The 72,089-nt window shown below is 37.9% G+C and overlaps 2 protein-coding genes and 2 pseudogenes across 2 annotated transcripts; 3 read left to right on the top strand and 1 right to left on the bottom strand.

Annotated features, from left to right (window-relative positions):
• LOC119626485 (olfactory receptor 52D1-like) overlaps positions 1–832 on the top strand; it is a 1,025-nt pseudogene extending 193 nt beyond the window's left edge.
• Positions 833–24,247: 23,415 nt separating this feature from the next.
• On the top strand, positions 24,248–25,228 carry LOC103247879 (olfactory receptor 52K1-like). The gene has a single exon (XM_038004870.2). The coding sequence runs from the start codon at positions 24,248–24,250 to the stop codon at positions 25,226–25,228; it is 981 nt and encodes a 326-aa protein (XP_037860798.1).
• A 20,527-nt stretch (positions 25,229–45,755) lies between these two features.
• Positions 45,756–46,892, bottom strand: LOC119626436 (olfactory receptor 52P1-like; annotated as a pseudogene).
• Positions 46,893–67,388: 20,496 nt separating this feature from the next.
• On the top strand, positions 67,389–68,354 carry LOC103247875 (olfactory receptor 52P1). The gene has a single exon (XM_038004951.2). It carries the CDS (start codon positions 67,389–67,391, stop codon positions 68,352–68,354), a length of 966 nt encoding a protein of 321 aa, XP_037860879.2.
• The last annotated feature ends 3,735 nt before the right edge of the window (positions 68,355–72,089 follow it).

The following is a 72,089-nucleotide window of genomic DNA, read 5'->3' as shown; positions in this document are numbered from 1 at the left end:
GGTACTTTGTTCGTCTACATTGCCCAAAATGCTAACAATCTTCTGACTTTGGTCTCACATGATTTCCTACTATGGCTGCCTCACCCAGATGTTTTTTGTTCATGGAGTCTTTGCCACAGAGTCAGCTGTTCTGTTGGCCATGGCTTTTGATTACTATGTGGCCATCTGCTGTCCACTTCATTATGCATCCATCCTCAATGCCACCATGATTGGGAAGGTTGGTGTAGCATGTGTGATTCATGGTCTTCTCTTTGTTTTCCCCTTTGTCATCTTCATTGAACGCTTACCCTTCTGTGGACGTCACATCATTCCCCACACCTACTGTGAGCACACGGGCATAGCCAAGCTTGCCTGTGCCAGCATCAAGCCCAACACCATTTATGGTCTCACTGTGGCACTTTCAATCACTGGCAGGGCTGTGGTCCTCATTGCCTCCTCTTGCCTCCTGAGCCTGCTGACTGTGCTGCGCCTGCACTCTAAGGATGCTCAGCTCTGAGCATTTAGTACTTGCAGAGCCCACATTTGTGTGATTCTTATTTTCTATATTCCTGCCTTTTTTTTTTTTTTTCTTTTTCACTCACCATTTTGGCCACCAAGTACCCCCTCACGTCCACATTGTACTTGCAAATCTCTCTCCTTGTGCCTCCTGTTCTCAACCCCCTGGTCTAAGGCATCAACACCAGACAGATTCGCCTGAGACTATTTGGCTTTTTTTATGAGGAGGAGGTAACTATACTCTCTACATGCACAGAGAATTAATGGAAAAAGTTATAATTAATCTTTTACTTTCTTTAGCACCTCTTATCCCTGGACTAGAGGTTTCTACTTCTGCTAATTCTAGCACACCAGTATCATGTATTATTGGAGAGTTTTTGAAGTATTTGTGAGAACCCATCTATACCTGCTAAATATGAAGAATATCATTTTTCTATAAAATTATCCTGTGACCTGTTAATGGGCCTATAGGTCTTGAATATTTCCAGGGAAAGGCAATGTAGTTCACTTGAAAGTAAAAGACAAGGAGAGTTATTCTCTCCATGTACTGAAATCTCGTATGCTAGAGTTGAGGAATTGAGAACACACACACACACAGACACACACACACACGCACACACACAAAATTAATTAATTATTGCCAGCATTTTCTTAGACCAGGAGAGTCTTCAGTGAGAGTTTCAGCCTAGACCAGAGATTGCTGTGAGAACTCAACACCCAGGATTAGGTTGACAATACATGAGGAGGACTACAGGGGGAGAAGTCTGAAAGCACATAATTCCATGGGAACCCCATCATATTAGTTTCTCAAGGAAGTAGTCCAAAATATGTCACTTTTGGTCAGATGTGGTGGCTTCTATCTGTAATCCTAGCATTTTGAGAGGCCAAGGTGGGAGGATTGCTTGAGCTTAGGAATTCAAGACTAGCCTGGGCATCATGGCTAGACCTTGTCTCTGCAAAAAATTAAAAATGTAGCCAGGCGTGGTATCATGTGTCTGTAGTCCTAGCTACTTGGGAGGCTGAGGCGGGGGATCACTTGAGCCTAGGAGGTTGAGGCTGCAGTGAGCCATGTTTGTGCTACTACATTCCAGCACAGGGAACAGAGTGAGACCCTATCTTAAAATAAAATAATAATAAAAATGTCACTTTGTAGCTAATATAGTCACCTCCTGACTGATGACCTTTGCATTTTTCCTGGCATTTTAAGTGTGATGGACTTATCATGTGAATTATTCTGAGAGGCACTGTGAACTTGATCTAACCTTTTGTTTCCTCCATTAGTCTATAGCACTTTGGGTATACAAGGGTGCCTAGGACATTGAGTTTCCTGTTAATGCTATCCAGACTGATTGGATGACAGTAAACCTTCCCCAAACAGCTGGCTGGCATGTTTTTAGCACAGGCTTAACTTCCACAAGAATTGATGTTCCCCCACTTGGAAAAAATAAATGCGAGTAACCAGTCTATTCTCCTATATAACGCAATCATATTCTCCAGCATCAATTTTTCATCATATATTGCTTATTACCAGAAACTCTTGATCTTTTAAGGCATTCATTCTACTTTTCAACTTCAGTATCTAAGTTTCTTTTTTTTTTTTAAGAGTCTGAGATTGATCCCACCCACAGTTAACTTAGTTTGTAATGTGGTGTTTGATAAATAGGATCCTATAAACAGAGACCACAGTTTCTTTTATTATGTTATAGTAAAATATATATAACATAAACTTTGTTATTTTAACCATTTTTAAGTGTATGGTTTGTGACATTAATTACATTTACAATATTGTGTGACTATTACCATTATGTCCAAGACTTTTTATTACCTCAAACAGAAACTCTGTAACCACTAAGCAATAACTCCCCATTCCTCCTTCTACTCATGCCTGGAAATTTCTAATCTTCTTCTTGAAGAGAAAAACCTTATGCAGAAACTTTAGAAATACTCTTCATTTATTTTTTCTTATAGTTGAACATCTGTTCAGAAATATTTCTTGAGGATCAACTATATTCTAGACAATAATATAATTTCACAGGTGACTAAGGTCCAGTGTCAGACTTTAGGAAACCCACAATCTAGAAAGAGAGGAAATCATGTAATAACAACAAAATATAGCATTTTCAGTGATATAGTATAAAAGATACTATGGGAGTGAAGAGGAAAGTATGCATATGTTAAATAATGATATTTTGGACACTGAAGTAATTATCATTTTATGGATTCATCTTAATTCTAGACCCTTTTTTCCACTGGGCTGAAGCAAAAAGGTGCCAATTGTCCATAACATGAGATAATTTTTTTTTTGGAGACTGAGTCTCCCTCTATTGCCCAGGAGTGCCCTCTATTGTTGGAGTGCAGTGGCGCTATCTCTGCTCACTGCAAACTCCACCTCCCGGGTTCAAGCCATCCTCGTGCCTCAGCCTCCTGCGTAGCTGGGATTACAGGTGCCCGCCACCACGCCTAGCTAATTTTTGTATTTTTAGTAGAGACAGGTTTCGCCATGTTGGCCAGGCTGGTCTTGAACTCCTGACCTCAAGTGGTCCACCTGCCTCGGCCTCCCAAAGTGCTGGGATTGTAGATGTGAGCCACCGCTCCCAGTGAGAGAATATTTTTTAATCTTCCCATGGTTCTCATGTTGACTAAGTAAGCCATTTCTATGGAAAATTTTGTATCAAAAATTAATTATAAAAAGCTCTTGCTTACATATTAAGGAAAGAAAAATTAAACAACTATGAAGACTATCTCCTCTGTTAGAAGTTATTAAAACTCACTTACTTAAGACAACAGGAAATATATCTATACTCAAAACTTAGGTTTATTAATCCTGCTACAGCAAGCAAGAAAGCATTCCAAAAGAGCCCCTGGGTAACTCAAAAGAGTTGGGAGGGGATTCTTATATGATGTGAGCTTGTTGTGCTTGATAACTTTAAGGAGAAATCTTGGAAGTTTGGGAGGATTCCAGTTTGGATGTGGTCAAGCAATATGGGTAATTTGGAATTGTAAATCAATATTTTCTAAATCTAGGAAATGTGAGAACAAAAGTGGGCTAGAATGAACATTGGTAAAGCAAAAGCAGTTACCCATGTTAGCAAGAAGAGTAATTCTGATTGACTTTCTCTCAGTCTTCTTCCAGACTTTGTCACAGAATGGCCTGTCTATATTGTTCACATTCTTCAGGCATTGTCCCCTTTTGGCCAAAACCAGATGAAAACAGCCTTCAACACATTCATTTGTGCATTCCAGTTAACCATTGTCAGAATTGTACTGATAGAAGGTTGCTCAGAAAACAGCCTGGAGTCCTGCATGTTTCTTTTGTTAAACGATAATCGTTGAATAACGTAATATGACAATGACTATGCAGCAGTATTTAAGACTTCAGACTGCTCTTGTATTGTACTGAACAAATGCCATACAGACTATGACCAGCAAGTCAGTGATTCGTAGTTTATGTAGTAGGCTATGGAATCAGAGACCTAGATCACCAAACTCAGGCCACATAAAAACATAATCAAATTCCGTTTCAGTTTATTTTTGAGATCCGGGAGACTTCCCTTTAGCTTAACCACACGGTTTCACCTAAAAGGTGGTATTCGCATGGGTACTAGAGAAGGTGTTAAATGTGCCAAATGTCTCCTTGGCTAGCTAAGAAGAAAATGGTTAGTGTTTTTCTGACTATGGGAGGAGCAGTCTGAGACAGTGGACAGGAAGAGGGAGTTAGCTCCCTTTCCAGGAACTTCCTGACTAACCCATACCTACTCATTTTGGAAGTCCATCTAGATGTTCTTCTCAGGAAAATACAGTTCACTAGAAGGTTATAGGTTTTAAATATTTGAAAATCTGTAGGCATTACTCCTTTGTTACAAGAGAGATTTATGTGTGTCAGGTACGCAGAAGTCCGCCTTTAGAACACAAACATCATTGTCATTGTATCATTTATTACCACAAGATTGGAACAATTTTTTATTTTTTTCAAAAAGAGGAAATTATCTTTGGAATGACATTGAACCTATAAAACAGACTAGAGAGTACATGAAAATACTCACTACTGTAATAAAAATTGTTCCAATATTTGTCACTACCCCTACTGACTTTGAATATACTGCAAATGATGAAATAAATTTAGCTTATGTATTGTGTTGACTCTAGGTCCGGTCTAATATTTAAAATATTAACGATTGAGGTCAGTGACGTGAGGAAAGTATGATACCAAGAGGAACTTGAAGAAAAAAAGTTGTCTTCTTGAATATTTGAAGGAAGAGTTAATAATTGTTTGGGGGATGACAAATCCAGCATTCAGAGGAGTAGCTGTGGTCACACAGCTGTGGTCACACATGCCCCCCAACCCCAGCCCTATCCAGGTATTATTTTGCTTTAAATAGCAGAGAAACACATTATGAGATCAGGCTGTGATTACAGTAAAAACATGTTTAAATGCATTTAGAAACCCTTAGGCAACCACTAAGATGTATCAAATTAAGATGATAAAAAATTTTAACAATAAGACAAAAAAAAAAAAAGAACAGATACAAAAAGTTAATCTTGTTCTGTTGTCTTGGCATGAGAAAGTACACTTCACACCATCATCTGCTAAATAGAAAATTTCGGGTTAACCTTTGCCAAGTAAGGGTCATCTGCTTCTGGAAGATCCTGAAAAATCTTCAGTTTAAGATTCCAATAAGTATGTACTTACTAACAGTTTTCATTGAAAAGGGCCAATAACATTGTGAGCTGGAAACATGTATGTAATAATCAATCCTTTGAGGCTTTACTGCTTTGCTGGTTGTTAACAGTACTTGAGAAATTTCCTCCAGTGTGAATCAATGTTAATATTTTTCTGGTGTTTCTAAAATATCTAGTTTCCTCTTTTACCATTATTTGTAGAAAATAAATAAGTGGCAGGTGAGGAAAAGTGGTTCTTATATGTCAATGATAAGCTTAAACAACTCCAGTCAGTGTATCATGTTAACCCGCATTATCAAAATCAAGAAGTAAATTCCCAATTGATACAAAACACGTAATTAACTTTTAAGAATTTTTAATCTGTAATCATTCTGGCAATAAGAATATATTATTGAAAATGAAGCCACTAATATTTAGGCCTCTTATTTATTCCATGATGTATATCATAAATACAGTTTCTGTGTCTATATTTGAACATAAACATAAATATGTTTTATTTAATGTGAAAAGTAAACAGTCATCAAAATATGTAAATCCTAATTTGGAAAGAGAAAAACACTTTCACAATAGAATTAATTGAAATTTTGGAAAGTCTTCAGGATTTTCTAGGTATAGAATCACATTGTCAACAAAGAGAGAATTTGACTTCTTCTTTCCCTATTTGGATGCCTTCTATTTCTTTCTCTTGCCTAATTCCTCTGGCTAGAAATTTCAGTACTAAGGGAATGATGAGAGTGAATAGGAATGATGAGTGTGGGCATCCTTGTCTTGTTTCAGTTTCAAGGGGAGTGGTTTCAGCTTTAGCCTGCTTAGTATGATGCTGGCTGTGGGTTTGTTATTGATGACTCTTAATATTTTGAGGTGTGTTCTCCCATGTCTATTTGATTGAGGGGTTTTAGCATGGAGGAATGTGGGATTTTATTAAAATCTTTTTCTGCACCTATTGAGATAATTATGTCGTTTTCGTTTTTAATTGTTTATGTGGCAAATCACATTTATTTATATGTATATGTTGAACCAACCTAGCATCCTACGAATGAAGTCTACTTGATCATGATGAACTAATTTTTTGATGTGCTGCTGGATTTGGTTTGCCAGTATTTTCTAGAGGATTTTGGCGTCAGTGTTCATCAGGGGTATTAGCCTATAGTTTTCCTTTTTCATTGTGTCTTTGCCAGGTTTTGTTGTCACGGTGATGGAGGCTTCATAGAATCAGTTAGGAAGGAGTCCCTCCTTGATGTTTTTAGAATATTTTCAGTAGAATTGATACCAGCTCTTCTTCGTATGTCTGGTGAAATTCAGCTGTAAATCTCTCTGGTCTGGAGGTATTTTTGGTTTGTAGGTTTTTTGTTTATTTGTTTGTTTGTTTGTTTGTTTTATTAGTGGTTCCATTTGGAACTCAATTTTGGTGTGTTTCAATTTCTTCCTGATTCAATCTTGGTATGTTATCTGTTTCCAGGAATTTATTCATTTTTTCTATGTTTTCCAGTTTTTGTACATAGAGGTGTTCATAATACTCTCTGAGGATCTTTTGCATTTCTATGATATCAATTGTAATGTTGCTTTTGTCATTTCTGATTGCATTTGTTTGTATCTACATATGGTTTGGCTGTAGCACCACCCAAATCTCATCTTGAATTGTAGCTCTCATAATCCCCACATGTCACATGTCGTGAGAGGGACTCAGTGGGAGGTAATTGAATCATAGGGGTGGTTACCTCCATGCTGTTCACTTGATAATGAGTGAGTTCTCACGAGATCTGGTGGTTTTTATAAGGGGCTTTTTCCCCTCGTTGCTCTCATTCTTCTCTTTGCTGCTGCCATGAGAAGAAGGACATGTTTGCTTCCCCTTCCACCATGATTGTAAGTTTCCTGAGGCCTCCCCAGCCATGCTGAACTGTGAGCCAATTAAACCTTTTTCCTTTATAAATTACCCAATCTGGGGTATGTCTTTATTAGCACCATGAGAATGAACTAATACAGATCTTTATTTTTTCTTTGCTAATCTAGCTAGTGGTCCATCAATCTTATTCAGCCTTTCAGAGAATCAACTTTTGGTTTTGTTTATTCCTTTTATGAATTTTTCTGTCTTGCTTTCACTCAGTTTTGCTCTGAAAATGTATTTCTTTACTTTTGGTAACTTTAGGGGGATTAATTTGTTTTTATTTTTATAGCTCCTCTTGGTTTTGGCTTGTTAATTTGAAATCTAAATATGTGAGGTAGGCATTTAGCACCATAAACTTTTAACACTGCTTTTGCTGTATCACAGATTTTTGTATGTTTTGTCTCTGTTTTCACTTACTTCACAGATTTTTAAAATTTCTACCTTAATTTTAGTCTTTACTCAGAAGCCATTCAGGAGCAAGTTGTTTAATTTCAACTTAATTATGTGGTTTTGAAAGATCTTCCTGGTATTTATTTCCATTTTTATCCACTGTGATCCAAGTGTACGGTTAATATAATTTTGATTTTTTTGAATTTATTCAGACTTGATTTATGGCCCAGCATGCGGCTGATCTTGTCGTATATTCCTTGTGCAGATCAAAAGAACGCATATTCTGTGGTTATTGGGCGGACCAATCTGTAGATGTGTATTAGATCCAATTGGTTAAGTGTCAAATTTAAGTCCAGAATTCTTTTGTTAGTTTTCTGTCCTGATGATCTAACACTGCCAACGATGTATTGAAGTCCCCCACTATTATTATGTGGCTGAGAAGTAGACCCTAATCCAATAGTAGGGAGCTTCAACACCCCACTTTCAGCATTGGACAGATTAGGCACAATATCAATAACAAAACATAGAACTTAAACTGCAATATCAACCAAGTGTAACTAACAAACATTTAAAGAATATTTTGTCCAATAACTTCAACTGTTCATTCTTTTTATCAGGACATGTAATATATGTTTTAGGATATACCATATTGTAGGGCACAAAACATGTTAAAATTTTTAAAAATTTAAAATCAAATCAAGCATCTTTTCATACTACAATGGAAAAAGGTAGACATAAATAACAAGAGGAAAATCAGAAACTGTACATACACATAGAAATAAACAATGTACTCTTGAATGACCAGTTAATTTCTTTATTGAAAATGAAACTGTATTGAAAATGAAACAAATAAAACTAGAAGAAAAATATACTAAAACCTATGGGATTTAGTAACAACAGCTATGGGATGTAACAACAGCTGTACTGAGAAGAAAGTTTATAGCAATAAATACTTACCATTAGAAAAGTAGAAAGATTTTAAATAAACAACTAATAATGCACCTCAAGAAAGGAGGAAAGCAAGAACAAACAAAATCCAAAATTAGTAGAAATAAGAAGTAATGAAGAGCAGAGCAAAAATAAACAAAATAGAGAATAAAAATACAGTACTAAAGATCAACCAAATGAAATGTTGGTGTTTTGAAAAAATTAAATTGACAAACCATTAGCTAGACACAGAAAAAGAGAGAAGGTGCAATTAATAAAATTAGAAACAAAAAAGTAGACATTGCAACGGATATCACAGACATACAAAAGATTATTAGAGACAACTATAAACAACTCTAAACCAACAAATTGGAAAACCTAGGGAAAACTGATAAATTCTTTGGCATATATAACTTACCAAAAGTGAACCAGGAAGAAATAGAAAACCTGAATAGATCAGTAACAGGAAATGAGATTAAAAAAATTTTTTTTAATTATTATACTTTAAGTTCTAGGGTACACGTGCACAATGTGCAGGTTTGTTACATATGTATACATGTGCCATGTTGCATACCAATATGCACCCATCAACTCGTCATTTACATTAGGTATATCTCCTAATGCTATCCTTCTCCCCTCCCCCGACAGGCCCCGGTGTGTGACGTTCCTTATCCCAATAACAGGGAATAAGATTTACTCAGTAATACAAGTCTCCCAATGAAGGAAAGCCCGAGACAAGATGACATCATTATTAAATTCTACAAAACGTTTAAAGAAGAACTAACACCAATTCTTCTCATACAATTTCAAAAATTTGAAAAGGAGAGACTTCTTCCTAACTCATTCTACCAAGCCAGCATTACCATGATAGCAAAACCAGATTAGCACACAACTAAATAAACAAGCAAAAATCAACAGGCCAGAATCCTGATGAACATAGATAGAAAAACTCCCAAGAAAGTACTAGAAAATTGAATACAACAGTACATCAAATAGATTGAACAACATGATAAAGTGGTATTTACTTCAGAGATGCAAAGATAGTTCAACATATCAATAAATACAATAAATCAATAAACATAATCTATCACATCAATAGAATAAAAAACATAGAATTATCTCAATAGAGAAAGAAAAGCATTTCATAAAATTTAATATCTTCCCATGATAAGAACTCTCAACATATGTATACCAGAAATGTACCTCTATGCAATAAGGGCCATATATGACAGTCCTACAGATAACACCATATTTGATGTGGAAAAGCTGAAAGTTCTTCCTCTATGAAATGTAACAAGACAAATATGCTCACTTCCACCTCTCCTATTCAACATAGTGCTGAAAGTTCTAACCAGAGAAATCAGGCAAGAAAAAAAACAAAGGACATCCATAATGGAAAAGAGGAAATCAAATTTTCCCTCTTTGCAGATGGCATGATCTCATATAGAAAAACTTAAAAACTCCACTGAAAAACTCCTAGAACTGACAAATTCAGTAAAGTTGCAGGGTATAAAATCAACATAAAACAATCAGTAATGTTTTTATAAATCAATAGTGCACAAACTAAAAAAAAAAAACAAGACAGCAATCTCATATACAGTAGCTACAAAAAAAACCTTTTTTGATCTTTTAATAATACCCATTCTGGCTGCTGTTAGAGAATATCTCATTGTGATTTTGATTTGCATTTCTCTAATGATTAATAATATTGAGCATTTTTATATGCTTGCTGGCCACATGTATGTCTTCTTTTGAAAAATGACTGTTCATGGTTCTTGCCCTACTTTTTAATGGGGTTGTTTGGTTTTTACTTGTTAATTTAAGTTTCTTATAGATTCTGGATATTAGACCTTTGTCAGATGCAGATGCTGGAGAGGTTGTGGAGAAAAAGAAATGCTCATATGCTGCTGGTGGGAATGTAAATTAGTTCAGCCATTGTGGAAAGCACTGTGGCAATTTCTCAAAAAACTTGAAAAAGAAGTACCATTCGACCCAGCAATCACATTACTAGGTACATACCCAAAGAAATATAAATTGTTCTACCTTAAAGACACACACACACGTACGTTCTTCACAGCACTTCTTACAATAGCAAAGTCCTGGAGTCAACCTACATGGCCATTAATGGTAGACTGGATAAAGAAAATGTGCTAAACATACACCATGGAATACTATACACTCATAAAAAATGAAATCATATCCTTTGCAGCAACATGGATGCAGCTGGAGGCCATAATCCTAAGCAAACTAACACAGAAACAGAAAAATAAATACTGCATATTCTCATTTATAAGTGGGTGCTGAACATTGAGTACATGTGGACACAAATAAGGGAACAACAGATACTGGGGCCTACTTGGAGGGTGGAGGATGGGAGGAGGGAGAGGATACAAAAGCTACCCATCAGGTACTATGCTTATTACCTGGGTGGCAAAATAATCAGCACACCAAATCCCTGTGACATGACATTTACCTGTATAAGAAACCAGCATGTGTATCCCTGCACGTAAAATAAAAGTTAAAAAGTTTTTTTTTTTTTTTTTCTTAAAGAAAAAGGAAGAGAGAAAAAGCAGAGAAAATGCTTTGAGATATTTGGAATTTGGCTAACTACACTTGTGAGTTCTAAAAGGGAAAACTGAAGAGGTTTGATTTGAGAGATGAAAGAGATTGGGAAAGGAAGCAAGATAGACATTGTATTACAGAATATGTGGAAAGTTTTCTTGAGTTTTAGTTTCATTAAAAAAAGTGGAGAATTGAAACCATTAGCTAAATGATTCAGTTGTTTGTTCTGCTCAAAATTTCAGATTATTATATTAATTTTACTGTTTAGCTTGTATTGCGCAGTTATAATTTCATATATTATCAAAGATGAAACATGCAATAATAAAGAGAAGAGATAAAAACTGAAAAAATAATAAAATAGGATTAAATTTAACCAAGCAGGTGAAAACTTCTACAATGAAAACTGCAACACATTGATAAAATAAATTAAAATGGAAAAAACGGGAAAGGTATCTCATGTTCATGGATTGAAAAAATTACTATAGTAAGTAGTATAGCATAGTTATACTCTCCAATGTAATTGACAGACTCAATGCAATCACTGTCAAATACCAAAGGCATTCTTCCCATAAATAGAAAAAACAATCCTAAAATTTGTATGGAACAAAAGGCCGTGAATAATCAAAGCAATCCTAAGAGGGTCAAAGAAGCTAGAAGTATCATACTACCTGACTTCAAAATACAAGTTTAGATTAACCAAAATATCATGGCAGTGGTATTAAAACAGACACATGGACCAATGGAACTGCATAGAGAACTCAATAATAAATTCCCAAACTTATAGCCAAGTGATTTTCAACTAAGGCACCAAGAATACACATTGGGAAAAGGAAATTCTCTTCAATTAATGGTGCTGAATAAACTGGATATTCATATGCTGAAGAAAGAAACTAGACCCTATCTGTCATCGTATATTAAAATCAACTCAAAATGAATTAAAGATTCAAATGTAACACTTAAATCTATAAAAATACTACAACAAAATATAAGGAAAAAGCTTCATGACATTGGAATGGGTGAAGATTTGATGGGAAAGACTTTAAAGCGCAGGTAATGAAAACAAAAATAGGCAAATGAGATTATATCAAGTGAAAGAGCTTCTGCACAACAAAGGAACTGACAGAATGAAGAGACAACTTGTAGAATGGGAGGAAGTATTTGCAAACTATCGATCCCACAAGAGATTAATATTAAGAAAGTACAGGGAACTCAACAGCAAAAAACAAATAATTTGATTAAAAATAAGCAAAGGGATCTGAGCAGACTTTTTTTTTTTTTTTTTAAAGAAGACATACAAATAGCCAAGTATGTGAAAAAAAAAGTTCAACATCGCTAATCATCAGGAAAATGCAAGTCAAAACCACAAAGAGAGATAATCTCATTCCAGTTAGAATGACTACTGTCAAAAAGGCAAAAAGTAACAAGTGCAGGCAAGGATTTGGAGGAAAGAGAACTCTTTAATTTTTTTTTTTTTTTTAATTTTACTTTAAGTTCTGGAATACACGTGCAGAATGTGCAGGTTTGTTACATAGGTATAAATGTGCCATGGTAGTTTGCTGCACCTATCAACCCATCGTCTAGGTTTTAAGCCCCACATGGATTGTGTTATTTGTCCTAATGCTCTCCCTCCCCTTGACTCCCACCCCCGGCAGGCCCTGGTGTGTGATGTTCCCCTCCCTGTGTCCGTGTCCATCTCATTGTTCAACTCCCACTTCTGAGTGAGAACATGTGGTGTTTGGTTTTCTGTTCCTGTGTTAGTTTGCTGAGAATGATGGTTTCCAGTTTCATCCATGTCCCTGCAAAGGACATGAACTCATCCTTTTTAATGGCTGCACAGTATTCCATGGTGTATATGTGCCACATTTTCTTTATCCAGTCTATCATTCATGGGCATTTGGGTTGGTTCCAAGTCTTTGCTATTGTAAATAGTGCTACAATAAACATACATATGCATATGTCTTTACAGTAGAATGATTTATAATCCTTTGGGTATATACCCAGTAATGGGATTGCTGGGTCAAACGATATTTCTGGTTCTAGATCCTTGAAGAATTGCCACACTGTCTTCCACAATGGTTGAACTAATTTACACTCCCACTAACAGTATAAACGCATTCCTATTTCGGAGGAAAGAGAACTCTTACACGCCATTGGTGGGAATGTAAATATGTAGAGGCGTTATGGAAAACAGTAAGGCATTTTCTCAAAAAACTAAAAACTAGAACTACCAGATATGACCTAGCAATTATAGTGCTGAGTATCGAAAAGAAAAAAATCAGTATATAAAAAATATTAATACATCTGAACTCCCATGTTTTTTGCAGAATTATTCACAATAGCTAAAATATGGAATCAACCTAAGTGTCTATCAACAGATGAATGGATAAAGAAAAGATGGTATATAGACAAAATGAAATACTGTTTAGCCATAAAAGTAAATGAAATTCTGTCATTCATGGCAACATAGATGAGGTTGGAGCACATTATCTTAAGTGAGATAAACCAGGCACAGAAAGATAAAAATCACATGTTTTCATTTGTATTTTGCAGCTAAAAAGGTTGCTCTCAAGCAGAGTAGAAAGATGACTATAAGGGGCTATGAATAATCAGTGGAGCATGAGATAGGAATATGTTGGTTAACAGATACAAACTTATAATTTGATAGAAGAAATACATTCTATTTTTCTATAGCACTGTAGGGTGACTATAGTTAACTCTAATTTATTGTATATTTTCAAATAGCTAGAAGAGAAGATTTTTGAATGTTCTCAATGCAAAGACATAATAAATGATTGAGGGGATGGATATAATAATTACTTTAATTTGATTAATATACATTGTATACATGCATTGAAATGTTACTTTCTACTGCATAAATATGTACAGTCATTGTACATCAATTAAATATAAAATAAAAATTAAAAGTATGGAGGTATTTAAATATTATTTTAAACTCAATTTGGCATTTATGTAAGGTTTTAATGATAACTAAAATATGTAAATTATTATTTAATTTGTTACATGAAGCCCCTATCATTTGAAATAGTGCAAGACTTTGGCAAGTAAGATCCTTTAAAAAGATATCAGTTATTAGAATTTTATGGAATTAAACATCACTTTACATTTTTATAATATTTAAAATAAAATATTGATATATTAAAAAATGTAGGACATTTAGAAAGTTTAAATTATGAGAACTTAACTCAGTTTTGTATAAACTAGTATATTGTGGTATCATCATGGCTTGGTAAAATCAAAGAGAAAATGTAGAGTTGAGGTTTTTAAAAAATTAATAATTTAATGTATCCCCAATTTATCTAGTCAACAGAAATATTGACCAATCTTTTAAAAACAAAATTCATAAACCACTATGTTTATGAAACAATGTTAAGACCTCTTTAACTCATGTAGAAAATCTGCATCTTGCTGCAGAAAAGACCTCTGACAAAATTCAACAGCCTTTCATGCTAAAAACTCTCAATAAATTCGGTATTGATGGAACATATCTCAAAATAATAAGAGCTATTTATGACAAACCTACAGTCAACATTATACTGAATGGGCAAAAACTGGAAGCATTTCCTTTGAAAACTGGCACAAGACAGGGATGCCCTCTCTCACCACTCCTATTCACATAGTGTTGGAAGTTCTGGTCAGGGCAATCGGGCAGGAGAAAGAAAGAAAAGGTATTCAGTCAGGAAAAGGGGAAGTCAAATTTTCTGTGTTTGCAGATGACATGATTGTACATTTAGAAAACCCCATTGTCTCAGCCCAAAATCTCCTTAAGTTGATAAGCAATTTCAGCAAATTCTCATGATACAAAATCAGTGTGCAAAAGTCACAAGCATTTCTATATACCAATAACAGACAAACAGAGAGCCAAATCATGAGTGAACTTCCATTCACAATTGCTACTAAGAGAATAATATACCTAGGAATACAACATACAAGGGATGTGAAGGACCTCGTCAAGGAGAACTACAAACCACTGCTCAATGAAATAAAAGAGGATACAAACAAAGGGAAGAACATTCCATGCTCATGGATAGGAAGAATCAATATCATGAAAATTGCCATACTGCCCAAGGTAATTTATAGATTCAATGCTTTCCCCATCAAGCTACCAATGACTTTCTTCACAGAATTGGAAAAAAACTATTTTAAAGTTCATACGGAACCATAAAAGAGTCTGTATAGCCAAGACAATTTTAACCAAAAAGAACAAAGCTGGAGGCATCGCACTACCTGACTTCAAACTATACTATAAAGCTACAGTAACCAAAACAGCATGGTACTGGTACCAAAACAGAGATATAAACCAATGGAACAGAACAGAGGCCTCAGAAATAACACCACACCACCTCAGAATAAAGTCTACAAGCATCTGATCTTTGACAATCCTGACAGAAACAGGCAATGGGGAAAGGATTCCCTATTTAATAAATGGTGCTGGGAACACTAGTTTGCCATATGTAGAAAACTGAAACTGGATCCCTTCCTTACACCTTATACAAAAATTAACTCAAGATGGATTAAAGACTTAAATATAAGACCTACAACCATAAAAACCCTAGAAGAAAACCTAGGCAATACCATTCAGGACATAGGCATGGGCAACGACTTCATGACTAAAACACCAAAAGCAATGGCAACAAAAGCCAAAATAGACAAATGGGATCTAATTAAACCAGAAAGCTTCTGCACATTAAAAGAAAATATCATCAGAGTGAACAGGCAACCTACAGAATGGGAGAAAATTTTTGCAATCTACCCATCTGACAAAGGGCTAATATCCAGAATCTACAAAGAACTTAAACGAATTTACAAGAAAGAGACAATCCCATCAAAAAATGGGCAAAGGATGTGAACAGACACTTCTCAAAAGAAGACATTCATGCAGTCCACAGACATATGAAAAAATGCTCATCATCACTGGTCATTAGAGAAATGCAAATCAAAACCACAATGAGATACCATCTCACAGCAGTTAGAATGGTGATCATTAAAAAGTCAGGAAACAATAGATGCTGGAGAGGATTTGGAGAAATAGGAACGCTTTTGCACTGTTGGCAGGAGCGTAAATTAGTTCACCAGTTGTGGAAGACAGTGTGGCGATTCCTCAAGGATCTAGAACTAGAAATACCATTTGACCCAGCCATCCCATTACTGGGTATACACTCAAAGGATTATAAATAATGCTGCTATAAAGACACATGCACACGTATATTTATTGTGGCACTATTCACAATAGCAAAGATTTGAAACCAACCCAAATGTCCATCAATAATAGACTGAATTAAGAAAATATGGCACACATACCCCAGGGAATACTATGCAGCCATAAAAAAGGATGAGTTCATGTCCTTTGCAGGGACATGGATGAAGCTGGAAACCGTCATTCTCAGAAAACTATCACAAGGTCAGAAAACCAAACACCACATGTTCTCACTCATAAGTGGGAGTTGAACAATGATAACACATGGACACAGGGCAGGGAATATCACACACTGGGGCCTGTCAGGGGGTGGGTGGCTGAGGGAGGGATAGCATTAGGAGAAATAACTAATGTGAATGAGTTGATGGGTGCAGCAAACCAACATGGCACATGTATACATATGTTATAAGCTTGCACGTTGTGCACATGTACCCTAGAACTTAAAGTATAATAATAAAATTACGTACTGTGTACTATGCTTACTACCTGGATGATGGTATCCATATTCCAAACTTCAACAACATGAAATATACCCATGTAATAAACCTGCTCATAAACTCCCTGTATCTAAACTAAGAGTTGAAATTATTTTAAAAAATAAAGTATAAATAAGAAGTCGGCAAATAACCTGAATAGACATCTGTCAAAAGCAGAAATACAAATGGCCAATAGGTACATAAAAAAGTTCAATATCACCAGTCATTCAGAAAATGCAACTGAAAACCACAATGAGATATCATCTTACCCCAGTTAGAAGGCTGTTATTGGAAAGACAAAACAATAACAGTTGCTGCTAAAGATGTGGAGAAAAGGGAGCTCTTATAGACTGTTGATGAGAATGTAAATTTAGCCATTATGAAAAACAGTATGAACATTTCTTTAAAAACTTATAACAGAAATACTGTACAATCCAGAAATCCCACTACTGGGTATTAATCCAAAGGAAAAAATAATTAGTGTATCAAAGGGATACCTGCACCACATGTTTATTGCAACATTATTTATAATAGCAAAGACATGGCATCAACCTAGGTGTATCAACAGATGAATGAACAAAGCAAGTGTGGTATGGTGGTATGTGCACAAAATGGAATACTATTCAGCCATAAAAATGAGTGAAATCATGTCATTTGCAGTGACAAGAATGGAACACTGTGTTAAGTGAAATAAAGTCAGTCAGAAAAACAAATATTGCATCTTCTCACTTACATGTGGGAGCTAAAAGTATATGTGGGAGTTAATAGAGGTCGGGAGTAGAAGAATAGTTACCAGAGGTTGGGAATGGTGTATGTGGGGTCAGGGGAATGACAGAGGTTGGTTAATGTTACAAATATACATTTAGATAGAAAGAATAAAATCTCACATTTGATAGCAGAATAAGCTGATTATATTTAAGAACAATGTATTGTATATTTCAAAACAGCTAGAAGAGGTAACTTAAAATGTACTCAACATGCAGAAATGATAAATATACAAGGTGTTTGATATCTTAACCACTGTGAATTGATCATTACACATTGTATACATTTAAAAAAGTATCACATGTGCCCCATAAATATGTGCAAAAATTATGTAAAATGAAAAAACAGTAACAACAAAAAAAAAGCTGAGAAAGAATTTTTACAGAATTCTTATTTGAATTTTAATTGTGCTTGTGTTGAATTACTTTTAGAAAGGTCAGGGAAACAGGTGATTCTAGTTTAGGAGTATTGGAATGACTATCTATATATCATTATCTAGATATTCAGTACTATGTATCCAATTTGCTTTAGAAGATTTTAAAAACTAAATGATATCTGTGGGAGATAATAAAAAGATGATTACATAAATATATCTTGTCCCTCAAGATCCACTTACAACTTTATCTTGTCACTCTACTAAGAGGTTCAGGCTATGTCCTCCTGCCTTAAATATGGGCTGGCCTTAGTGATTAAATTCTAGTAAATAAAATGTGGTGGAACTGACACTAAGTGATTCTGAAGCCAGGTAACAGAAGAAAATACTGTCTGGTTTTTCTCCTCTCCTTCCTTCTCCCTTTTTTCCCCCTTCCTTTCTTTCCCCTCACTCCTCCTCCTCTGCCTCTTTCACCTCCCTCTTCCTTCTTTGCCTCTTCTTCCTTCTTCTCTTCCTTCTCCCTCCTCCTGCTCTCCCTCCCTCCTCCTCCGCTGCTGCTGCTTCTTTTCTCCTCCTCTTCCCCTCTCCTCCTCCTCCCTCCTCCTCTCCCTCTTCCCTCCTCCCTCCTCTTCCTTCCTTCCTTCCTCCTCCTCCTCCTTCTTCTTCTCCTCCTCCTCTTCCTCCTTTTTCCTCCTTCTTCTCCTTTTCCTTATTCTTCTTTCTCAGTAGCTTTTAATTCACATGTAAAACATCTAGCTTCCCTAAAGTTGCCATAATGTTATACTCAGAGGGAGAGAGATGAATGAGGATTCCCAGATACACCAGGCTTTAGCTATTTGATCTTTCCAGCCCAGGCACTAGACTCTGTAATGAGTCAACCTTCAGATGACTCAAGCCCTCAGCCTTTGAACTGCCCTGGCTGACACCAAATAGATCCAGCCTTGATGCTGCCCTAGTCAGCAACTTAGGAAAAAAAAATCTCAGCAATTTTAGACTGCTGGGTTCTGACTAAATTTCAATTTGTGAGCAAAATAAACATTGTTTTATGCTGCTAAGCTTTGGAATGGTTTATTATGCAACAATAAATAATTAAACCAATGTTTAGCACAGTTTTCCTTATGACTAATAATTATGTAGTGAAACGAAGAAAATATTTTTCAATTCAGTGATTATAGTTACCTGGAGTTAACCAAATGGCAAGTTCTGAGGAAACAACATCCCTCACAAGAGTACCTTTACTTCACATACCACCTACGAATTTGGGGGCTTCCTGCACCACCGTTACTTCAGAACAACTGACTACAAATTTTGGGGCCATCATGGCCACCTTCAGATTCAATAGCTTGCTAGAACAATTTCACAAATCTCAGGAAAGTGATGTAATTGCAGTATTACAGTAAAAAAGTTTCAAATTAAATTTGTCAAAGAAAAGAGAAGCATAGAGCAGAATCCAGAAGGAGTTCAAATGTGGAGCTTCTAGTCATCCTTTCCCTGTGGAGTCATAGATGAGCGCTGTATTAGTTTGTTTTCACACTGTTGATAAAGACATACCCAAGACTGGGTAATTTATAAAGAAAAAGAGGTTTAATGCACTCACAGTTCCACGTGGCTGGGGAGGCCTCACAATCATGGTGGAAGGTAAAAGGCATGTCTCACATGGCAGCAGACAAGAGAAGTTGTGCAGGGAAACTCCCCTTCTCAAAACCATCAGATCTCATGAGACTTAGTCACCATCACAAGAATAGCATGGGAAAAGCCCACCTCCATGATCTGATTACCCCCTACCAGGTTCCTCTCACAACACATGGGAATTGTGGGAGCTACAATTCAAGATAAGATTTGGGTGAGGACATGGCCAAACCATATCAAGTGCCATCTGTTCCTCTGGGTCATGATGTGTTGCTATACGCACACAATATTGGTAACCAGAAATTCTCACTTGAGCCTTTGGTGTCCAGAGACTTTACAGAGGCTCGATCCTATACAGCTAACGTGACTGACTTTTAATCTCTGGTCCCTCCAGAAGGTTGGGCTGACATTTATAGTCTACAGTTCCTTTTCAGGTTGGAACTAATATGACAGGGCCCAAAAGACCACATCACATTGCTAGACTGTCTGGTGGTCAAAGCCCCAGGCAAAAGCGAAGTGGTTTTTATCAGGCAGCACGACAGGCCAGGGGGCTTGGAGATCACCTCCCAGTAGCAGAAGGCAAGAGTCAAACGTTTCTTTGGGGAAACTTAATTTTTCAGTACATAATAACAATTCTAAAATGATTTGTTTGGTCATTTACATTGTTTCAACTTTTTTTGTTGTAAAGAGGGAATGAAATAATTTTCTTTAAGACATAGACAGACATTATATACCTTCTCCTACCACTGCTATTCAATAAGGAATTGAAAGTTTAAAGTGACGTAATAACACATTAAAAGGACTGGGATTTTAAGAGTCACAAAGGAAAAAGAAAGTTTCATTGCTAACGAATGACATGAATTTTCTACAGGGAAAACCCATGACACTCTAAAGATAGATTTTTGTAACTAATTATCTTTTAAGAAATTTGCTGAGTTTGAGGTAAATCATCAAAAAACACAATTAATTATACTGTTATATAAAGTAGCCATTGGAAATAAATATTTTAAAAGTTATAACTGATTATAGTGACAAAATATATAAGGTACTTACAATGAACAGAAACAAAATGTACATGGAAGCTATGCCAAAACAGGAAAGCAATTGAAATATATTTGCTAAAGATCTATTAAATAAATGAAAATATATATTAAATATGTATTTAATATGTATTGCAAATTCGAATCAACTACTTTTGAGATTGAATTATTAATATTTAGGAAAGTTAGACATATGCATGATCTTCAACCCAGGAATTTCACCCCTAAATGTATGCTCTAGAGACATGCCTCAGAAGTAAGGAAGAATTTAATAACATTACAATAATTGTAAATAACCTAAAAATTCTTCAAAAGGAATGAATAAACTAAATATGGTATCTTCATTTAAATAAATGAATGAATTAAACATAGTGCCTTAACTCAATAAAATATATCTCGCATATAGTAGTAATAAATACACTGTATAGAAGCAATAAGTACTTACCCAGAACTACATCAACATGCATCAACATGAATGTATCTCGCATAATGTTGAACAAAACTTAACATGCAGAAAAATGACATGACATAACATCATTTAAATACAGAAATTATTCTCTAAATCACTATGCATTATTTTAGGATTTATATATGTTGTAAAAGTAAAAATAAGTACAAAATGTTATGGGAATGATGACGCAATTCATTTCTAAAGGATTAAGAAACCACATATGCCACCTGGATGAGCTGTACAGAAGGTTTTCCTGCTTTTTTTTTTGTAGTATCCTGTATCTTAATATACATTATGTATACCTGGATGTATGCTATATTATTAGTTACAACTTTTGTGTGTTCAAAATATGTTAGAATAGAGGTAAACTAAATTTGGCATTGGTAGACAGGAAAATATCATAAGTGATGTAAGAAGGCTCCAAACAAAATGAATTATTGACATTCATTTGGACTTTCTCTGAATTGATACACTAATTTAAGGAGCAGATATAGCTTTTGCCACTTAGTTATGTTTTTGATTTTTATATATAAAAGAAAAGAAAAATGAGTAAGAGCTCATGAAGTAGGATACACTTTTTGATTATTTTTACATGAATTTATATATCTGCTTATTTATTATGTAGTCACTCATTTAACACTATATGTGTACTATGCACCCAACATATTAGTGATAAGAATACAGGATTTGGGGATATGGTCTATTATCCCAGGTTGGTGTAATTATACAAATGGTGAGGTTAAAAATTTCTGATGGAGAGGTAAGAGCCCACCGGACAATAGCAAAGGGCCTCTGATAGAGCACTGGGGGGATATTTTGTGAGAAAAGTTTCTTTAACAAGTCATATTCAGGGATTTGATAGGACCATTGATATGGAAGTGAGAGAACAATGCGTTTGACTCTTTGGTTGCCACCTATTACTGTCTTTCATTAGGACTACTACAGGGCAGCAAGGAAAGAAATAACAGAGGACAGAATTTCTGAATGTGATTAGAGCCAAAGCTTTCTGCAGGAGACAGCTGCAGACTGTGGATATGTACCTCTAAGCAAGGGTACCTGTGTTTGTGTTTAGTAGATTTTTGTATTGTTGTATTAGTTGTCCCAGGCCATTTAATTTGCCACTCACTTTTCACTGCCATTGCTTCCCTCTTACTGACATCTGGCTCTGAACGAAGTCTCTTCACAGAACTTATCTGTAGGCAGAACTTACACTACTTCAGGATTTAGAATCTGGCTCTCTGACTTCCACTTTTATGTAGGCTTTGCAAGATTTTGTGACTGTTTATTTTGTGCATTTTGCAGTGGTCTTGGCAAAGTACTTTTTGACAGAAATTAATAACTTCTTCTGAAGCAAAGAAATCTAGCTGTCTCTGAATTCAGAAATTGGAGAGATACTGAGGCTCAGAGGCCATGAGGATGGGTTGCAAAGGATTGCCAAAGATGCCCTGAGGAATGCCTAGGGCAGAATCTTAGGCCTGGGACAAAGGTTAGAGACCAAAAACCAGAAAAACGCCAGAGATAGATAGAATTTGAGGCTGCTAACACTATTTTGCCAGGATATCCATCAACAGAAGTTTTACCTCTGATGCCTTAATTGGCATAATTACCCCAGCCACAGAATAAGCATCTCCTTGGCTCCCACACCTACACATGCTTGGGAATGAGGGCTGTTAGAATGCCCAAACTGCTAGTCCCCAGTTTAGTGCCAGATTCAATTTTGTTTTAAAAATAATTTTTATTGTGTATATTTAAGGTATACAACACAATATTATAACATATCTGTATCAGTAGTATACATATGTTCCACCATAGTGGAACAAATTAACATATTTATCATCTCTCATAGCTACCCATTTTTTCCCCATGTAGCAAAAGCAGCTACAATCTACTCATTCAACAAAAATCCTGAATACAATATACTGTTATTAACTATAGTGCCCATGTTGTACATTAGGTGTTTTGATTTGTTCATTCTGCATGGTTGCTATTTTGTATCTTTTGACCAATATCTTTAGTTCCTCTCTGTGTCCCCAACCCTGGTAATCATTTTATTTGCTGCATGTTTGACCCCCCTTTTTCCAAATTTCACATGTAAGTGAGATCATATGGTATTTGTCTCTCTGTGACGAGCTTATTTAATTTATTTTCATCTCCTCCGGGTACATTTATGTTACATCAAATGCAGGATATCCTCTTTTTTTAAGCTTGAATAATATTCACATTGTACATATACTCCACAGTTTACTTATTTATCCATCCATCCATTGATTCAGTTTTAACTTCACCCTCTCTCTCTTCAAACTCCTCCAACATTGGCAAAGACTGGAACATTTCCTGAATTCCTAAGATTAATTACCCTCATCTCTTGGGAGCTCAGGCAACCTCCAGGGTCAGTTTTACACATAATAATAGTTGTGCCTTGTGTGTTGGGATGTGGAAGATTGGGGTTGGCAGAAGTAAGCAAAGAGCTAATGCTGGACACCCTGAGGGCCTTTACTTAGGTTACTTAAAGGATCACACCATGGATTCTGTGTGCCCAGAAGTGAAGTGAGGAGAGATGCAGGGCCACAAGTGTGCTCTCCAAGAGTCATATGGGTGTTTAAGATATACCTTCATACACATGTACACACTCATACATACACATTCTCAGAAGGTGTCTGGAACCAGCTGCCTATCCTCTCACTACCTTCCTTTCAGGTAAGTGTTCTAGGTGAAGGTGGGCTTTATGTTCACATTCTGCTGAACTGTAGCTGTCCAGCACCCGTTGCCTACTTCATTCCTCCTCATCATTGCACCATTCTCATCAATAAGGTTCCCACTTCCTCATATCCTGTATCTGCTGAAAATGTGTATTCCTTAATGTGTATTCCTTAATTTTTGGATGCAGAATTCTATTATAAGCTTTTAAATTATCTTAATTTTTAAAAATCTGTTTTGTTGAATACATTTCATCTTTTGGTTTCTGAGAGGGGTATATTGCATTTTGTCAGCTTCTCTTTGTATTCCTTGCATTTTTGCTGTACATACTTCAAGTTCTGTTCTTGAAGTTGATACATGTTTATTTCTTAATATATTAAAATTTATTTAATACAATATTTTATTAATGAATAATGAATCACTTTGTCCTTAATAAAAACATTTAGCATAAAATATATCCTGTTGGATATTATTACAGTTATACTTCATTATTGCTACTGTACTATTACAACTATACCCTATGATACATAACATCATGATTTCAGAATCATTTTTGTGTATAACATTTCAATCTTTGTTTTCCATGTTGAGACTCTTTTTTTAAATTGAAGCTCATATAGCCTCTTTATTGTTCTCCACAGGTACTTCAGCAGGGTGCCACCATGACTGCTTGCAATGCCTCACAGGGTCACCCTTCTTTCTTCATTCTCCAAGGCATTCCTGGCATGGAAGACAAACATAGATGGATATCTATCCCCTTCTCCTCCATGTATTTCATTACGGTGCTCGGGAACTGCACCATCCTCCTCACTGTCTCCACAGAGCGCTCCCTGCACAAACCCATGTTCTTGCTCCTTTGCCTATTGGCCCTCACAGACCTTGGCATGTCCACTACCACCATTCCCAAGGTGCTGTGCATTTTCTGGTTTCGCCAAAGTGAGATCAGTTATGAAGGATGCCTGGTTCAGCTGTTCTTCATCTACTCCATCTCTGCCATGCAGTCAGCTATCCTGATGACCATGGCCTTTGACCGCTATGTGGCCATCTGCAAGCCCTTGCACTATGCCACCATCCTTTCCAATAGTCGCATTGGACTCATTAGCTTAGTGAGTTTGGTAAGAGCTATTCTCTTTATTCTCCCCATGCCCATCCTCCTTCAGCAAATGCCCTATCATGCCAATCATGTCATCCCCACCATCTACTGTGAGCACATGGCTGTGGTGAAGATGGTTTGTGTAGATACTACAGTCAACAGAATATATGGCCTGGTGGTGGCCTTGTTGGTTGCGGGGCTAGATCTCTCAGCTATTGCTTCATCATATGTGCTAATCATCCAGGCTATAATGTGTCTCTCTTCTAAGGAAGCCCACCACAAAGCAGTCAACACCTGCACCACACACATCTGTGTCATGCTTATTTCTTATACTTCCTCACTTTTCTCTTTTCTCACTCACCGCTTTGGCCGAGGCATTCCAGCCCATGTCCACATCATTCTTGGCAGCCTCTACTTCCTTATACCTCCAATGCTCAATCCTATAATTTATGGAGTGAAAACTAAGGAGTTCCGGGACAAAGTGACCAAATATGGTTGCTGGAAAAGAAAACCCACAACCACTGCCCGTGGTCAGAAACTTGTCTGGTAATCCAGCAGCTGTGAGGATGAGGAAGGAACGTTAAGTAGATGCAATTCCTCAGGGAATCAGCTAGTGGTAGAAATATGTCATGTTGGCACATTTAGCTGCCAAGATGTTTATCCTTGGTCAGAGAAGCTAAGGGACAGGAGACCTTCTTGATCTCAGTAATTCCGAAGCAAGGAAATTATCCTCACTGTGAAATGAAAATAATGACATTTGCTTTCTGTACCTGATAGAGGGGTTGGACAAATTACACGTTATAATGTCTGTAAAAGCACTTTGAAGAACACATGCTGAACACATGTAAGATGAGGTAGAATGTTTCCATGTGGAGAGAACATATGAGTACCCAATAACTTGCCCAATATCTAATCAATGAGTTGTAGAATGCTACTTACTTTGCCAAGATAAGGCTAAGTTGTGTGTGTATGTGTGTGTGTGTGTGTGTGTGTGTATTTTTGTGTTCAAGTGGAAGGTAAAATGGAGAAGATTGCTTAGGGGAGTCAAAAAGGACAATGGATGTTCAAAACTGAGTTTCGTCACTACGTTATACTTACTGCAGAAGCCTTACACTTGAGCAACGGAACTTACTGCTTCCTTTTAAGCCTAGGGAATATGTACAGAAAACATAATCTGAAATTCCCAGAGAAATTTCAAAGGAAAAGGAGAAAATGAGAAACTCTTACTCTTAAAAGGTGGATATGCATTCTAACAAATTGTATATTTATAACAATTCTTAGAGTCAACTGTTCTGCTTGTCTCAAATAATTCCAGCATATGACAAAAATCTTTAGCAAAGAGAAAATTCTGAGAACGTTCTGTGAAGGGTCACAGTTATAAAAGTCAATTTTATACTGGAAATCTTGGTTACAGAATTCTGCCAGGCCATTTCTCTGGAAATCCAGGAAGAAATCATGAACAAGCACTTGGGGTGGTGTGCAGAGTTCAGATCGTGTGCCAAGATATGTGAAGACATTAAGTTCAGGAGATATTGTTTATCACTTCTAGACATTGATTTGGAAATATAGTGGCAAATATTTTAAGACACGTGAAGTTTGTAGCCTGAAATAGTTTAGGGTTTTTCATCATATCGTATAGCTAACATGTAAAGGCAGAATTCAGTGAAAATGACACCTACTTTAAAAGCCACATGACCACTATTTAAATGAGAATCTTAAAATGGCAGGAAAATAAACAAAACTTCTCTAAAGTGTTGTTCTAGTTATACTAATAGTTAAGGCTTGAAGTAAACAAAAAAATTAATAACATGGGCTGAGAAAGGTGGGATATCTCAGAGCTTGAAGCAAACAATTCAACCTTCAGGAGGAAAAGAAAAAAAAGAGAACTAATAAGAAGTGCCTTTTCTATAAATGAAAGAACAGAGATCAAGGAAAATTTGCACGAGCATTAATGGCTGAAGAACAGAGTACTGCTTGTCTGAAATAAGTACTAAGTACATATGTAAGCCACCACAAATCTACAAAGAAAAAAATGTCATCAGCGAAATGTTGTGGTTAACAATTGAAAACAGTCTGAGGGAATCATTAGCCTGAGGATGTGGCAGCATACAACTTCCTTTTTGCTAAAATATCGAGTGAATTTGTTTGTTTGTTTCATCTTGTTGAAATAGGATTGAGGGAGAAAAGCAGAGCATTCAAGTGCTATATGATATTATGATCTCTCATATATTTCCTTTTTCTTTCATTTTTTTTGATATTTTAAATAAAAAATTGAAGCCTTTTTTCCCCTGAAATTATGAGCAAAAGATTTATTTACACCTGAGCACAGTATATACTGAGAGAATTATGCCACAAAAGCTGGTAGCAACAGCTAATTCTGGGGAAACTGAGGAACTGAAGAAAATCAGAGAAAACACAGGAAGAACAGCCTGTTTGGTCTGCTCTTTCTTGCTTGAGTTCTTTTCTTTCCGCAAAAGTTTCGTTAATCTATCTTGTTAATAGTCAATGTATCTTGACTTTTTACTGCAGGATGAGTTTGATTCTTCTCTTTTTGACTTGTTGGAAATGTGACAGATGACACTAATATTAATCTACTATTTTTCTTTTTGTGTCTGACACGGTTGGAATCTGTGTCCCTGCCCAAATCTTACTTTGAAATGGAATCCCCAATGTTGGAGGTGGAGACTGGTGGGAGGTGATTGCATCATGGGGGTGGATTTCCCCCATGGTACTGTACTTGCAGTGGTGACTGAGCGCTCAGGAGACCTAGTTGTTTAAAAGTGTGTGGCACCTCGCCTCTCCCTCTCTTCCTCCTGCTCTGGCCATGTGAAGTGCCTGCTTCCCCTTCACCTTTCGCCAGGATTTTAAGCTTCCCCAGGCCTCCCCAGAATCTGAGTAGATGCTGCCATGCTTCCTGCACAGCCTGGATAATCATGAGCTAATTGTATCTCTTTTCTTTATAAATTACCCAGTCTTAGCTATTTCTTTATAACAATGTCTGAGTAGACTAATACAGTGTCTATAGAATTGTTCCTAGCTATGGAAAAGCTGGAAAAATGTTCATGTGTCTGATCTCTTGGTCAAGGTTAAATCACTTTCTAAGTGTCTGTTAGGTATTTGGAAGTTGAATTAATGCTCAGTCCACTTCTCTATCACTGTCTCCATCATATTTGGACAACTTGGGCCTTGAAATGGTCACAAGGCTCCAGATAAAAATATTATAAATAATTATATGAGTAATTATATATAATTACATATCAGTGAGAGGAGGGGCCAGCTGGGCTTCCTGGGTCGAGCAGGGGCTCAGAAAGCTGTGAAACTCATTGATTTCCTGCACCAGGACTTACTTCGGTCTTGGATGAATAATATTGAAGATACATGCTTACAATATTCCTAACACCAGGATTTGTGCATATGTTTTCTTCCCTAAGAAAGCTATAAACAGTGAAAATGTTGCTGTAAGCTTCTGTGTGTCCTCTCCCTTTCTCCCTCTCTCCCTTCCCCCTCCCCCAAAACTAAAAGGCATGTTAACTGCCCATTTTTCTGTGACCAGCAGACTTTACCTATACTCCCAATTTCAATTCTTTGTGAACATACTTTGTAAAATCCTGTGAGATCCTGCCTCCTTTGCTATGCTGCTGCAAGGTCATAAAGTAGATAAAACCTAAGTTGCAATTCCGGTTTTTCTCAAAATCTAAGACACGTCACAAAATAATTCACTGCCTTTGTTTCTCATTCTGGAAACATCTTCCCGCCACACGTATTTCCTGCCTTAAAGAGTTGTTTTTTTTTTTTTTTTAAATTTATTTATTATTATTATACTTTAAGTTGTAGGGTACATGTGCATAACGTGCAGTTTGTTACATATGTATACTTGTGCCATGTTGGTGTGTTGCACCCATCAACTCGTCATTTACATCAGGTATAACTCCCAATGCAATCCCTCCCCCCTCCCCCCTCCCCATGATAGGCCCCGGAGTGTGATGTTCCCCTTCCCGAGTCCAAGTGATCTCATTGTTCAGTTCCCACCTATGAGTGAGAACATGTGGTGTTTGGTTTTCTGTTCTTGTGATGGTTTGCTAAGAATGATGGTTTCCAGCTGCATCCATGTCCCTACAAAGGACACAAACTCATCCTTTTTTATGGCTGCATAGTATTCCATGGTGTATATGTGCCACATTTTCTTAATCCAATCTGTCACTGATGGACATTTGGGTTGATTCCAAGTCTTTGCTATTGTGAATAGTGCCGCAATAAACATACGTGTGCATGTGTCTTTATAGCAGCATAATTTATAATCCTTTGGGTATATACCCAGTAATGGGATGGCTGGGTCATATGGTACATCTAGTTCTAGATCCTTGAGGAATCGCCATACTGTTTTCCATAATGGTTGAACTAGTTTACAATCCCACCAACAGTGTAAAAGTGTTCCTATTTCTCCACATCCTCTCCAGCACCTGTTGTTTCCTGACTTTTGAATGATCGCCATTCTAACTGGTGTGAGATGGTATCTCATTGTGGTTTTGATTTGCATTTCTCTGATGGCCAGTGATGATGAGCATTTTTTCAGGTGTCTGTTGGCTGTATGAATGTCTTCTTTTGAGAAATGTCTGTTCATATCCTTTGCCCACTTTTGGATGGGGTTGTTTGTTTTTTTCTTGTAAATTTGTTTGAGTTCTTTGTAGGTTCTGGATATGAGCCCTTTGTCAGATGAGTAGATTGCAAAAATTTTCTCCCATTCTGTAGGTTGCCTGTTCACTCTGATGGTAGTTTCTTTTGCTGTGCAGAAGCTCTTTAGTTTAATGAGATCCCATTTGTCAATTTTGGCTTTTGCTGCCATTGCTTTTGGTGTTTTAGACATGAAGTCTTTGCCCATGCCTATGTCCTGAATGGTACTACCTAGGTTTTCTTCTAGGATTTTTATGGTATTAGGTCTAACATTTAAGTCTCTAATTCATCTTGAATTAATTTTCGTATAAGGAGTAAGGAAAGGATCCAGTATCAGCTTTCTACTTATGGCTAGCCAATTTTCCCAGCACCATTTATTAAATAGGGAATCCTTTCCCCATTTCTTGTTTTTCTCAGGTTTGTCAAAGATCAGATGGCTGTAGATGTGTGGTATTATTTCTGAGGACTCTGTTCTGTTCCATTGGTCTATATCTCTGTTTTGGTACCAGTACCATGCTGTTTTGGTTACTGTAGCCTTGTAGTATAGTTTGAAGTCAGGTAGCGTGATGCCTCCAGCTTTGTTCTTTTGACTTAGGATTGTCTTAGCAATGCGGGCTCTTTTTTGGTTCCATATGAACTTTAAAGCAGTTTTTTCCAATTCTGTGAAGAAACTCATTGGTAGCTTGATGGGGATGGCATTGAATCTATAAATTACCTTGGGCAATATGGCCATTTTCACGATATTGATTCTTCCTATCCATGAGCATGGTATGTTCTTCCATTTGTTTGTGTCCTCTTTTATTTCACTGAGCAGTGGTTTGTAGTTCTCCTTGAAGAGGTCCTTTACATCCCTTGTAAGTTGGATTCATAGGTATTTTATTCTCTTTGAAGCAATTGTGAATGGAAGTTCATTCCTGATTTGGCTCTCTGTTTGTCTGTGACTGCTGTATAAGAATGCTTGTGATTTTTGCACATTAATTTTGTATCCTGAGACTTTGCTGAAGTTGCTTATCAGCTTAAGGAGATTTTGGGCTGAGACAATGGGGTTTTCTAAATAGACAATCATGTCATCTGCAAACAGGGACAATTTGACTTCTTCTTTTCCTAACTGAATACCCTTGATTTCTTTCTCTTGCCTGATTGCCCTAGCCAGAACTTCCAACACTATGTTGAATAGGAGTGGTGAGAGAGGGCATCCCTGTCTTGTGCCAGTTTTCAAAGGGAATTTTTCCAGTTTTTGCCCATTCAGTATGATATTGGCTGTGGGTTTGTCATAAATAGCTCTTATTATTTTGAGGTCCGTTCCATCAATACCAAATTTATTGGGCGTTTTAGCATGAAGGGCTGTTGAATTTTGTCAAAAACCTTTTCTGCATCTATTGAGATAATGATGTGGTTCTTGTCTTTGGTTCTGTTTATATGCTGGATTATGTTTATTGATTTATGAATGTTGAACCAGCCTTGCATCCCAGGGATGAAGCCCACTTGATCATGGTGGATAAGCTTTTTGATGTGTTGCTGAATCCGGTTTGCCAGTATTTTATTGAGGATTTTTGCATCAATGTTCATCAGGGATATTGGTCTAAAATTCTCTTTTTTTGTTGTGTCTCTGCCAGGCTTTGGTATCAGGATGATGTTGGCCTCATAAAATGAGTTAGGGAGGATTCCCTCTTTTTCTATTGATTGGAATAGTTTCAGAAGGAATGGTACCAACTCCTCCTTGTACCTCTGGTAGAATTCAGCTGTGAATCCATCTGGTCCTGGACTTTTTTTGGTTGGTAGGCTATTAATTATTGCCTCAATTTCAGAGCCTTCTATTGGTCTATTCAGGGATTCAACTTCTTCCTGGTTTAGTCTTGGAAGAGTGTAAGTGTCCAGGAAATTATCCATTTCTTCTAGATTTTCCAGTTTATTTGCATAGAGGTGTTTATAGTATTCTCTGATGGTAGTTTGTATTTCTGTGGGGTCAGTGGTGATATCCCCTTTATCAATTTTAATTGCGTCTATTTGATTCTTCTCTCTTTTCTTCTTTATTTGTCTTGCTAGTGGTCTGTCAATTTTGTTGATCTTTTCAGAAAACCAACTCCTGGATTCATTGATATTTTGGAGGGTGTTTTGTGTCTCTATCTCCTTCAGTTCTGCTCTGATCTTAGTTATTTCTTGCCTTCTGCTAGCTTTCGAATGTGTTTGCTCTTGCTTCTCTAGTTCTTTTAATTGCGATGTTAGAGTGTCAATTTTAGATCTTTCCTGCTTTCTCTTGTGGGCATTTAGTGCTATAAATTTCCCTCTACACACTGCTTTAAATGTGTCCCAGAGATTCTGGTATGTTGTATCTTTGTTCTCATTGGTTTCAAAGAACATCTTTATTTCTGCCTTCATTTCGTTATGTACCCAGTAGTCATTCAGGAGCAGGTTGTTCAGTTTCCATGTAGTTGAGCAGTTTTGATTGAGTTTCTTAGTCCTGAGTTCTAGTTTGATTGCACTGTGGTCTGAGAGACAGTTTGTTCCAATTTCTGTTCTTGTACATTTGCTGAGGAGTGCTTCACTTCCAATTACGTGGTCAATTTTGGAGTAAGTACGATGTGGTGCTGAGAAGAATGTATATTCTGTTGATTTGGGGTGGAGAGTTCTATAGATGTCTATTAGGTCTGCTTACTGCAGAGATGAGTTCAATTCCTGGATATCCTTGTTAACTTTCTGTCTCGTTGATCTGTCTAATGTTGACAGTGGAGTGTTGAAGTCTCCCATTATTATTGTATGGGAGTCTAAGTCTCTTTGTAAGTCTCTAAGGACTTGCTTGATGAATCTGGGTGCTCCTGTATTGGGTGCATATATATTTAGGATAGTTAGCTCTTCCTGTTGAATTGATCCCTTTACCATTATGTAATGGCCTTCTTTGTCTTTGATCTTTGATGGTTTAAAGTCTGTTTTATCACAGACTAGGATTGCAACTCCCGCTTTTTTTTTTCTCCATTTGCTTGGTAAATCTTCCTCCATCCCTTTATTTTGAGCCTATGTATGTCTCTGTGTGTGAGATGGGTCTCCTGAATACAGCAGACTGATGGGTTTGACTCTTTATCCAGTTTGCCAGTCTGTGTCTTTTAATTGGAGCATTTAGTCCATTTACATTTAAGGTTAAGATTGTTATGTGTGAACTTGATCCTGCCATTATGATATTAACTGGTTATTTTCCTCGTTAGTTGATGCAGTTTCTTCCTAGCCTCGATAGTCTTTACTTTTTGGCATGTTTTTGCAATGGCTGGTACCGGTTGTTCCTTTCCATGTTTAGTGCTTCCTTCAGGGTCTCTTGTAAGGCAGGCCTAGTGGTGACAAAATCTCTAAGCATTTGCTTATCTGTAAAGGATTTTATTTCTCCTTCACTTATGAAACTTAGTTTGGCTGGATATGAAATTCTGGGTTGAAAATTCTTTTCTTTAAGAATGTTGAATATTGGCCCCCACTCTCTTCTGGCTTGGAGAGTTTCTGCCGAGAGATCTGCTGTTAGTCTGATGGGCTTCCCTTTGTGGGTAACCCGACCTTTCTCTCTGGCTGCCCTTAAGATTTTTTCCTTCATTTCAACTTTGGTGAATCTGGCAATTATGTGTCTTGGAGTTGCTCTTCTCGAGGAGTATCTTTGTGGCGTTCTCTGTATTTCCTGGATTTGAATGTTGGCCTGCCCTACTAGGTTGGGGAAGTTCTCCTGGATGATATCCTGAAGAGTGTTTTCCAACTTGGTTCCATTTTCCCCCTCACTTTCAGGCACCCCAATCAGACGTAGATTTGGTCTTTTTACATAATCCCATACTTCTTGCAGGCTTCGTTCATTTCTTTTTCTTCTTTTTTCTTTTGGTTTCTCTTCTCGCTTCATTTCATTCATTTGATCCTCAATCGCTGATACTCTTTCTTCCAGTTGATCGAGTCGGTTACTGAAGCTTGTGCATTTGTCACGTATTTCTCGTGTCATGGTTTTCATCTCTTTCATTTTGTTGATGACCTTCTCTGCATTAATTACTCTAGCCATCAATTGTTCCACTTTTTTTTCAAGATTTTTAGTTTCTTTGCGCTGGGTACGTAATTCCTCCTTTAGCTCTGAGAAATTTGATGGACTGAAGCCTTCTTCTCTCATCTCGTCAAAGTCATTCTCCGTCCAGCTTTGATCCGTTGCTGGCGATGAGCTGCGCTCCTTTGCTGGGGGAGATGCACTCTTATTTTTTGAATTTCCAGCTTTTCTGCCCTGCTTTTTCCCCATCTTTGTGGTTTTATCTGCCTCTGGTCTTTGATGATGGTGATGTACTGATGGGGTTTTGGTGTAGGTGTCCTTCCTGTTTGATAGTTTTCCTTCTAACAGTCAGGACCCTCAGCTGTAGGTCTGTTGGAGATTGCTTGAGGTCCACTCCAGACCCTGTTTGCCTGGGTATCAGCAGCAGAGGCTGCAGAAGATAGTATATTTCTGAACAGCGAGTGTACCTGTCTGATTCTTGCTTTGGAAGCTTCCTCTCAGGGGTGTACTCCACCCTGTGAGGTGTGGGGTGTCAGACTGCCCCTAGTGGGGGATGTCTCCCAGTTAGGCTACTCAGGGGTCAGGGACCCACTTGAGCAGGGAGTCTGTCCCTTCTCAGATCTCAACCTCCGTGTTGGGAGATCCACTGCTCTCCTCAAAGCTGTCAGACAGAGTCATTTGCGTCTGCAGAGGATTCTGCTGCGTTTGTTATTGTTTACTGTGCCCTGTCCCCAGAGGTGGAGTCTACAGAGACAGTCAGGTTTCCTTGAGCTGCTGTGAGCTCCACCCAGTTCGAGCTTCCCAGTGGCTTTGTTTACCTACTTAAGCCTCAGCAATGGTGGGCGCCCCTCCCCCAGCCTCGCTGCTGCCTTGCCGGTAGATCACAGACTGCTGTGCTAGCAATGAGGGAGGCTCCATGGGTGTGGGACCCTCCCAGCCAGGTGTGGGATATGATCTCCTGGTGTGCCTGTTTGCTTAAAGCACAGTATTGGGGTGGGAGTTACCCGATTTTCCAGGTGTTGTGTGTCTCAGTTCCCCTGGCTAGGAAAAGGGATTCCCTTCCCCCTTGTGCTTCCCAGGTGAGGCAATGCCTCGCCCTGCTTCAGCTCTCGCTGGTCGGGCTGCAGCAGCTGACCAGGACCCATCGTCCGGCACTCCCCAGTGAGATGAACCCAGTACCTCAGTTGAAAATGCAGAAATCACCGGTCTTCTGTGTTGCTCGCGCTGGGAGTTGGAGACTGGAGCTGTTCCTATTCGGCCATCTTGCTCTGCCCCCCGCCTTAAAGAGTTTAAAAGGCAATTGTATAATTTAATTCTGGTTACCCGTTCAGGACCCCTTCCATGCTGTGGAAACTTTGTACTTTCACTTTACTCAGTAAAGCCTACAACTTTTTCTCTCTCTTGGTCCGTGTCTCTATCACTCGCCATGGTCAGTCGCCACACCAATTCTTTGTCATGGTTAGGCAAGAACCTTAAACATTACATTAGTAATTATATAAATAAATAACTTCTAGTAAATTATTAGGGAAGTATCACCTTTAACTAGAAATGAAGGGATAAGGGCAGATTTTTCAGCATGGGAGAATCTAAGCCTGGTTCCCCAGAAAGCAGAACCTAAGGTAAAAGTTTGTATATTGGCTGCTTATTTGGAAATATGATCACGTGGGGTGAGTTCAAAACAAGCAGAGTGAATTAGGGAAGAAGGAAAAGCCAATGCAAGGATTTCTTATCTAGCTGATCAGTGCTAGTGAAGACAGGTTTCCAATGTTGGGATGACCATCTGAAGAGCCATATAAAACATATTTCAGAGGCTTAGTGTGGTGGCTCACGCCTGTAATTTCAGCACTTTGGGAGGTCGAGGCAGGCAGATTACTTGAGGTCAGGAGGCCGAGACCAGCCTGGCCAACATGGCGAAACCCTATCTCTACTAAAAATACAAAAATTAGTCAGGTGTGATGGTGCACACCTGTATTTCCAGCTACTCAGGAGGCTGAGGCATGAGAGTCACTTAACCCAGGAGGCGGAGGTTGCAATGAGCCAAGATCGTGCCACTGCACTCCAGCCTGGATGTTAGAGCGAGACTCTGTCTCAACAACAACAACAACAACAACAACATATTTCAGAAATGTTTTCCCAGGTACTGAAATAATTTTATCTACTAGCTTATGTGGGACTCAGGAGCTGCTTGACAGGTGTTAACTCCTTCATACTTCCAGGTTGTGTATGCATCAGTGCAGAGCTCGTTGCTGGAAGTGCTCCATCCAAGAGTTAGGAAAGCCCCATGGCAAGCAGCTGTAGGTACTAGGCATGACCTCAGGTGGATTCTCAGATTATATCTGCATGGAAATCGTCACAGCAGCAGTGGCTGAATAAGAAATACTGTCAAAGGGACTATGAAATGGTGTGTAATAATTGTCTAATGTAACAATGTATGTGATGGAATTCTTACAGTACACCGTGGGCTTTCTTTGTGATTAATAGGGGGCTCACACCTGGAGCCCACTTCATTGAATTATTTATTTAATTTTTCAGCTATGAATACCAAAATCATCAGTCTTTTTTATTTATTAAGAGAATTTAATTCCACAAACAATAACGGCCAATTCGCGTAACCTTAGAAAATAGTCTTTTAAAAATACTTAAAGGACACTCCGAGAAAGAAAAGAGCTTCTATAGGTATGCATAGTCCTCCTCAATCCTTATTTCATTCTCAGTCTTATTTTTCACCTAGAACTAAATAAGAATGATATCATTATTATTCTGCTGTTTATTTTTTGTCATTATTATTAAAGTATTTCTGTGTCCTTGGTAAAGCAATCAAATGCGATAGGAGACACAATGGAATGTAAAAGTCTTCCTTTGTTTCTATGTGGTTATATTTTATGGGTTTATGAAAAAGCTACAAATTTGATTCTTTGTAAAATATGATCAGGACAAAGGACTGACTTAGAATATTTAAATATTAACTCAAATGGTTAATATCAGAAGAATGGGGAGTGCAGTCAAGATCACGCAAAACACTACTGATTGTAATGGAAGAAAACTTCGTTGGAGCTTAGGGGATTTTTATATGAACTGTGGACTGTTGATATCAGTTGTCATATGGGAGAGCTATACTTATAAAACGGTTTGGTTTCAGGGAACTTCAATCTTGGACTGGTGAAATATACTTGGAATTTAATCAGAGAAAGTTTAAGCAATTGTTGGCAAATGATAAATGAAAAATATTTTAATTTGTATCAGATATCCTCCCATCTGATTTTATTTGAATTGTCTGTCATTTGCTTAAACACAATACTAATGATAAAATCAATCAATGTTGTTTATTAGAGATTTTAAAAAGGTTATTTCTGTTGTTCTACTGTTTAAAAACACAAAGAGTCCTGACACTCTTGTCTACTGTTATGCAACCGAACCTTGTGGTTTAGTTAACCAGAAATCCTAAAAACTAGGCCTAGGCTATTGACATCTGGATGGATGCTCCAGCTTGGGACCACTTTAAATTTGGTAGTAGAGTATTCTAATTTTTAGCAAATTGCTAAGTGTAAATTTAGGAAAAATGCATCCTTAACATAATATAAACGTCATTACCTGTCTTCTATGGAACAAGATATATAGTGAAGGTTAAACAACAAATAACTTCTGTAGGCAAAATAGAATTACAGTTTTAATTCACACAATAGAAATAAATTATTCTACTTTTTTGTTTATTTATTTATTTAATAATATCTCTTAGTGACTGTTCTTTATCACCCAAACAGACCTATTTATTTATTATTTATTATTTTTCCATGGTTTATAGCATTTCTTTGTATGTTGGTCAACATTCATTCAAGCAGTCACCTATCAATAGACAGATGTTTGTTTTTAGGCTTTAGCTGTTTGAAAAAGTTCTAAGATTATCTTTTTACATTGACTTTTTTTTCTTTTTCACAAAGTATTATTGCACAATACGCATAAAAAATGAAATTATTAGAGCAAAGGGTATGTACACTTTTTACTTTCTTATTGTAGCATATTTTACCTGATCACCAAAATGCACACCATAAAATTTAAACACTAAAATATAAAATGTAGAATGTAAACATCTTCCCCAATTATAACTGATAATATTTGGACATATGTATTAGTTTCTTAAGGTTGCTATAACAAATTACCACAAACTGGGTGCTTAGAACAGCAGAATAATTTTTTTTTAACAGCTCTGGCCACTATAAGTCCAAAATGGTGTCAGCAAGGATATGCTCTTTCTGAAGTTCTAGGAGAGAATCATTTCTTATCTCTTTCTTAGTTTCTGATGGCTGCTGACAATTCTTAAAATCCCTTGGCTTGAAAACATATCACTCTAATTTCTGCCTCTGACAACACATGGCATCGTCCCTGTGAGTCTATTCACATCACCCTCCCTTTGTGCCTGTCTGTGTCCAAATTTCACCCTTCTTATAATGACACCAGTCATTAGATTAGGTTACACCCTGATCCAGTAAAATCTCATTTTAGCTTGATTTACATCTGCAAAGACACTAGTTCCTAATTAAGGTCACATTCTGAAGTTCTGGGTAGACATAAATTTGGGGGAGGGGTCACTATTCAATAACAATACAACATGTATCTGTTCATACCTATTCCTTATGTAAACAAAAATCTACAAGTATTGTCACTATAAAATGGAATTGTGTTTACACGTGGTATTTTGATATTTATTGTTTAACCTAACATTGTTTGATATTAACCCATGATGGTATATATAAATTTTCAGCACTTAAAAAATTGTCTCATAGTATTTTTAAACCAATCCTGTATTAGTAGACATGTGCATTGATTCCATTTATTCACTTTTATAAACAATACCATTTCTATAGACAGGGATTAAAAAACTGTGGTCTGTGATTTAAGTTTTGTCTGCTGCTGATTTTTATAGATAAAATTTTATTGGAATACAGCCAGACTCATTTACTTACATAATAATTTATAGCTGCTTTTGCACTAGAGTGGAAATGCCAATTAGTTGTGACAGAGACCATATCACCTGCAAAGCAAAAAATGTTTACTCTCTGAAATTTTACAGAAAAATATTTGCTGACACCTGGCTTAAAGGAATAAAGGAGTCAGAGACAAAGAGAGTGTGGGGAGTAATGATTCATAGTTCCCTCTTCTCTTGCCCTCAGAATTCTTTTCAGTGTCCTATCATGGCCATATGAATGTGCTGCAGAGGCCTCTTACTACAGGGACCGTAATTGACTGAAGTGCCTAACTCCTGCAATTTGAAATCTATCATTGAATCTGCACCAAAGTGATGCCTCCCATTGGCTACTCTTCACTATGACTGAGTGTGGCAAGGATGCTGAAAGAAACCCATTACTGGGGAATGTGGGACATGTTGGTAAGCTCCTTGGTCCTCTGAATTTGGCTTTGCATCACAATCTAAGATACTTTGACCAAAACTTCTCTTTCTTTCTTCTTAACTTGGGATTGAATTTATGTTGTGATGTGACTGCTCTCCAAACTATGATGGTTTGCTTCCTTACTTTCTTTCATACAATGTTTCTTTGACTAAAATTCTTATATGGTAAATCCCATCTTGGCGTCTGCTTTGCTGAAGAGTCATACTAATATTAGTAATACTGACAGTGATACAAGTAGTCAGATAAGGAACCGGGACTTTCTGTCTGGCAGGCAGAGGACGCTCTCTTGATTGAGGTGGGGAAGGATAGTACCTGATAAGAGGTAGTGGTTCAGTTGCTATTTCACCAGTGGAAGTAAATATGGTAAGTGCAACGATAAAGCCATTTGAAATACATGGAGGAAGAATTGCGTGCAAAAACAATAGAGTTTACTGATTATTGGAGACTTATTTTGGTGTTGTTTTGAAAGATGAGAGACAAACCACTAACATTTAATAGCTAATTGTATGAACCAGAGAGCCTCAGTGGTGGTAGTATATGAAGAGGCTTTTATCACCCATAGTGGAAGGGCAGACACAGTCAATGGCAGGCTGAAGGCTTACTTGGAAGACTCACAGGGATCCAGTGAAGCCTAAACGTTCAACTAAAGTGGTTCTGTAATGTGTAGGTCAAGACGCTGGTAAAGAAAAACTAGAATTTTGAAAACTGAGACAGAGTCATTATTATCTAGATGGGTGCTTCTGAAGATGTTTACTCAATAATTTTTTTTGGATCTTCTAGACATGCAGAAATCTCTGCAGAGGTCTAGTATTATTTCTGTGCTAGATGATGCTGCAGAAGCTAATGCCCCAAAAGACAACAGGCACTTCCTCATGACATGTTTCCTCCCCTTTTCCTGGCTGCCAGGCTTGTAACTAAGGCTACATTACTGCATAACACAGGTAGGTACATTCTAGATCTCATCAGAGATGCCAGGCTTATAACTAAGGCTACATTACTGCATAACACAGGTAGGTACACTCTCAACAGAAAATAAAAGAGAGATGCGTCTAAATAATTACAAGAACTAGCTGGCATATATTGGCAGGAGGCAAAGGCAACCCTTGGGTTTGGATTTTGAGGATGCTTGATTCAAAGTGCTAGAACATAAAGGCTAGATGAGCAAGAATTAACTTACTTTCTCAGAAATAGAATGTTAAAACTTAGTATCGTTATTAAAGGCTTAAAAGGTATCAGGGTTGTGGTGCCTATCACATATCTGTTTAATCTGTTTAATTCTGGTCCACGCAGAATGTAGATGAATCCTGAAGAATAACTATGGACTATTTTACACTTAACATAGAAACTGACTGCAACTATTGTGCCAGATGTGGTATCACAGATAGAACAGTATACTTAAGCCCTGATGTACATAGAATGTAGTCATTGATTTGTAAAACGCATTTTTCCTATTCCAATTAGAAAAGTGAATCACAAACAGCATTCACATGGGACAAACAATTTTCATTTACAGTTTTGTTTCAAGACCATGTTAATTCTACTGCCCTATAACATGACAGAGTCCACAGAGATCTAGACTGCTTGACATCCCACAAAGTATCACATGGATCTATAACATTGACAATATCATGTTGAATGGTTGGACAAGATGAGCGAGATTGCCTAAATAATATAGGATTTTCTCAGATACATGCACTCCAGAGGTAGGAGACAAATCCTATGAAGATGCAAGAACTAGCCACTTTAGTAAAGTTTTTAAGGGTGCAGGGATCAGGGAAATACCAAGATATCCCCTCAAAAGCAAAAGTCAAATTGATGTATTTTGCATACTCTTCTGCACCTCCCTGAAGAAAGAAGCACAGAGCTTTACAATATCCTTTAGAGTATGGGTGACACTTCCCACACATAGGAAAATTGCTTGAGTTCAAATAGTGGATGACATAGGAGGCCGTAACTTTAACTGGAAGCCAGGAGCAGCAGGTCCAGGCCATTGTGCAATCATCTCTGCTGCTTGGGCCACATGATCTGGTAAACCTGTTACTGGGTATCAGTTGTGGGACAAGATGCAGGATGGAACTAATGGCAAATTCCAGTAGCAGTATCACAATGAAGAATCCTGGGATTTGGGAGTAAGACCATATTAACTGCAGCAGAGGCTTGCTTGTCTTTTGATAAACAGCTCTTCGTGTATTACCGAGACTTGGAAGAGAAAAATTACTTGAACATAGACATTTTGATAACCAGATTCCATGATGTCACCCAGTGATTCATGCTTCCTGGTACACAAGCCCTTTTTTAGTCCGGTTACACATTGTATCAGGGTTATTCTGCATGGCCAATAGAAAATGGCAGACATGACACTAGATTGTATCTGAGAATAGGTCATAAAAGGTTTTGTAGCTTTTTATCTCTTCTTTTATTAATAACTCTTGGGGAAACCAGCTTCCATGGGCATACTGCAGTAGCCTCATGGAGAGATTTATGTGGTAAGAAACTAAGGCCTCCAGTCAGCAGTCATGTGGGTATAAATTCTTAGAAGTAGATCCTTTCGTCTCATTCAAGCCTTAAGATGACTTTAGCCTGCTAGTATATTTATATCATTATACCACATATTTATATCATACCTCATGAAAGAACCTGAACTAGAACCACCTGTCAAACTGCTCCCACACTTCTTATTTTCAACAACTCTATTTGATAATAAGTATCGTTTGTTCTAAGTTGCTTTGTTTAGGGATAATTTTTTTTTTTTTTTTTTTTTTTTTTTTTTTTTTTTTTTTGAGACGGAGTCTGGCTCTGTCGCCCAGGCTGGAGTGCAGTGGCCGGATCTCAGCTCACTGCAAGCTCCGTCTCCCGGGTTCGCGCCATTCTCCTGCCTCAGCCTCTCGAGTAGCTGGGACTACAGGCGCCCGCCACCTCGCCCGGCTAGTTTTTTGTATTTTTTTAGTAGAGACGGGGTTTCACCGTGTTAGCCAGGATGGTCTCGATCTCCTGACCTCGTGATCCGCCCGTCTCGGCCTCCCAAAGTGCTGGGATTACAGGCTTGAGCCACCGCGCCCGGCCCAGGGATAATTTGTTTTACAGCGATGTATCAGGCAGTGACTATCTGTCTAGAACTTCCTCTAGTGACCAAGATACTGTTGGACCTGCCAAGTTATAAAGTCAGACGCACCAAGTTATGAAGACAGTAGATCATCATTAGATGTAAATAATGCATCATAATTGATCCTGAGTGGGACCACAGGGCACAAATAGACTACAGGAGCAAGAAGTCCAGACACCCATGTTACTCAACAGAGTTGCACTAGTGCTTCTCCAGGGTTTGCACTTATACCTGGGGAGGGAGAAAGGGTGTCTAGAATGACCAACCAAGGAAGAGAAAAGAGCCTGAATAAGGTTATAAGGTTTATATATTGGCCATCTTGGAAAGTAGGTGCAAGAAGAAAATGGATGGAGCTTGCTTTGCAGCCGCTTTCAGGCATGGCTGGCCCCAAATAACAGTGGAGAAAAAAATCTTTCCCATGGGTGGAGCAGTGCAATAACCATGGGTTTTGAGTGAAAGAAGTGGCCCTATGGTGGCCCCATGGTGAGAATAAAATTGCCTGGACAGCGCCCAATAGCCTGGACGCCTGGTTGGGGTTATAAAAGTGAATGGAGTAAAGATTGAAGGCAAGAAGATTTGGGTCAAAGGCATGTGGTGAATATATGAGAATGGGTATAAAATTTGAAGACTTTTGTGTTACATGTTAATAACTATCAAAATACCAAAGCACATCCACATCAGAAGACAACTAAGTACATAAAATGACTTAGCCAATTGACATTAGCCAGTCTTCATCATCAGCCGCTGTAGAACTGGCATGTAGTGACCATGGTAGCAGAGATGAAAGCTGCATGTGAACTCAACAGCATGGACTCCCACTGAATACCCAACTCGTCAGCAGCAGAGACCAATGATAATTTTCTAATATGTCTTTCCCAGCCTACTCGGTTTCCCTTTTTCTTCCACACAGGTATTTCACTTTCACTTCTTTATTTGGTTTCAAAATTCTTGTATTTGTAATCTGTCTCTTTTTCTGAGGACTGAGACTCACACAGCTTTCTTTGACAAACCTTATCATAAATCAGATGGCAATGGATATTGGGTGACACACTCCATCAAAGCCAACTCCTAGTGATCCAACAAGCATCTCAGAAGAGTAGAAATTTAATGAAGTTCAGGTGGAACATTAAAAAATTAATAACTAGACAAGGAAGATATTTTCACTTCTCCAAATAGATTGCAACTGTCTGTACACCAAACTTGAATTAGTTTTTGGTATTAGGAATGAGGTAGGCACACAATAGTTGCCTTGTTTTTATGACTGAAGCCGTTCTTTTGCACTATTCCACTTAAGTCTTGCTCTACAACTTCTTCATTCTATATTCTTGGTTGTCTTTAAAAAGACAATATAGGCATAATAGAATGGGAAGACATCTTATGATTAGATATATTAGGATTAGAATCCAGGCTAACTACTCGCTACCAGTAAGTGTAACTTGCATAAGGAAATTGAGCCTTTGTAACTTAATCTGCAAAATGGATATTATTACATAACTTGAGTTAAATTTGAAATAATTCAATGAGCTATTTTATGTAAAAATACCTAGAATAGCTATCATGGAGCCACCTAAAGAGTTGGTATTTTTGCTGGAATTAATAGAATGTGAGGAAGATAATGTGGAACCCTTTATTTGCTCCTTTTCTAAGACAGAAATGCCCCAACCTTAGCGGTACTCCTGAATTTTTCTTAGGGTTTCTTATCACCCAGTATCTTCACCTGCTTTCCAAGATTTGAATGCTATAATTCTTCTCCATCAATGGGATTATATTTTAATGACAGTAGAATATTCAGTAGTTTATTTTTTTTAGTTTTCTCTGAACTCTGCCATGCTAATCATGATGGTGACAAAAGGTGTTAGACATAAATCCTCTCTTCATGCTCTAATCTTCAGTGAGAGATCTGGCTTGTGAAGAACAAAAAGGCACAAAGAGTCTAACATAAAATAATGATCTACTATATTATTACATTCCTACGCTGCTATAAATAACTATCTAAGACTGGGTAATTTATGAAGAAAAGAGGTTTAATTGGCTCATGGTTCTGCAGGCTGTACAGAAAGAATGGCTAGGAGGGCTCACAAAACTTGCAATCATGGCAGAAGGTGAAAGGAAAGCAAGTGCGTCTTACCATGGCAGAGCAGGAGTGAGAGACAGAGTGAAGTGGGAAGTGCTACACACTCTCAAACAATCAGATCTTGTGAGAACTCCATCACAAGAACAGCAAAGAGGAAATGTGTTGAAATGATCCAGTCACCTCCCACTAGGTCTCTTCCCCAATATTGGGAATTACAATTCGACATGAGATTTGGGTGGGGACAAACCCAACCATATCACGGACTTTACCTCTTTTCCTCCTTCTATGCCAACTTTTCCCAACACAGTCTCCATAAAAACACTTTCATAGTTAAGAGTAAGTTGGACCATTTCTTATCTAAGAGAATTAACAACAGGACTGGCTGGATAGAATTTTGTTACTCTCTTATACAGAGAAAATGATGTTTTTCCTGCTTGGAGTCGTCTTCCTACCTAAAGACTAGGCAAGACTAGGTGAAACTAGTTTCCTAGACTAGGAATTCCTGTTCTAGATCACAGGAATTAAAGATGTTTTTAGAATTTATAGACTGTTTAGCTCACCAGTGTAGAGAGGAGATAAGAATTTGTTAGAAGTCATGGCTAGGGATAAAGAGTACATACATTATACTTATTCTCTATGTCATTGTCTTTTTAAGGATCTCAAACACAGTGATTTAGATTTGAAAGGAGTTTAGAGATATTGGATTATTTCTCCTGATTCTAAACTCAATAATCACATGTGTTTAAATTGTGCTAAAGCTGTGATTATACTAATTTTCAGTAGTTCCTATATTCTGCAGTTTCAATTTAACATTTGTTAATTTTAACTTTTATCTGCTTAAACACCCAATCTTGTATTTGCCTTATTATGTTGTATAATTGATCCAATGATAACTGTATATTTAAATGATTAGATAGAAATTTCACTCTTTACAATGATTCAAAACATGTCAACAAAGCAATGCTTCACCAAAACAATATAAGGTAGTCTTTTTACATGATCTGAGTCACTGTGGAATATCACTTCAAGAACAGGTGGCTTCATGTTCACATATGTTTTTTAAAGATGAAGTTCCTGGTCATGGCAGTCTTTTGAATTAGATATATAAATACATGTTTTCCTTTGCAATAAAACTTTTTGAAATATGTATCTCAGCAGTCCCTGAATTCAGTCTATGTATGTCATCCTCAAATCCCTTCATTTTTGTCATCGCATACATATCATCACAATCATCCTGTCAGTACTGTGAACATACCACATTACTATTTCATTTAAAGTATTCTTGATGAAAAGGTCTATTGCCTGAAGAGTTATCACATGTCAAGGTGTTGTACTAAGATAGTAAGTACTGCATTCCTTTCAGCAAAAAGATACTAGTTAGAAATAGACACAGATAATTTGAGAAATAGAAAATATAAAGAAGACTGAAGCAAATATAAAGTCTCCACCAAGAAAAAGAAACACGACCTTGGATCATTGCAGAGCAATATTGTATGTAATTGATGAACATGAACAAAACACAGATGTGAATGTCATCAGGAGACCCATGCCATCAGAGGGTCCCTGGTAAATAGGCATAGAAAGAGATAGATTAGGCACTCTCTTTTGTAGTCCATAACTCAATGAAAGTACAAATATATTGGTCCTTCTTGTAAACTCCACCAACCACCCCCCACAAAAAAGAAAAAGAAAATCACTTATCCATGGTTTATTTTTCCCACAGCTCATATGGAGATACAACTGGGTACTGAATGGTTGGGCAAAAGCATTATCAGTTGTCCTTATTGTTCACTTACTCACAGGTTTATTGCTGGGACCCATAGTCTAGGCAATTCCTCTGCACAGGCATTTGACCCGTATTTCCTTCATCTTTATACCATAGATGATGGGGTTGAGCATTGAGGGCAGGAGAAGGTAGAGATTGGCAAGGAGAATATGGGTATGAGGTGAGATATCATGACCAATGGGGTGGGTAATAGAAGAAAAGAGTACAGGCACATAAGTGACAAGGATGAAAAAGAGGTGTCTGAGCAGGTGTTGAGGGCTTTGCAGGTGGCATCTCAAGAGCTGAGGTGTACCACAGCCTGGAGGATGAGGGCATAAGAGAAGCCAATGAGCAGCAGATCAAATCCCACCACAAGCAGGATCACGAAGAACCCATAGATAAGATGGGGCCTGTTGTGGTTACAGGCCATCTTCACCATAACCATGTGATCACAGTAGGTATGAGGAATGGCCGTGTGGCAGAAGGTTAATCTTTGAAGTAGAAGAGGCATGGGTAGGATAAGGATCACACCCTTGGCAAGAGCCAGCAGTCCCAGGCGTCCAACTAAAGAATGGCTCAGAATTATGTTGTAGTGTAAGGGCTCACATATGGCCACAAAGTGGTCAAAAACCATGAAAACAAGGAGGGCTGATCGTACCACGGATGATCCATGGATGAAAAACATCTGAGTGAAACAGGCATTGGCAGCTATGTCTCGATTATTGAACCCGAAGAGGCAGAGGAGTTTAGGCACCACAGCCAGAGTGGATATGAGGTCAGCCACCATCAGTAGGGCCAGAAGCAGGTACATTTGTGAATGAAATGTGGGCTCTGTGGCCAAGAGAAAAAGGATAGAACCATTGCCAATGAGGATAGCCAAAAACACGGAGCAGAAAGGAACAGATAGCCACAAGTGCTGTGACTCTAAGCCAGGTATGCCCATCAGCGTGAATGTCATGAAGCTGGAATGGTTGAGGATTAGCATGGTTGAAATAGTCGGCAGTTGTTAAAGTTTTACACCTGTCAATGAGACATGGTTGGTGCATAGTTTTTACTGGGTTTGGGTTCTAAAGACTTGCTGAGACGGGGCCTAGAGAGAGATGGCAGAATAGACCTTTGAGATCATTAAATCCACAATCTGGTTTCAAGTCTATTTCTAAGCACCTACATTGCGTTCACAACAATTTATTTATGGAACTTTGGCTTCTTATCTGTATAAAGGATATTCAGTTTGAACATTTATTCTCACCTTTTCCAGTTCAGCAATTCCATATTTTAAGAAGTCTGACTAAATAGGATAAAACTTTATCTTTGATAAAAAGATGGAAAAACTTGATAGAAAAGCCATAACCGTCTCCTTGGGAAGCCTCAAAAATATATAAAAAGAGAGGAAACATATTTTCCCCCACCTTGTTCCAGGGGCTCTGAACTATTGGAAGAACTGAGTTTCTTTGCTTTTATGTTTTGTCTCTCTTTTAGAGATCCACTTTTAAGTGGTTATTGCTTCACTCCCCTTGGGGCCTTCTGGGTTTTGGCCGACAAAATATGAAAGATACAATGTCCAAATAAAAACACTATCAAGTGGCTATTTCCCATCATCTCCGGAGTTAAGCATATTTGTAACTTGCTGGACAATCCATTGAGGTTTTGGATCTGACTCGTGCATCTCTCTGTCTCTCTTTACTATCACTGAGCTTCAAGTGTAAATTGTATTACCTTTAATCATGAGGTAGGTATTTGCTTTAAATTTGTACACTGGGCTACCTAAGAGTACTGATTCTTTGATTTTTATCATAAATTCAGCAGAATTTCTCTCTCCTTCCAGGGATCCATGGACACTTTAAGTACTAATTAAATCAAGAACTCTTTCCACTAATTCCTACCTCTGTGGTACCAACTGTCTTTCATTTCCTATGCATTGTCCAAACTATCTGTTTTTTGGTTGTAGACATTCAATTTAAGCTTATGACCTCTGGTCATAGTTCCATATGTTGGGGAATTATATTTAGAAATCCTCTGAGCTGTGCAGTTGTGAAGCTGGTTAATAGTTCTTAGAGGAAGCAGGTGTTCATACATCTGCATAATGAGGGAAATCTGTATTAAATCTGGATTTCTAATAGGAAGCTAATCTTTATAAGGGGAGAAAGAACCAATAACACAGAAAAAAAATCTTCAACTGAATAAAATTAGCATTTTGAAAATAATATCAACATGAAATATGGAAAATAGAAATGTAGAATGTACTTAGATAGAACTTTGCACTCATGCTTGAGCAAACACTAAGAACAATTAGTTCTGATACAAACAAGTAATATCCAGATGAAGTTTGTGGAACAGAATCTGTAGATTGTGCATAATACAGGAAGAAAAGCTTAAGATGAAACAGAGACATTTTGTCTAGTGATATAGCTAGGAGTTCTATAGTTATATTAGAAGTTCAGTGTAGATAACATGCATGACATTATCATTACTTTGTGAATCACTAGACTCATTAACACTATTACAAGATATAATTTCCCCCCTTAAAAAACAGAGACAATACTTGACTATTTGAGCTACACCTCTGGAGCTTAATGATTTCACAAATAATTGTTTCAGATTATTAATGATGCTATTAAAATAATTTTTTCAATTAAACTCCACCCAATAGCAAGATCCTTGGAACTTGCCTGCATGTAGCAAAATATAAATATTAAATTTGTTTATACTAAGTAGTTTCTGCATATTCTTTGACTTTTAGAAAACATAGTCGTAGCTCATTTCAGTACTCATTCTAGCATCTGAGTACACCTGTCATTAATGACAACACTTTTATCCTGCTTTTATAAAGCCCCCAGCTAAAGATCTCTGTTTTTTCACAGATATCCAATCCTAACTGATGATTATAACTAAAATTCTGGAAGAGCAGCACTTCTTATGGATTACTCTCTAAACCATGCTTATATCAATTAAAATTCAATACTCCTAGAACACCAAGAAGATTTAACCTAAAGAACATTACCTCAAGGCATTTAGTAATCAAACTCCCAAAGGTTAAAGATAAAGAAAGGATCCTAAAGCAGCTAGAGAAAAGAAACAACATATAAGGAGCTCCATCCAATATGTCTGGCAGCAGACTTTTTAGTGAAAACCTTATAGGCCAGGAGTGAGTGACATGGCATAAGATATTGCAGATGCTGAAGGAAAAAAATCTTTTATCCTAGAATAGTATATCCAGTGAAAATATCCTGCAAATATGAGAGAGGAATCAGGTCTGTCTCACAAGAAATGCTAAAGGGAGAACTTCAATCAGAAAGAAAAGGATGTTATTGAGAAATAAGAAATCACCTGAAGGTACAACACTACCTGGTAATAGTAAGTACACAGAAAAACACAGAGTATTATAACACTGTAACTGTAGTGTGTAAAATACTCTTTTTTTATTTTTATTTTTATTTATTTATTTTTAATTATACTTTAAGGTCTAGGGTACATGTGCATAACGTTCAGGTTTGCTACATATGTATACTTGTGCCATGTTGGTGTGCTGCACCCATCAACTCGTCAGCACCCATCAACTCATCATTTACATCAAGTATAACTCCCAATGCAATCCCTCCCCCCTCGCCACTCCCCGTGATAGGCCCCGGTGTGTGATGTTCCTCTTCCCGAGTCCAAGTGATCTCATTGTTCAGTTCCCACCTATGAGTGAGAACATGCGGTATTTGGTTTTCTGTTCTTGTGATAGTTTGCTGAGAATGATGGTTTCTAGCTGCATCCATGTCCCTACAAAGGACACAAACTCATCCTTTTTTATGGCTGCATAGTATTCCATGGTGTATATGTGCCACATTTTCTTAATCCAGTCTGTCACTGATGGACATTTGGGTTGATTCCAAGTCTTTGCTATTGTGAATAGTGCCGCAATAAACATACATGTGCATGTGTCTTTATAGCAGCATGATTTATAATCCTTTGGGTATATACCCAGTAATGGGATGGTTGGGTCATATGGTACTTCTAGTTCTAGATCCTTGAGAAATCACCATACGATTTTCCATAATGGTTGAACTAGTTTACAGTCCCACCAAGAGTGTAAAAGTGTTCCTATTTCTCCACATCCTCTCCAGCACCTGTTGTTTCCTGACTTTTTAATGATTGCCATTCTAACTGGTGTGAGACGGTATCTCATTGTGGTTTTGATTTGTATTTCTCTGATGGCCAGTGTTGATGAACATTTTTTCATGTGTCTGTTGGCTGTATGAATGTCTTCTTTTGAGAAGTGTCTGTTCATATCCTTTGCCCACTTTTTGATGGGATTGTTTGCTTTTTCTTGTCAATTTGTTTGAGTTCTTTATAGGTTCTGGATATTAGCCCTTTGTCAGATGAGTAGACTGCAAAAATTTTCTCCCATTCTGTAGGTTGCTTGTTCACTCTGATGGTAGTTTCTTTTGCTGTGCAGAAGCTCTTTAGTTTAATTAGATCCCATTTGTCAATTTTGGCTTTTGTTGCCATTGCATTTGGTGTTTTAGACATGAAGTCCTTGCCCATGCCTATGTCCTGAATGGTACTACCTAGGTTTTCTTCTAGGGTTTTTATGGTATTAGGTCTAACATTTAAGTCTCTAATCCATCGTGAATTAATTTTCGTATAAGGAGTAAGGAAAGGATCCAGTTTCAGCTTTCTACTTATGGCTAGCCAATTTTCCCAGCACCATTTATTAAATAGGGAATCCTTTCCCCATTTCTTGTTTTTCTCAGGTTTGTCAAAGATCAGATGGCTGTAGATGTGTGGTATTATTTCTGAGGACTCTGTTCTGTTCCATTGGTCTAGATCTCTGTTTTGGTACCAGCACCATGCTGTTTTGGGTACTGTAGCCTTGTAGTGTAGTTTGAAGTCAGGTAGCGTGATGCCTCCAGCTTTGTTCTTTTGACTTAGGATTGTCTTGGCAATGCGGGCTCTTTTTTGGTTCCATATGAACTTTAAAGCAGTTTTTTCCAATTCTGTGAAGAAACTCATTGGTAGCTTGATGGGGATGGCATTGAATCTATAAATTACCTTGGGCTCTATGGCCATTTTCACGATATTGATTCTTCCTATCCATGAGCATGGTATGTTCTTCCATTTGTTTGTGTCCTCTTTGATTTCACTGAGCAGTGGTTTGTAGTTCTCCTTGAAGAGGTCCTTTACATCCCTTGTAAGTTGGATTCATAGGTATTTTATTCTCTTTGAAGCTACTGCGAATGGGAGTTCATTCATGATTTGGCTCTCTGTTTGTTACTGGTGTATAAGAATGCTTGTGATTTTTGCACATTAATTTTGTATCCTGAGACTTTGTTGAAGTTTCTTATCAGCTTAAGGAGATTTTGGGCTGAGACAATGGGGTTTTCTAAATATACAATCATGTCGTCTGCAAACAGGGACAATTTGACTTCTTCTTTTCCTAACTGAATCCCCTTGATTTCTTTCTCTTGCCTGATTGTCCTAGCCAGAACTTAAAACGCTATGTTGAATAGGAGTGGTGAGAGAGGGCATCCCTGTCTTGTGCCAGCTTTCAAAGGGAATTTTTCCAGTTTTTGCCCATTCAGTAAGATATTGGCTGTGGGTTTGTCATAAATAGCTCTTATTATTTTGAGATACGTTCCATCAATACTGAATTTATTGAGAGTTTTTAGCATGAAGGGCTGTTGAATTTTGTCAAAGGCCTTTTCTGCATCTATTGAGATAATGATGTGGTTTTTGTCTTTGGTTCTGTTTATATGCTGGATTACATTTATTGACTTTCGCATGTTGAACCAGCCTTGCATCCCAGGGATGAAGCCCACTTGATCATGGTGGATAAGCTTTTCGATGTGCTGCTGGATCCAGTTTGCCAGTATTTTATTGAGGATTTTTGCATCGATATTCATCAGGGATATTGGTCTAAAATTCTCTTTTTTTGTTGTGTCTCTGCCAGGCTTTGGTATCAGGATGATGTTGGCCTCTTAAAATGAGTTAGGGAGGATTCTCTCTTTTTCTATTGATTGGAATAGTTTCAGAAGAAACGGTACCAGCTCCTCCTTGTACCTCTGGTAGAATTCAGCTGTGAATCCATCTGGTCCTGGACTTTTTTTGGTTGGTAGGCTATTAATTATTGCCTCAATTTCAGAGCCTGCTATTGGTCTACTCAGGAATTCAGCTACTTCCTGGTTTAGTCTGGGGAGAGTGTAAGTGTCCAGGAAATTGTCCATTTCTTCTGGATTTTCTAGTTTATTTGCATAGAGGTGTTTATTGTATTCTCTGATGGTAGTTTACATTTCTGTGGGGTCAGTGGTGATAACCCCCTTATCATTTTTTATTGCATCTATTTGATTCTTCTCTCTTTTCTTCTTTATTAGTCTTGCTAGTGGTCTATCAATTTTGTTGATCTTTTCAAAAAACCAACTCCTGGATTCATTGATTTTTTGGAGCGTGTTTTGTGTCTCTAACTCCTTCAGTTCTGCTCTGATCCTAGTTATTTCTTGCCTTCTGCTAGCTTTTGAAGGTGTTTGCTCTTGCTTCTCTAGTTCTTTTCATTGTGATGTTAGAGTCTCAATATTAGATCTTTCCACCTTTCTCTTGTGTGCATTTAGTGCTATAAATTTCCCTCTACACACTGCTTTAAATGTGTCCCAGAGATTCTGGTATGTTGTATCTTTGTTCTCATTGGTTTCAAAGAACATCTTTATTTCTGCCTTCATTTCGTTATGTACCCAGTAGTCATTCAGGAGCAGGTTATTCAGTTTCCATGTAGTTGAGTGGTTTTGATTGAGTTTCTTAGTCCTGAGTTTTAGTTTGATTGCACTGTTGTCTGAGAGACAGTTTGTTATAATTTCTGTTCTTGTACATTTGCTGAGGAGTGCTTTACTTCCAATTATGTGGTCAATTTTGGAATTTGTGTGATGTGGTGCTGAGAAGAATGTATATTCTGTTGATTTGGGGTGGAGAGTTCTGTAGATGTCTATTAGGTTTGTTTCGTGCAGAGATGAGTTCAATTCCTGGATATCCTTGTTAACTTTCTGTCTCGTTGATCTGTCTATTGTTGACAGTGGGGTGTTGAAGTCTCCCATTATTATTGTATGGTAGTCTAAGTCTCTTTGTAAGTCTTTAAGGACCTGCTTTATGAATCTGGGTGCTCCTGTATTGGGTGCATATATATTTAGGATAGTTAGCTCTTCCTGTTGAATTGATCCCTTTACCATTATGTAATGGCCTTCTTTGTCTCTTTTGATCTTTGATGGTTTAAAGTCTGTTTTATCAGTGACTAGGATTGCAATCCCTGCTTTTTTTTATTCTCCATTTGCTTGGTAGACCTTCCTCCATCCCTTTATTTTGAGCCTATGAATGTCTCTGCGTGTGAGATGGGTCTCCTGAATACAGCAGACTGATGGGTCCTGACTCTTGATCCAGTTTGCCAGTCTGTGTCAATTAAAAAATTTGAGCATTTAGTCCATTTACATTTAAGGTTAAGATTGTTATGTGTGAACTTGATCCTGCCATTATATTAACTGGTTATTTTGGTGGTTATTTGATGCAGTTTCTTCCTAGAAACATGCCAAAAAACATTCCTTTGGCATGTTTTTGCAATGGCTGGTACCGGTTGTTCCTTTCCATGTTTGGTGCTTCCATCAGGGTCTCTTGTAAGGCAGGCCTAGTGGTGACAAAATCTCTAAGCATTTGCTTATCTGTAAAGGATTTTATTTCTCCTTCACTTATGAAACTTAGTTTGGCTGGATATGAAATTCTGGGTTGAAAATTCTTTTCTTTAAGAATGTTGAATATTGGCCCCCACTCTCTTCTAGCTCATAGAGTTTCTGCTGAGAGATCTGCTGTTAGTCTGATGGGCTTCCCTTTGTGGGTAACCCGACCTTTCTCTCTGGCTGCCCTTAAGATTTTTTCCTTCATTTCAACTTTGGTGAATCTGGCAATTATGTGTCTTGCAGTTGCTCTTCTTGAGGAGTATCTTTGTGGCATTCTCTGTATTTCCTGAATTTGAATGTTGCCCTATCCTACTAGGTTGGGGAAGTTCTCTTGGATGATATCCTGAAGAGTGTTTTCCAACTTGGTTCCATTTTCCCCCTCACTTTCAGGCACCCCAATCAGACGTAGATTTGGTCTTTTTACATAATCCCATACTTCTTGCAGGCTTTGTTCATTTCTTTTTCTTCTTTTTTCTTTTGGTTTCTCTTCTCGCTTCATTTCATTCATTTGATCCTCAATCGCTGATACTCTTTCTTCCAGTTGATCGAGTCAGTTACTGAAGCTTGTGCATGTGTCACGTATTTCTCGTATCATGGTTTTCATCTCTTTCATTTTGTTGATGACCTTCTCTGCATTAATTACTCTAGCCATCAATTCTTTCACTTTTTTTTTTCAAGGTTTTTAGTTTCTTTTCGCTAGGTACATAATTCCTCCTTTAGCTCTGAGAAGTTTGATGGACTGAAGCCTTCTTCTCTCATCTCGTCAAAGTCATTCTTGGTCCAGCTTTGATCTGTTGCTGGCGATGAGCTGCACTCCTTTGCCGGGGAGATGCACTCTTATTTTTTGAATTTCCAGCTTTTCTGCCCTGCTTTTTCCCCATCTTTGTGGTTTTATCTGCCTCTGGTCTTTGATGCTGGTGATGTACTGATGGGGTTTTGGTGTAGGTGTCCTTCCTGTTTGATAGTTTTCCTTCTAACAGTCAGGACCCTCAGCTGTAGGTCTGTTGGAGATTGCTTGAGGTCCAGTCCAGACCCTGTTTGCCTGGGTATCAGCAGCAGAGGCTGCAGAAGATAGAATATTTCTGAACAGCGAGTGTACCTGTCTGATTCTTGCTTTGGAAGCTTCCTCTCAGGGGTGTACTCCACCCTGTGAGGTGTGGGGTGTCAGACTGCCCCTAGTGGGGGATGTCTCCCAGTTAGGCTACTCAGGGTCTGTCCCTTCTCAGATCTCAACCTCCATGTTGGGAGATCCACTGCTCTCTTCAAAGCTGTCAGACAGAGTCGTTTGCCTTTGCAGAGGTTTCTGCTGCTTTTGTTTATCTGTGCCCTGTCCCTAGAGGTGGAGTCTACAGAGACAGGCAGGTTTCCTTGAGCTGCTGTGAGCTCCACGCAGTTGGAGCTTCCCAGCGGCTTTGTTTATCTACTTAAGCCTCAGCAATGGGAGGCGCTCCTCCCCCAGCCTTGGTGCTGCCTTGCCGTTAGATCGCAGACTGCTGTGTTAGCAATGAGGGAGGCTCTGTGGGCGTGGGACCCTCCCGGCCAGGTGTGGGATATAATCTCCTGGTGTGCCCACTTGCGCAGTATTGGGGTGGGAGTTACCCGATTTTCCAGGTGTTGTGTGTCTCAGTTCCCCTGGCTAGGAAAAGGGATTCCCTTCCCCCTTGCGCTTCCCAGGTGAGGGATGCCTCGCCCTTCTGCAGCTCTGGCTGGTTGGGCTGCAGCAGCTGACCAGCACCGATTGTCCGGCACTCCCTAGTGAGATGAACCCAGTACCTCAGTTGAAATTGCAGAAATCACCGGTCTTCTCTGTCGCTCCCGCTGGGATTTGGAGACTGGAGCTGATCCTATTCGGCCATCTTGCTCCGCCCCATCTCACATTTAATTTATCAGATAATGACATTTTTCATTTTTCATATAAAAAACAAGTATAATTATAGTATTTCAATTATTGAAAAAAAATTGTCAGACATTGAATTGTTGCAAGAAGTGTAGAATATATGGTCCTTACAAGACCACCTTTATCCTATAGCCTTTACACCTGCCTCTGTAGCATTTAGGGGAAGCCTGCTCTCAATAAAACTGACAGTTCTCTTGAGCCAAAGGCAGTCCACGACAAGAGTTACAGGAGACCTGCAGTTCTTATGCTTTTGGCAAAACAGCTCTCATCCTCCAACCTATGATTCCTCCCCTATCAACACACAACATCCCTTATACCCTTTGTCAATACAACCTATCTGCAGAACAGTACCACAAAAGAATAGAATTTAGTTCTGAACAAAAGAAGGCTTTCAGAACTAATCATACTTCACATCCTTATTTACTATTGACATTTTAAGAAAACAACCTTTTTGGTCAAACTCAAGCACCATTATTTTTATCATTACATATTTATGAAATCTCCTAATTATTTTTAATTCCATAGCTATTCGTCAGTTCCAAAATATATTTTACCCTTTAGAAATCAGAGAGTACAGTAAAAAACATATCTTTCCATGAAAATTCACTTTACTTTCTTCCTCTAACAGAAAGCAGGCTATGATCTGAGCATATTGCATTCTAAACAGCCATACCAAATGGAAGATACTTTTATAAATCTCACTGCTCACAGACCACAGATTCTAAGAGTGCAGGTATGTATTAGATTCTCTTGCTCCCCATTGTACTTTCCAGATCTTTGTTTCTCTTCCCACCTTAAAATCACAGGCCCCTGTGAAACACAGACTGTCATATCACACTACCTATTCCCCACTCCCTTTTCAGTTACTTCTGATACTCTTAGTCACCTTTTCTCATCAAGTTGTGCTTTTGGTACTTTTTTTCATATCAAGGTAGGTTTTTGATGCCTTTCCCTCTGTTACTACTTCTGTTGTAACGGTTGCCTATAATTGATTTATATCAGCAATGAAAAAGAAGCTTGGCCTTTTGTTTCTTGACTTCCTTATTTTTAATGGTCTTTTTCTTCACCCCACATCAGCCACTCAGAATATTATAAATAATACACTAGAAAATGGCATCACCTTTAAAATATTGTTTTTGAGGATCTTACATTTAACTTTTATGTTTAGCTCATGTTCTTCTAGTTCATTTTTGTCAGTAACCTTCTACTTCAGCAATTCCTTGACATCATAAGGGTTTCTAATCCATCAGTGCTTCCACCTTTTCCTATTACCATCTTACCTCCTCACCAGTTAGTTAGAAACTATGTTCAATCACTGTAATCACTTTCATACGTTTACATTCCACTTCTTCGTTCTCCTCTCCCTTAATTGTACTAATATAGTAAAGATGCAATCCCAGCTCTGTCTGCTTTGCAACTACATCTGAACAGCTGAACATGACTTCAATAAACACATTCGTCATCACTGATTCTAGTTTAGCTATAATCCTCAGGGGGAATTGTCAGCACACCCAGGCAATCATAGTATGTTTCTATTAACACTTCTACTCTGTGAGACCTTTTATTGTCTTTCTTCTTAATCTCGCAACACTTACACCTCTCATCTAAAATAAAATGCTATTTCTGTATATTTCATAAGAAAGTAGAAGAAACCAAAACAATTTCCTCATTTCCCCACCACCAAAAAGTAGCACTCACTGCATTGGTACTGTGTCTTCCTGTAACAATGGATGACCTGCCACCACACTCTTATTTAAGGCTTACTCATCTGCTAAAATGAATATTTTCTTTTCCTCATATAAAAACTTCGTCCTGCAATTATACTCTTCTCTACTGCCTCATCAGCATTTTACTTCTAGTGAGACTTCCCATTACTCTCATTTTCACAATCATCATTCTAGCCAGAACGTCCTTAATTTTTACTTGGACAACTGATAGAACTCTTTACTGATTGCTCTGCTTCTCTCTTGCTTATGTACTGCTTATTGTTCATGAAGCAGCCATGTTATCTTTAAAATCTTAAAAAATATAAGTAGTATGATATCATAACAGCTTATCATCATATCATCATAATGGCTGGCCATTATATAAAGAATAATGTCAAAAGTCTGTGCCACAATGTACAAGGCACTGTGACGTACTCTGATCATAAATATTCATGATCCTCGTGAGGTACAAGGAACCTCTGCATTCAGCTCACCTCTCCAACTTCATCTTCTACACCCTCCCACTTGCTCACTTTATTCTTGGTCTTTTCTCTTCTTTATGCATGAGAAGTTTGTCCCTGCCACAAGGTACCTGTCCTTGCTATTACATCTCCCCACAAATCTTCACATGACTTACTCTATTTTTATATGAATCTGTAAAGATATTGCTGCATCTTAAACTTCTATTTTAGTCACATTAACCAACATGTTAGCTTTTAAAACAATTTTTTTTTTTTTAGAAATAAATGCCTTTATACTTGATGGAATCAAAAAGTAATTCAGTCTTGACTGCGTCTTTGAAACAACTGAAGAGTTTAAAACTTACTGATATGTAGGTGCCACTGATTGAATCTGAATGTATGGAATTGGACCCTAGAAACAAACTGTTTTCAGAGCTTGTGGAGGCCTTTCCCTGTGTAACCATGTTTTGAATGACCAGCCCAAGAGCTGAATCAGAAACTGTAGATGCAACGGTGCTCAAAACTCAGTAATTCTTTTCTTCTTTGTCCTTTCTGGCCCTTTGCTTCTCATCTTCCTTTATTATTCTTTGTCCAGTAGATAATTTACATATGAACAGACAGTCACAACACAAACCAATAAATGTTATAACTGAAAGGTAAAAGAGTTTATGGAGTTTGAAGGGACTCTTCCCTGTAGAGGGGACAAAGAAAATTTTAAGAAAGTGTGATTTATTATAGCCTGAAAAAATGACAAGAGTTAGTCAAATAGAGAGGTGGGGAGAAATAATTCTAGATAGAGAAAATGATAAGAGGAGAAACACAATATCAGAAAATTTAGGTATATTTAAGTAATGGTGACGAATTCAGTGTGACCTTGCTGTCAAATACATGGAGTCCTGGAAACAAGGTCAGAGGTGAATTTGTGATTGACAGCTCCTTTTGCTTAGAATAGTTTTCACATCACATTCCTCTTTTCTTGACAAACACATGTTCAACTCAATCCTATCCTCACCTTCCTCTTGCCCATATTATAGCTTTGCCCATATCTGTACTCCATTGCCTGACACTTAAACATTAAATTTCTTTTCTTTACTTGATTCTTCTCATTAACTAGTATTTATTAAATAGGCACCATGAGCCAGAATTTGTAAACCAACTCCACCTTGTCATGCTTGATAATGTGTTTGCATTATTTTTAAGTCCTGGATTCTTGAGTCTTTTACTCATTCACCCTCTACATCTTCTGTAAACTTGCTCAACTTTCAGAAGGCAGGCAGTACTTTCAGCTATCTGGGATAGAGGGTTGCCGTGTGGCTAGGAAATAAATGCCAGGTAGACAGAATCTGTTAAAGCTCCAGATAGAAGGAGCTTAGGGAAAATCATCTGATTTTTAAAAGGGGAGGTGGGGTTAGTTTATTTAATTATTTAAATTAGAACTTACCTAGAGCACTATATTCTTCCTACCATGTTCTTTTCTTCTGATAACCAGAGCATTGACATTTGGAAGTCACAACTTAAATCTGCCCATCTCATGTTTCATGGAACACTATCTTTGTTGAGCTAGGAAGGAAAAGCCCCTGAGAAGGAGTTCCCTGTCTACCCCAGCCCTCCTCCTGTGTTTCTTTCCTGAACCCAACATGTAAGTTTTCTCATTACAGTGAGCCAAGTCTCTCTCGCACTATATAAGGGAGATTTTGAAGTCTGTGATTTTATTTTCCAAGTAATCTGGGCACAGTCATGACTCTCCAGAGATCAAGGATAGAGGAAGAATGGAAGAAGTCCTTTATTAGAGTATCCCGTTGGGCCTCTTATTCAAAGGGCAACATGACCTGAAAAGGAGTTTTCAGAGGAAAAGAGATAATTGTGTCCTTTTCCAGTTTGCATGTCATGATATAATAATGGTGCTATGAGACTTATTTCTATTTGCTCTGAAGTTTGTTGAAGCAGAAAATCTTTGTCAACTTTATATTACAATGATAAATATCTTACAATACAATATATACAAATAAACATGGCTTCTTTACTTGAGGTTATACTTTCACCTTTACTGCATATTGTTACATATGTCTTCAAAATATTACTGTCATTTTATACACCCATACACAATATGAAATTCCCCATTTTCCCACATTCTTTTTTTTTTTTTTTTTTTTGTGATGGAATCTCGCTCTGTTGCCCAGGCTGGAGTGCAGTGGTGCAATCTCGGCTCATTGCAACCTCAGCCTCCCTGCTTCACCTGCCATTCTCCTGCCTCAGCCTCCCGAGTAGCTGGGGCTACAGGCACCCATCACCACACTCGGCTAATTTTGTGTATTTTTTAGTAGAGACGGGGTTTCACCAGTTTAGCCAGGGTGGTCTCAATCTCCTGACCTTGTGATCTGTCCACCTCGGCCTCCTAAAGTGCTGGGATTACAGGCGTGAGCCACCGCGCCTGGCTCCCACATTCTTGATAGCAATTGATATGGCTTATTTTTGCTAATCTGATACATGTGAAATGGCATCTCACTATTGCGTACACTTGTATTTTTTTCTGCTAGCCTTATTAGCTAATTAAATGAACTTTCTTTTCATGTATTTTTGCCTAATTTCCTAATAGGCTGTTACTCTTCTTGGAAATTGATTTGAGGTTACTTTTATTTCATGCTTATATTATAAAAACCCTATCACATATATATTTCATTAATTTTCTCCTAATTTCTTCTATTTACTCAAATGCTGTCATTTCATGTTATACTAACATAAATTATAAAACAGGGAACTATATCAATTGCTTCATTTGTGGTTTGTACATTGTGTCTTAATTTTTCTTGTGTTCAATACTATATTCTTGCAAAATAAGGATTTTTATATAATATAAATATAACATTAAGAATTTATTTTCAATTCATCTGAAATTCATGTTTTTATGGCTCATTAAAAGGTCGTATTTCATTACATATTTAAGTACATTAATATCTAATCTCAAATGCTGATTAGTGCATTCTATCCTTTCTGATTAGTAATGTCATATATGTTAAAAAAAGTTAGAAATTTGTTTCTAGGCTCTTCATTCTTTTTTCCCCCAGTGTTATTCTAGTAAAAGTTTGACACAAACTTCTACATTTTTAAATAATTTGTAAGGTATGATAGGGCAAGTCTCCCCATATTGCTCTCATAGTCTTTGTCATTTTTATACTTTTATTTTTTCATATTAATTTTATTATTTATTGAGTTCTAGAGATTTCCTCTTGGTATTTTAATTGGAATTCCATCTAATTTATAGATTCATTTGAAACGATTAGATGTCTTTATGGTATTGAATCTTTTATCCAGGTTTATGGTATGGTGTTCTCTTTTATTATGTATTTTTATTCATAAAAATTCCATAATGTTTTATAATTTTTGCTTATCTCTTTATTTTGATCTTGTATTTATCTGTCTTGTTGAAATCTTTATAGACTAACAAAGTCTCTGTAGATTCTTTTATACTTTCTATGCAAATTGTAATACCATTCATGTTTCTTATTTTTTTAATATATTTTCTTCTTATTGCATGGCTGTGACCTTTAGTAAAATATTCAATATGGAAGGACCAGGAGGATTGCATACTCCTTTTTATTCTTGCCTTAAAAGCGTTTAGAAATGCTTCTAACTTTTTACCGTTTATTACACATTTCTAATTTTTTAGTTCAGCAATATCTCATACTACTTGTGTCTCATATTTTCTTAAAAAGTAATATAGTCAATCTAAGATTACACACCTATTTTCACTGGGCTTTTGTAGTAACATCATATTATACTTTCATTTCTGCAGTGTCTGATTTGTGTCTCATTTCCATTTCTAGTGCTTATTGCAAACACCGCAAATCCCTTGTGGAATACAATAATGACACAGTAAAATAAATGGAGAAAACACATTGGTTTCTTTATTAGTCAAGTACATACACAAACACATTCAAGGGATCAGCTTACATAATTATGGAGGCTGGCTAGGCAAGTCCGAAGTTCACAGAGTGGACAGTCAGAGAGTAAAAATCACAAGCATGCTGGAATCTGCCCAGGCATGGGATGAAGCTGGTTTCTAGAGGTATGAGTCTTTCTTTTTCCAAGGAAGGCCTAAGTCCCCTTTTAAGGTCTTTTAACTGATTAAGTCAGACCCACCCCAGATAATTCACCTAACTTAAAGCCAACTGATTGGGGTATTCCGGTACATCTCTGCAATAACTTTGCAGCAACACCTGTATTCATGTTTGAATAACTGAGAATGGTGGGTGTGCAATGCAATGGCTGTTATTTCCCTTCCATCGTAAGTCTCACAAGAGATTATTTCTAGTAACCCACTTGTCTGAAAAGATAATAGAAAGTGAATATGAGGGAATATACTTTTGCTTATGCAAGTTGACATTCCACAGGGCTATTATATTCTCCATAGAATGCATTATCCGCAAATTTTCCCAGAAGTTGCCGAAAGGCACACTTGTTTTGTGGGATGAACAAAAATATTCCCAGTGAGTTGAAGGCCTTTGGAGGCATCTTTAGCTCTAGAAAGATAAAATTGTTCAGGACAAGATTCTAGGAAAGGAAAGTTGCTGCAAGCCTGTTCTGCTCTAGATTTTTAACATGACTTATTAAGGATATTTGTGGTAGCCACATTGTCCAGTAGAATTCACGGAGAGTAGAGACCAGATAGTAATTTGGGGAGAAAAAAATAAAAAAATAAAAAAATAATTTTTTTTTGGAGTGGTGGTTCTTTAAAGTACGATCTCTTGACCAACAGCATTCCCTTTAATTGGAAACTTGGTAGTAAAGGCAAGTTTGAGGTCTTGCTCCAAACTCACTGAATTAGAAACTCTGGGGATGTGGACGAGCAATCTGTGTTTAACAGGAGCAGTAAGTAATTTTGAAGTACAAGAATATTTTCAAACCACTGGCTTAGAGAGCCTCTCAGGAGCTAAGATAGAGTATGACCATCAGAATTCAGATCCAGTCCAGGTGTGGGCACTGTTTTATGGTAAGGACAGATCTCCCTAGATAGGGTGTAGCTGGAGGAGAAAATAACCAGGGGAGCTTTTGGAAAGAGATTAAGGAGACCAACTTAAGTAAAGGTGATAAGAAGTCCAACTGCAGTAAACTGTGAAAAAAGACCACACTTCTATATTGACAATTCTCCAAACTCTCCCGGCATAATGTGGAATTCAGATCACGGCAGGAGCTACTTTTCTCAGAGGTTTAAGACACTCATTCATAACCTGAAGAAGGTCTGGGTTGCATGGTGGAGCAAATTACGGTAGTGGTAGGGCTATACTAAATATATATTTGAGTATTAGAGTATTGGCACCAAGAGTAAGTTAGTCTATACAAAAATTAGATTTTAGGTTTAATGCAAACGAGCTCTCTGACAATACAGTTTACTGAAATAAGTACAATGGACAGGTTTTCAGCAAAGGCTACCAGGAGATATAGGTTTGATAGTGCTTAATGCATGTCTTCTCTGGTGTGCTCAGTTCATAAGATAATTACTTTACATGGTGAAAGATTGCTTTTAATAAGTCATATCCTCTAGATATCGTGTATGGGTAAAATTTCCTGTTGAGTTTCATTACCATCTTGCTATATAATTCACAGGTAATATAAAAAAGTCAGCAGGGCATTTCACAAAGCCAGTCAGCAAGTCTGGGAACATGTGCAGTAAATTCTCTACAGTATTAGAGTCTTAGGAAAAAGTAAACATGGCAGAATGCGCCAGAGATAATCATAGAAAAGAGTGGAAGGAAAAGAAAGCATGTCCTGGAATCCTTTGGGTGGTGGAGCTGCCTTCAAGTAACCACAGTATTTGTATCCTCAAAGGCTCTAAAATGTTAGGTGTCCTTATGAAAGTAGTGCCAGTACTGATATGTGGGGAGTTAGAACCAAACAAAAGCAACAGGAAAAGAGTTCCAAGGGAACAGACTACAAATACGTCTTCCCTGAATCTTTAACAAAAGCCTCTGGCTTCACCTTCACATTCTGATCTGGACTGCATCAGAAGAGTAAGCCTGAATGCCAAGTTTCCTAGGGAACATAGAGGCTCCCTAGGCGGCTCTAGCCTTAAACTCAGTGCAAGCCACCACACTCCCGGGGGGCTATGAAATATATTTCAGATAGTTGAGGGTGAGCAGAGACTTGCAATGTTCTTGCAATCTTCTGAGGATGCTTATATACTGCGATGCCTTCTCTTTTCTGTTCTCCTGGAATCATGTGAGTTTGGCTATGAAAAGACTCTGGAAAAGGCATTCCTTAGCCCTCAAGAGAAGTTTTTTTTTGTGCAAACTGGTTATGGAAAGTTTGCTTAAAAGCATGGAGAATAAGATTTAAAGACCAGGAAAGGAAATTTCCCCAAGTAACATATCTGTAGAGTCTGATTTGGAATTTTAGTTAGCAGGCATCTTGAAAAGAAATTATAGTTTGGCGTTAGGCTGAGTAGTTGGAAAGGGGAACACAGTGGGGAATTGCCTGGAAGAGAAGAAGCAAGTGATACATTAACCAGATGAAAGACATGCAAGGCATTGTGAAGAAAGTTTATGGCATTTACTATAATATTCCTGAAATTACTAACAAGCAATAATTTCTCATGAAGCATGGAAGAGGGAATTTGTGTGTCTAGTGAGATGGACAGACACTATAAAGATGAACAGCATGAAACTGGGCAGAAGGAATCAGCAGAACCTTCGATATCCTTGAGCTTTTTCCCCCCTAGTATTCTGACATCAGGCAGAGGCAGCCCAATTGTAGCTATGCTCTGGTGCATACAGGCTTACAGCCTTTGGTTTCAGGGCACGGAAAACCTTCTTCACTCCCAGGCCTTCCCCTAATTGTGATGTTAGAACTTTTATCTTACTGAAGATATTGGCTTTAATGTCACAATAAGCATCAGATTTGTGATTGGGTCAGAGGACAAGTTCAAACTGAGGTATGAGTGAGAAGGGTCACAAAAGTTTATCAATATCACAGAATACTTTGTATAAGGAAAGATGTGAGATCACAGATCTGCAAGTTGGATGGAATAGTGCTGGAAGTGAGGGAATGGATAACAGCACATGGCTCTATAAAGCATTGGTGTGTGCAAAGCTTGCGGTTCCTAAAAAAGAAAAGACTAGAGGAAACAAGAGGCACTGCGAGTTTAATGTTCACTTACATCAGTTAAAGGAGGAGTGAATCTAATCAAGTAATATAGGGTCATCTGTGCTCAGTCCAGTTTCTTCAAGGGAAAAACCTAAAATGCAAAAGGAACCTCAAAAAAATCATCAAATTAAGCCTCCTGGCTCTGAGTAAGTGAATTTGTAAGAAGACCGAACACTGTAGCAAATGTGGCATAAACTAAAGAGTTGGGGTGATGCTGTCAGCGGGGCTCCTCTACTTTTGTATTCTGAGTTCAGGTCCGTTATCTGTGTTGAGCCATCAGTTGAGCAGAGATCACGTTTGCTAATAAATTAAATTTATGTCATAAAAGCCATAGCTGAGTGCATCCAATTTGGCTGAGAGCAATCAGGAAAGCTGTTTTCCAAATTATCGTCGTATAGCCCTAGAAGGCATACAGAAAAAAATTATAAAGAACAATGTGTTTACAGTTTATCAACAAGCTTTCCCTACAATGGAGCAAATTAGATTGAATGTAAACTAGTTACTCATATAAACATATACACTAAGACAGGATTCTAGCTGGTTAAGAAAACTGCAGTGAGGATTCTGCATTGGATATGAGATTGTTTCCTATTAAAATGAAGGTGATGATAATAAACAACATTTACTAAGCACCTTCTGTTGACCACACACTGTAGTGGATACTTTTCTTTAAATTCTCACCAGCTTGTAAAGTGTTATTCCCATTGTGCTTCTTAGAAAACTGTAAGGTACTGGAGGAAAATTGACTCATTCAAAACAACACTGCCAATAGGAGGTAAACACAAAGATTTGTTCCCAATTTTGTGGGTTCCAATGCCTACATTTGTTTTAACCACTGAACTTTGCTGCTCTAAATCCCCAAGATTTTATACCTCTGAAATAGCCTGCCTCTTCAAAGAATACATGAAGGCAATCATGAGATCTGGCATACATTCTTACCTGAATATTAGGTGGAGGAGGTCTGGAAAGTGCAAACCGTATCAGTAATGGTCACACATTTGACCATATCCAAACTTTCCCCTTAATGTGTTTCTCTTTGGGAAAGATAAGCCCCTCGCTGAAATTGATTGGAGCCTTGTATCTTTGCTGCCTCTGCCCTCCTAGGCATAAGCTCACAGAGCACTGTGTGCAAGACCCTTCATATACACCTCTGTTACAGGGGTTTATCCCTCTCTTTCCTGGAAGTCATATCATTTGTTGACTCTGAGCTGTGATCAGATTAACACTGTCACCACACTCCTCTTCTTCAGTTAGTTCCTAAATCTCTGAAAACAAAAAACAGTAGTTGATCCTGTTCACCAACATCTTTGGGCTTTCTGGTGTGGTTTAGCCTTTTAAATCCATGTACATTCCCAAATAGGAACATCTGTGCAGTTAAAAAACGGAGAGGCCCCTTTAAATGTATGTTCTCAGTTACTATATACACAGAGTAGCTGGTCTGTTAAGAAACAGGGGAGTTTAACTCTCCTCTCACCTAATGTGTACACACCCAAAGGGAGAAAGAGATATGGCAAAGAGCTGATTCTCCTTTGATAACTATATTCTAACTCCCCAGATTTCCTGACTTTTTTGTACTGATCGTCACAGTATCTCCAGCTTTAAAAATAAGGCTAGTTATATATGAGACAAACATTAAATATTTGTGGTTGACACACGGATATAAATTTCCAGGCAGTGAAGTTCTCATACTCATCTTGAAAACTTTTAGCTAAAATGATTTCTCAACTTTTATCATGCTCCTCTGTTTATTCCCAAGCCCATGGTCCCACATACTCTGCATAATTCCTTTTAGCTTAAGTAACACTTGCTGTGGATTGAGTCCCCTTAGAGGCTGGGGTACTGGAAAGGTTGGATAAATTAGAGAATAGTATTCATTTTTTTTTTTCCATAAAAAGACATTAGTCATCACTGTCCAGGTAGAGTCAAAGTACTCTTGTAAAATCACTTCTTGCCATTGTGGAATGGTAACATTGAGAAGGATTGGACTATGCCCTTTCTTAGAAATCACCAGGTACTGCAGATAGAATGCGAATAAAGGATTGACCAAGATGGCTGAAAAAGCTTGGAACTTTCCGTTTCAGAAATAGAGTGAAGTCCAAAAGGGTTACCTTCAACACTTCAGGGAAAGGATAGCTGAAGTATCTTATGAAATTTCAGATGAAGATTGAGAAGATATATGTGAAAATATATCTATAGCTTAGTAAAAAGAGTGAAAACGACTGGAGTAATATTAAGTTCAAAAATAATTACTAAGTATGTGGCCCCAGGTTAGAATCTATTCCAACTTAAAGGACAAGAAAAAAAATGTCCAAGATTACCCAGTGAACTATGTTTATAGTTTATGTCACTAAACTGATAGTCACACCTAATCTCTTCTTATACTCCATAAAAGAGAACTTGTGTGTATGTATGTGTATTTCTTTGTGTGTATGTATATATTCAGGTATATTCCTATAGCCTTAGTTAGGAGACAATTCTAGTTTATCTGAAGGCTTATTTGACCCATTTCTCACATTCACTTATTTTATTTAATCAGCATTATGTATCAGGTATTATTCAAAGCTCTTTAGAAATCTTTAGAAATATTAACCCATATAATTCTCTTCTCTGTAAGGAATAGATATGATTATTATTGCTATTTTATGGATGATGAATCTTTCTAAACATGATATAGCTAGTAAGTGTTACTCTTCTCTCATTTCTATCTCTGTTCTATCTTGTTCCTCCAGGTAATGTGATGCCATGTGGAGGTTTCTGACCACAGAGAACGTCCAGCACTCTTGGCCACAACATGGAATCTCCTAATCACACTGATGTTGACCCTTCTGTCTTCTTCCTCCTGGGCATCCCAGGTCTGGAACAATTTCATCTGTGGCTCTCATTCCCTGTATGTGGCTTAGGCACAGTCACAATTGTGGGCAACATAACTATCCTGGTTGTTGTTGCCACTGAACCAGTCTTGCACAAACCTGTGTACCTTTTTCTGTGCATGCTCTCAACCATCGACTTGGCTGCCTCTGTCTCCACAGTTCCCAAGCTACTGGCCATCCTCTGGTGTGGAGCTGGACATATATCTGCCTCTGCCTGCCTGGCACAGATGTTCTTCATTCATGCCTTCTGCATGATGGAGTCCACTGTGCTGCTGGCCATGGCCTTTGATCGCTATGTGGCTATCTGTCACCCACTCCACTATGCCACAATCCTCACTGACACCATGATTGCCCGCATAGGGGTGGCAGTTGTAATACGAGGCTCCCTGCTCATGCTCCCATGTCCCTTCCTTATTGGGCGTTTGAACTTCTGCCAAAGCCATGTGATCCTACACACATACTGTGAGCACATGGCTGTGGTGAAGCTGGCCTGTGGAGACACCAGGCCTAACCGTGTGTATGGGCTGACAGCTGCACTGTTGGTCATTGGGGTTGACTTGTTTTGCATTGGTCTCTCCTATGCCCTCATTGCACAAGCTGTCCTTCGCCTCTCATCCTGTGAAGCTCAGTCCAAGGCCCTAGGAACCTGTGGTTCCCATGTCTGTGTCATCCTCATCTCTTATACACCAGCCCTCTTCTCATTTTTTACACACCACTTTGGCCATCACGTTCCAGTCCATATTCACATTCTTTTGGCCAATGTTTATCTGCTTTTCCCACCTGCTCTTAACCCTGTGGTATATGGAGTTAAGACCAAAGAGATCTGTAAAAGAGTTGTCAGAGTGTTTCAAAGTGGGCAGGGAACTGGCATCAAGGCATCTGAGTGACCCTGGAGTGTAGAAGGGACTTAATCCAAAATAAAAGAAACTTTTCAAGATAAAGAATCCTTAGTATGTAAGACCAGAAAGAGCTTTTAAGAGGGGGATAATGTCTTCTGCAGAACCTTCTAGACCATTTCCAAGAATGATAAATCACAGAGAAAGGCATTCTTTCTTTCCTTTCAGAGAAGTGTAAACATGGGAAGATTCTTGCCACCTGGGTAACGTGCAGATATTGAAAACAATCCATTGTGTTCTGGAGGGTTTCTACTCTGCTGCAGTTTAGAAGAGTCCCTGCATAGCCATAAGAGTCTCTTCTCATTTCCTGGCACCCTTTCAATATTCCGGGCATGGATTTCTAATTTTATACCTTAGGATATAGCAGCTATCTTGTCAGCTGCAAGAATCAGAATATAGGACAATATAGCCACAGTTAAAGAAGTTAATGATGCAAAAGATTTATTATGCTTTTCCATAAACCCTATATTTCTCCAATAGAGCTTCAAACCGAGAGGAGAAAAAAGATCCACCAATATCCACAATTTTACTTAGTGGCAGAACAAGGGCTTGAAAACTAGAATCCTTTAGTAGAAAACAATAGGACTTCTATGAATGAGGGCACAAGAGAGGTTAGGAATAACTCTTCATTTCTAGACATTTTCTATTTATCTCACAGGTACACTCTGTCTCCAGCCTCTCGGGAACTGACCTAGGTCTGAATGACCTTGGATATCATCCCTCACAAGCAGGTTCCAAATATTCTTGTACATACATGCAATGGGAGGACCTTACGGAAGTCACTGACTTATCTCCTGAATCTATAAGAAACGGTCACTTATCCAAACCACTCAGAATGGGAATTCTTAACTATTAAATTATTCATTATTTATTAATTCATCTGTGTATTTATAATGAAAAGAAGATCAAGCTTGATTCTAGTTAACTCTGTGTGGTGATGGAAAGTTCCTAACTTATCCATGAAACTAAGATTGAAAACCAGTTACTGTACATACTGAGCTCTCTGTCCACTCCCTACCAAATAGCTTCAGACAATTTATCAAACACATTCTCTTAACAAATTAGCACTTTCAATTTTGAGTTCGCCAATGGTACACACCTTTTGCTTGTCATCCGCTCATATGCCATCCTACCCTGCTAGGTGGAGGGAACACAAAACTCCCTTGTGGAAGTTCACAGATGCTCCTGTTCTGGGAAAGTATCAGTCCTGAGGTAGAAAGCTAATGTCCAGCTCTTCAAAACTCTCAGTCTCTGTCAGGTATATAAGTGCTTTATTGGGATACTGCAAATATGTTGGGATAAACAGTGTGCAAATAGTGAAACTCAGTGAAGTAGGCTGAACACTGTCCATTATTCAAAGAAAAAAAATCACTTTTTATAAGGAGAGTACCAGCATATGGGCTGTCACTGGTTTTAATTTTTTTATTCTAATCCTCAAATTGAGATATTCTTAATAGATTTTTAAGAATCATATACCATTCTAACACTACAGTTTATCAACAAAATTACCTTTGTCTTCTCCAAATTGGCCGTTTTTCTAGCACAAAAACCTACAACCCCAACTGTGTAATAATCTTACACTGTATCATGGGTTTCTGTACTTTGTAGAACATTTCTAAAGTATATTGTAAGCAATATACTTAAAAGCACTGCTTGTTCGTAACTTCTCTCTTTAACTTGAATCTCAATGCTAGATGTCTATGTGTTCACCTTTTATGATTTGCAATAAGTTTATATCATGATCAACCCCTTATACACCTGCTACTCATGTTTGTAATATTACATTTGTAGAGGACTACGTGCTCACAAACAGGGTGTTCCCGATAAGTCCTGCTCTCGCAAACGAAGCAGGGCGTTCCCCATAAGTCCTGCTCTCGCAAACGAAGCAGGGCGTTGGGGGCCTGTTTATATGTAAATATCTTGAAAATCCAGAAAGTCAGGGAAAGGTCAGAAAAACAACAATGTGTCTTGTGACTTGGCAACATTCCACAAACGACTGTATAAAATAAAGCAGAGCCCGCCATTCGAGGCGGCCGCCATGTTTGTCTTGTCTTGTGTTGTCTTGTGTGTTCATTCCTTTGTTTAGGAAACACGTGGACCCCAACATCTGGCGCAGCAAGCAGGGTCCGTGGCTCCACGAGAGCAAGGAACCAGAGGGGGAACACCCCGGGCAGGTAAATAAAGAAAGGGGGACCCACGGGAAAATTATAGGGAATTCCACCTCTCTGGCCTCTGAATATTTGTGGTTACTCCAGCGACTGTTGATGTCTATAGGAGTAGAAGTTAGTTAAGGAACATAAGACTTTGAAGCGATTGTTTGCCCATGTTGAACAACATTGTTATTGGTTTCAATATCAAACCAAAGTGCAGTTAAATAGAAAGGAATGGTTACAAGTGGTTAAAGCCCTGCGTCGAGCTCATCAGCGGGGGCAAACGATGCCTCTGACTTTGTGGACTTTGTGTAGTTCCATTACTCAGGCATTAGAGTTACTTGAAACTGACTCAAAGCATGGTGATACTGCCACAGGAGGTGAGGCATCTGAAGCTTTAGAGAGGAATGATCCTAGAGAGGGACATATTTACGCCCCGGTTGTTGAGGACAAGGAATTGGAAAAAGAGCTAATGCCTCCTTCATCTGAAAGAAATTCTGATTTGCAGCACATTTTAGAGATGTTACAACAGTTGTTAAAATTGCAAGGTACCGCTGCTCCTGTTTCTCCTATCTCTCCGCCATGAGCCTTCCCTGTTACCTTCCCTTCTGCTTCTTTGAAAAAGGATTTCCCTTTGCCTCCACCTCCAACCTCTTTGCCTATGTCAGGTCAGGTTTTCTCTGTGCCTCTTCCTCCTGTAGGAGAAAAGAAGGAATCGAAGGAAAAGGATGATTTCGAGGAATTAGATTTATTCCCAATAACACAGGCTGCTTTCGGTCCCAATGCTCAGTTCACAAACAGTGGCCTGAATGTGACTTTTGCAGTCCTACAATTTAAATTTTTGAAAGAAATGCTAATTGTGGACCTCAGTCACAGTTTGTTCTTGGCCTTCTCGATTCCTTCTCTTTAGAACGTATGATGATTTCTATTGACTGGGAAACGTTGGGACAGGCTGTCCTTGATCGTTCACAATGGCTTCAATTAAAAAGTTGGTGGTGGGAGGAAGCAAGAGTACAAGCTAGAAAAAATGCTACCCGAAATCCCCCAGGACCTACTGAAGAGCAGCTTATGGGTTCAGGACAATAGGCCACTCCTAATGCTCAGGCAGGCCTAGATGATACTGCTCTCACTTAGATTAAAGCCTTGTTTATAAAAGCGTGGACTAAGGTTGAAATAGCGGGTAAAACTTCTTTACCTTTTGTAAAGATCCTACAAGGAGCCACTGAGCCGTATCCAGATTTTGTAGCCCGTCTTCAAGATGCTGTGTTAAAGACTGTAGGTTCAGGCCCTGCTGCTAAAATTCTTTTGGATACTCTGGCTTTTGAGAGTGTTAATCCCGAGTGCCAAAAATTGCTGCGTCCTCTAAAAGCTAGTGGAGCTGATTTAGCTGAATACATTCGGGTTTGTGCAGGTGTTGGAGGAGCTATTTACAATGCTCAGTTGTTTGCTAGGGCACTTTCTAAGACTTTAAAAGGCAATTCTAAACAAAGTATATGCTATCAATGTGGAAAACCCAGTCATTTTTTTAAAAAATGCCAGAAAAAATTAGACTCTTCTGCTCTAAAAGAAAAAAGGT

This window comes from Chlorocebus sabaeus, chromosome 1 (assembly GCF_047675955.1).
Source record: "Chlorocebus sabaeus isolate Y175 chromosome 1, mChlSab1.0.hap1, whole genome shotgun sequence".
NCBI classification, from domain to species: domain Eukaryota; kingdom Metazoa; phylum Chordata; class Mammalia; order Primates; family Cercopithecidae; genus Chlorocebus; species Chlorocebus sabaeus.
Note: the sequence above shows the minus strand (reverse complement) of the source record. Positions and strands in the feature narration are given on the sequence as shown.

Excerpts from the sequence above, each read along its gene's own strand:
- LOC103247875 (XM_038004951.2), top strand. The coding sequence starts at position 67,389 with ATGGAATCTCCTAATCACACTGATGTTGACCCTTCTGTCTTCTTCCTC.
- LOC103247879 (XM_038004870.2), top strand. The coding sequence starts at position 24,248 with ATGACTGCTTGCAATGCCTCACAGGGTCACCCTTCTTTCTTCATTCTC.